General features: G+C 36.7%; 2 protein-coding genes and 1 long non-coding RNA gene across 3 annotated transcripts in view; 1 reads left to right on the top strand and 2 right to left on the bottom strand.

Annotated features, from left to right (window-relative positions):
* The window catches only part of LOC133521411 (uncharacterized), a 4,414-nt gene extending 3,709 nt beyond the window's left edge, over positions 1-705 (bottom strand). The window contains exon 1 of the long non-coding RNA XR_009799899.1: positions 1-705. This exon is cut by the window's left edge and continues 2,639 nt beyond it. This is a non-coding gene — a long non-coding RNA (uncharacterized LOC133521411).
* A 1,945-nt stretch (positions 706-2,650) lies between these two features.
* LOC133521397 (uncharacterized) lies at positions 2,651-53,525 on the bottom strand. Its single transcript, XM_061856339.1, has 25 exons — positions 52,172-53,525; positions 51,685-51,824; positions 50,842-50,999; positions 49,561-49,788; positions 44,724-44,850; positions 42,677-42,933; positions 41,628-41,759; positions 39,338-39,447; positions 38,512-38,671; positions 37,662-38,151; positions 37,468-37,578; positions 36,346-36,525; positions 36,172-36,233; positions 35,723-35,871; positions 21,604-21,761; positions 20,058-20,131; positions 19,808-19,905; positions 17,154-17,316; positions 16,679-16,796; positions 14,017-14,193; positions 9,844-9,997; positions 6,348-6,432; positions 6,136-6,281; positions 5,142-5,287; positions 2,651-4,392 (listed from the first exon to the last, which is right to left on the bottom strand). Exons 1-25 carry the CDS (start codon positions 53,223-53,225, stop codon positions 4,345-4,347), a joined length of 4,725 nt encoding a protein of 1,574 aa, XP_061712323.1. The 5' UTR covers positions 53,226-53,525; the 3' UTR covers positions 2,651-4,344.
* Positions 53,526-53,923: 398 nt separating this feature from the next.
* On the top strand, positions 53,924-59,919 carry LOC133521406 (TAR DNA-binding protein 43-like). Its single transcript, XM_061856354.1, has one exon. It carries the CDS (start codon positions 54,125-54,127, stop codon positions 55,358-55,360), a length of 1,236 nt encoding a protein of 411 aa, XP_061712338.1. The 5' UTR covers positions 53,924-54,124; the 3' UTR covers positions 55,361-59,919.
* Positions 59,920-60,948: the final 1,029 nt, after the last annotated feature.

Consider the following 60,948-nt stretch of genomic DNA (forward strand, 5'->3'; position numbering starts at 1 on the left):
TAAAAAAAATATATGATATACATTACCATGCAAACTTCCAACGAAAATTGGTTTGAACCAGATCTAGTAAGTAGTTTTTTTAATACGTCATAAATGGTACGGAACCCTTCATGGGCGAGTCCGACTCGCACTTGGCCGCTTTTTACACTACACAATTTACACTATCCAATTCAGTAAGTATTTTCCGATCCCGCCTTTTTTACTTTTTTATCACTTTTACAATACAAGAAAAATGCCTCTTAAAAGTGTTTGTATACAATACAATACAAACAGCTACAAAAGTAAAAACGGCTTATGCGTGAACTGAATGGTTTTGACGTTTCTTTTTAGGGTTCCGTAGCCAAATGGCAAAAAACGGAACCCTTATAGATTCGTCATGTCCGTCTGTCTGTCCGATTCTGTCACAGCCACTTTTTTCCGAAACTATAAGAGCTGTACTGTTCAAACTTAGTAAGTGGATGTATTCTATGAACCGCATTAAGATTTTCACACAAAAATAGAAAAAAAAACAATAAATTTTGGGGGTTCCCCATACTGAGAACTGAAACTCAAAAAATCTTTTTTCATCAAACCCATACGCGTGGGGTATCTATGGATAGGTCTTCAAAAATGATATTGAGGTTTCTAATATCATTTTTTTCTAAAATGAATAGTTTGCGCGAGAGACACTTCCAAAGTGGTAAAATGTGTGTCCCCCCCCCCCCCCCCCCCGTAACTTCTAAAATAACAGAATGAAAAATCTAAAAAAAATATATGATATACATTGCCATGTAAACTTCCACCGAAAATTGGTTTGAACGAGATGTAGTAAGTAGTTTTTTTTTTATACGTCATGAAATTAAAAAAAAAAAAATTTTTTTTCAACATACCCATACATGTGGGGTATCTATGGATAGGTCTTCAAAAATGATATTAAGGTTTCTAATATCATTTTTTTCTAAACTGAATAGTTTGCGCGAGAGAACCTCCCAAAGTGAAAAAAAGTGTGTCCTCCCCCCTGTAACTTCTAAAATAACAGAATGAAAAATCTAAAAAAAATATATGATATACATTACAATGCAAACTTCTAACGAAAATTGGTTTGAACGAGATCTAGTGAGTAGTTTTTTTTAATACGTCATAAAATTAAAAAAAAAAATTTTTTCGTCAAACCCATTCGTGTGGGGTATCTATGGATAGGTCTTCAAAAATGATATTTAGGTTCCTAATATATTTTTTTTCTAAAGTGAATAGTTTGCGCAAGAGACACTACCAAAGTGGTAAAATGTGTGTCCAAAGTGGTAAAATGTTGAACGAGATCTAGTAGTTTAAGTAGTTTTTTTTAATACGTCATAAAGGAACCCTTCTTGGGCGAGTCCGACTCGCACTTGGCCGCTTTTTTTAAACAAGTAATTGATCCTATTAATAACCATTATTTTTTTTAAAGGAAAAAGTTGCGCCAAAACGACCTTTTACCATCACCAATGACAGATGATGATAACAATGATCATGAATGACAGAAGATGATAACAATGAAACATTGTAATAGTGGTTCAGGTACTACAGCTATTGCCAACTTTCCAGCTTGGTTTTAGACCATCTATTGCCACATTTTCGAACAGTGGCGTGAAATAGTTATTTATACAACAAGAGAGCAAAGTTTGATATTTCTTCGAGTGCTTGTTTTGAGTCCCGTGCAAGCGAAAGATTCTATAATATATTCACGAGCGCAGCAAGTGAATCTAATTTAGAATCTTGAGCGTGGTAAGGGACTCAAAAGCGCACGAGATGTAAATAACTTTGATCTCGTGTAGTACACAAAATTTTTCACGTCAGTCAGCCATCAAAAAAAAACCTGAAAAAATGTTATCCAGACGGACGGATCACTATTACACTCATGTTTTCTGAAGGTATTCTAACAATTAACTATAATTACCGCAATAAAACAAAACGAAAGAAATTTCAATAAAATAATACGAAAATAATGAATTAACGAACATCAATTGACAGTTCAATCGACAACTTTTTTTTGTAAAAAAAAACTTTGTAAGAACCGGTCCGAATTGCGGATACTACTATTTGTCAACTATAGTAGAGATCGTTAAAAGTAATTAAGTAGAATTATTTACTGCGTAACAATTGCGTAAATTTGTATAAGTTCATTGTTTTGATTGTATAATAAAATACGTAAAATATGGTGTTTTTATTAAATTTTTGAACTTTTATTTCATTAATTAATTATTACGAATGAAGACTCGTAGGTTGTTTTGGAACGATGCGGTCTGACTTATTTCGAGGGTCTATTATAAACCGTCAATATACCGTTGAATTACGTATGCACTTTTTTTGTCTCTTTCTTTTTGCTAATGACGTGAAAGGGATAAAGTCAATAGAATCCAAATATTTCGAACTTGTATTAGGCCCCGCACGTTGAAATGACATTCGAATCTAAAGGTCACTTGAATGTTATTTTGTCTCACTCGGTAAGCAAAATGCGATTTTGCTCACTGTTTTTAAGCAGCAAATTACCCTTGTTCGAGCTGCTGACGTGAAAAATATTTTTACTGGTTTGTAACTGGTTGTGAGAAAAGAGTAAATTTTCTTATTTTGTACCTGGTTACAAAACTCGATTACATACGCGGCCGAAAGGAATAAATTAAAATACGGGTGGTTGAATTATGTAATCCAATTTATTCGAACATCATGATTTAGGACAAATGAAAACATGATAAAGTTTATTTTAATAAAAACAACATTGTGTCCAATGGTAAATATTCTATAAAGTGTTAGCTATTGACTCGGGTTATCACACGGATGGAAAGTGTCGAGCAAATGTGACATGCTTAATAAAACTTTTCAATATTCTTGTGTTATTTTGTAGTGGCAATGATAAAAATACCTATAAAATATGATACTAGAATGTGCTACATGTAATACAAGTCCAACAATACAAATAAGACTAATGTTAGAGGATAACGGAACATATGATTAAACGTTAACATTTGTTACTTTTGTACATTATGTTAGTAACAGCTCATATTGCATTTGTCTATTTATGTCACTTTCAGCTCTAATTCTAACTTGCATCAAAACACGACGTGCCGATAAAATATTACAACGTTTAATACATACTACTATTTAAGAATGTGTTATCGAGTTGTGTAACTACGTAAATCGTAACACGAACTGTATTATTCGGATGTGAGAACGGGAAACCTCGATGTTCCGATTATTCTGATAAACTAAAGACTGATACCTGTGCTACACTTTTGGCAGGTATAGTTTAACATGAATATATCTTAAAAATTAACATTAATAGAGAATTCAATTATCTTGAATTTAGCAATATATCGGTATTTATCATTTCGTATGTGTAGTTTTATGTTATTTTATTAAGCAGGCAATTTAAACCTATAAGCACTATATGAAATTTAAAAACCCTACGCTCGCCAAAAAACTATCGCTTTTAGCGTTTGTCCGGTTGCATTCTCAGATACCGGATCCCGTATTTCAAATTGTTAAAAGTAATTTGATAATAAATCTTATAATTTCAATACTTGCAAACACAAACTTTTATCAATCAAGAATTTTTGATTTAAAACAGCGCATGCGATGCACTGCTAATAATTCATGCATTTAAAAAAATACGTCAAAAATACATTTAATAGAGTTTTGCACGCGAAAGCAAACATGATGATTTTTTCTAGGCTATGATTCTAGTCGAAGTAAGTAAACATTAAATCAAGAGAAATTGATCAACCCTAAGATGTAGAACTGGTATCTACTCTCCATAACATGCACCCTTAATTTTATTATAATATAAACCATGACGCCGCAGCAATCGTCACTGGGCATGCGATTAAATCAATATAAAAATAAAAGAAGACAAGCCAATTTTTTGTCTCGAAATGGATAATGTATATTTAAATTCTATTATCCTAACTACAAAAAATAAAAAATATACTTAATATGTTACATTAAAAATAAGTAAAAATAATAGCGATATAACACTAAAATTACGATTTACCTAATATCTTAGAAATAAAGCTAGAATATAATGATAACAACGTAAACATGGCTTCGAACCCGAGTGTGAGTTCGCAAGCCCTTAACAAAATGTATTATTTGTATAAACGTCTATTGGTGTACGAATTTTACTTAGTCTATCAATTCCTATTACTATAGTGACACACATTAGTGAACCGCCGAGGCGGATTTATGGACATTTAAGCACTAAGGCCCTGGAGGGCAGGTCCCCTCCGCGCGCGGCCTCCGGGCGACCGACCGCTACACATACAGCATGCCAAGCATACAATCACATAATGAGGTGAACCGTCGTTACTCTTGTTGGCCATTCCTAGCACTTCACTTGCTGCTAACAGCTTTGTCATTATCTGTTTCTGACGGCGAATTCTGAAATGAGAAAATGCTTTGTTTACGACTCTAAATTACGCTATATTAGTACATTACGATACAAGTGCGAAAAATAGGAAATTCGAAACGAGTGGCGATAAATTCTCTCTCCCTCCTCTCTCTCCCTTCGGTCGTGTTTTAAATCGACACGAGTTGCGAATTACCTATTCGCACATGTATCGTACAACGTTTTACAGTACATATGGCCCTTTAAATGTTCGACACAGTAACGTAATATGCTACTTCTCGCACTAGTGCTATAAAGTAGCCCCATATGTACTGTAAAAATTATTTTCGTATAAAACGTCACCTTTCAAGGGATAAATGATACATCTACCGGATTACGATGATACTTTTCTACCGACTCAGTGAGCCGAGGATTGCATTAAATTAAATTCACTCGCTTGAAAAACAATACCAAAACTAAATAAGTAGAAAGGCCAGGAATTAGGTCAATGCCGGCAGAGTACGCTCGTCTGGTTCAGTAAGAGCTATGTCGTTTGAATCAAGCTTACTGTAATATTTGTGCACGTCAATATTTCACCGCTCATAGCCTTTCTAGATACATTTTGAGCATGTTTGATAAAACAGTTGTTATCATAGTGCCGTTTAGTTAACATGCAGCCTAAAGGCTACTTTCTGCTTATAAGCCAAATTATCCACAATTATAAAAAATAACATCGCAAGTTTTGAATCGAAATGGTGCAATGAAACAGTGGTGTAAGCCACCACAGGCACTAGGGTATTACCGTGGGCGCGAGGCCGGCCCACGCCACGAAGGACGGCAGGTCGCGCGCCGGCAGCTCGGCGGCCAGCGCCTTCACGCGCAGGTTGCGGTCGTCCGTCAGCAGCACCACTTCCCACACGAGCCGGCCTGCACTCTCTTCGGCACGCTCTGTTCACAGACAACTAATTAACAAGAAACCTTTTGAAAAAAGGTCTGATTCCAAACCTATAAGCAGATTTAAAAAAGAATGCTCGACTGATTTGTATTATGGTCAGTGACAAGGACCGACGCGCATCAAAAAGCCTATTAAAACGAAATGTGTTAAACAAATCTTCGAATACATGAAAAAACAAAGGTATAGGCATCCTGACCTTCATAAAAATGTACAAGCAGAAATACAGTGAAACATAAACATCGTAGTGCCAAAAAATAAACATGACAACAATCATAACGCGTCAGGTAAATCAATAAATCCAATCGATTGAGATCTATAGTTTTTGCAATAGCAAACGCGAGCTAGCCGTTTTTATCGACCAATAATTGATCGCGGCCGGGATAACTCGAATAACAACCGATGGTCATTGACGCCAATCACCATCAATCAATACTATAAAAATATTTGAAACGCATTTATTTTCATATTAAGTTTCCTTTTAAAAAACTCTATCACCATTTTGAGTCAGGAAATGGCTGATGCTGAATTGGTTTATTGTTAATAATTGTTTACCTTAATTAATAACATTCACAGTTTGGCGTTAAGATATAAAATATATATTGAAGGAATTTCTTCGACCAGAAACGTCACTTTTTACACTGAAAAATCATATCCATATCGAATCCCGATCAAATTCATAACCTGTTATTGCAATCAGAATACGCCTCGTTTCGTTTAAAACCTTACGAGCTCTAAAATCGACTGAAGACTGATTGGGTTTCTCTGTTAATACTACATGTTTTCAAGTTTTGATGTGGGCCTGGAATGATAGTAAGAGCTTATACATGCAGGCGGTACGTACCTGGTTCGCTAGCTATGTTAGCGTGCAGGTTGAGCGCGGTGGCGAGCACTCGGTCGTCGTTGGTGGCGCGCTGGTCGCGCTCGGCGAAGGCACGCGTGGCGAGCAGCGAGCCCTTGCTGGTGGCGAAGCGCACGCCCGCGCCCGCGCCCGCGCCCGCGCCCGCGCCCGCGCCCGCGCCCGCGCCCGCCCCCGCGCCCGCCCCCGCGCCCGCCCCCGCGCCGCCCAGCCACGCCAGCGCCGCGTCGGCGGCGGGGCCCACGCGCGAGCACTTGCGGAGACCCTCCAACTCCGTCATGACTGAACGATTAACAAAACAGTTCTCAATTTAGGTCCAGTTGCATAAACCGAAGTCCACGGACTACTCATTTAACCCTTTAAACGCCACGCCTATCGTTTGCGGCGCGTCGTCTTGAACCTAACCTGGTCGGAATGCGTTAATGTATGAATTCTACAAGAACTAATAAGTAGTATAAGCACTTTATAGAAGTCAGTGCTGATCACTTGTACTTGCATTTTACAAGTATATCAAAGCTGATTCATCATTATTATGTTATATTATTTATTAGAATTCCAGGTGTCAGGATTGACCTCTGACTTATTGGATTAAATAAATTTAACAAAAAATAAATTTAAGGTTTAAAACGATACCATGTTCCATATTATTTAAAAGTAAATATAAAATAGTACATTACGATACAAGTGCGAAAAATAGGAAATTCGAAACGAGTGGCGATAAATTAAAACACGACCGAAGGGAGTGTTTTAAATCGACACGAGTTGCGAATTACCTATTCGCATATGTATCGTACAACGTTTTACAGTACATATGGCCCTTTAAATATTCGACACAGTAACGCAATATGCTAATTTTCGCACTAGTGCGGTAAAGTAGCACAATAAATATCCCGTCAAATACTATAATTTGTCGAGTTTAATCGTTTTTTCCAGCAAGTCAGTTGCAAACAAGTGTGCAAGTCTTTAGGAGTACATGGTCCGCTCCAAGTATGACAACAATTATGGATCACTTGCATCATAGAAAAGAAACGAAGGACAAATAAAATTACATCTTGTTTGCGTATTAGTCCTTTTTTTGTTTGGTATTGGCTTAAATACACTCATGCTAATTTTAATTATTTAAAAAGTTAACACACAATCAAGTTACATCCAAATTTACAAGTAGGTACCTATTTCCATAGATAGATAAGAATAGCATTATGTCACCAGCCAAGCACGCACAAATATAAGAACTAATAACTAGCCTAGCGCTCGAAACATAAAAATGAGCCGACGTCGACAACAAAGTTGCAAGAACAGTCGAGAAGTATGGGAACGAGGAACTAATTTAATGAGCTCTTAAACACTCATTGTTATAACAATTATAAAATAACACTTAAGTAACTTTAAAACGTAATGTACTTCCATTATATGAAAAAATCGGCCAAGAGCATGTCGGGCAATGCTCAGGATAGGGTTCCGTAGTTACCATTCTGTCAGAATAAGCTTAAACGGGGTCTATTAGTATGTATCATGTACATTACAAGCATAAGGGAGTACCTTCGCAGCGATTTGTACGTCTTTTTACTAAGAGAAGATTTACTGCAATAATTCAAAAACGGCTGGACCAATCATATCCGCTATAATTTTCATTGAAAGTACTTGTAAAGCTTTTGTTTTAAGTCTTTTTCATATTTTTTGATCCATGGTTCACGCCATTGGGTTAAAGCGAAAATAAAAACATTTTGTGTGGGAGGTCTCCGAAATATTTTTTTTCTTATTTTTAGGGTTCTGTACCCAAAGGGTAAAACGGGACCCTATTACTAAGACTCCCCTGCCCGTCCGTCCGTCCGTCTGTCACCAGGCTCTCATGAACCGTGATAGTTAGACAGTTGAAATTTTCAAAGATGATGTATTTTTGTTGCCGCTATACCAACAAATACTTCTTCTTCCTCGCGTTGTCCCGGCATTTTTGCCACGGCTCATGGGAGCCTGGGGTCCGCTTGACAACTAATCCCCAGAATTGGCTTAGGCACTAGTTTTTATGAAAGCGACTTCCATCTGACCTTCCAACCCAGAGGGTAAACTAGGCCCTTATTGTGATTAGTCCAGTTTCCTTACGATGTTTTCCTTTATCGAAAAGCGACTGGTAAAATATCAAATGGTATTTCGCACATAAGTTCCAAAAACTCATTGGTATCAAAGTCGTCATCAAAGCCGCGAACGGACGGACAGACGGAAATGCCGAAACTATAGTTGACTACGGAACCCTAAAAAAGGTGACCTACGAATCCAATTATCGTTTTTCAGTGAGCATCGAAGTGAAGGACTGCTGCACTTTTCTACCAAAAAACCGGCCAAGTGCGAGTCGCCCTCGCGAACCGAACCGAAGGTTCCGTATAGATAGCATTACTGAAGTTCACAAAGATATGAGGTATGAGAGTCGTTACGATTAAATTTGCAATTGAGTATTGGATATTTGGTAATCTTTTACGCATTTTATCGAAATCGCTAAAGATAAATCGCTTTTAAAAAACACTTTTAGATACTATTCGAAATATAGAACCCTAATAGCTAAAACAACTCTACAGTACTGTCAAGTTGGATTAGCCATACCCATAAATTGGATACTTCATAACCTACATTCGACTTAAAATTGCTACTAAATAATATTATATCGTTAATGTGAGATACTTAATATTATGAGAATAATCCTCTCAATGGAGATAAACTAATTATCCCTTGCAAAGTCACATGTCCAGGATAACTTTTCTTGTCTTAGTGTGTCTTTCAAAGTATTTTAGAGTGGCTGGTACGTCGTATATATTCCGAGTAAATGCCACGCTACAGCCAGGCAATGAGCACTAATTAAAAACCAGAGCGGCGTCTGGCAACAGTATATTGGCGACGTATAGCATTTATATCGCCTTGTCTGCTCGCTTTTACCGTTAAACAGATCTTACCTTGTTAGTGCGAAAATCTTTATTACAGTCATACTCCATTTTGCACGAGAAACGGGATTACAATTAACACTGGTATTATTATATAAGTTGATGGTTATAACGCTTGTTGAGATCATATTAAAACGATAAGTGTCGAATAATGTTAGAATTCATTATGGTAATAAATTGTGTCTGTAATACTAAATGTACATAATCAAACATACCCCATAAATAAATTTGCCAGATTAGAAAAATACAAAGACTGCAGACAGCCATTAACCACTATATAAATATAGTATCAATGAATGCAGTGTTGAGTTCCTGATAAGTCAGGCTGCCAGAGCTCCTGAAAATGCACCGTATTTACTACGAAACACCGGTACCCGTCTGTCTACCTACCAACCTACCCAGGATACTACTATAACATACATAGACTACAGTGACCGCTTACCATCAAATAGGCCAAAAGCTTACATTGCAACGGACAAAAGCCTTTATTTCCATGTACGATCAAGCCTATCATTGTGCCAATGGAAATGCAACCCACCCAGCTTAGTCCTGCCACTTAGAAATGCGGCCAACAATGTACTAATAACCGAGGTATCTTACTGGCGCGAGTGCCGCAGCTGTCGCAGATGATCACAGCTCTATGGCGTGGCCCAAACTCACAGATTATTATCGCCCGCCATTAATGGCGTCGTCGAAGAATATACCCGAGCTAAGTATTTTAAGGTGTTGCATCCTTCATGTTTCCTCCTTTCGCAGTACTTACCGATAAGAGGTACGGCAAGCTGGTAGGGCGTGCCCGGCTCGGCGGCCACGGCGCGCAGCAGCGGCAGGTGGTCGATGAAGCAGTTGGTGTCGGGCACCAGCCAGCGCGGCCGCACCTCCACTTCCACGACTGCCGAGCTCACGCGCAGCATCTCCTGAGAATAACACTAGCATTTCAACTACACGGGTTTGCCCGCTCTATATTATAGTGCGGCTTCTAAGCTCAAAGTATTGTCCCAATCGGAAGAAAGCATGAAAGTTGGTATGCATGTAGCTTAGGTAGATAAAAAAAAAAATAGAATCGGAAACCACTTATCAAGTGGGTGCTTCCCCCTTTAAGGCCACTTTTGTCCCATTTTGCACTTTCTCATTATTAAAAGAAAAAACTGGTTGGAGTTGGATTTATTATTAGAAAAACGGTGTTACTTGTCTCGCCACATGAAGTTAGCTTCATGAGGCAAGACAAGTAATATATCCGTAGATAGTCCAGTAAATTTGTTTTTACTTTTTACCAAAGCTTTAAGTGCTACTTATGTTCTCTATAAGTAACGATCCGTGGGAACTAAGTCTTATAGACGCCTCGCTAATACCTATAACTGTACCGACAAACTACGTCATCATAAATAATGTCCAATAAAAATATTACCTTAAAAATAAAAACCCTTATTATTTGTAACTAGTGTATTTCGAGTTAAAGATCATCATTATCACTAGTTATAAAACCGATAGAGCATGATTACAGTCAGGAAATGAAACTAGTTTAATATATCCGTTAACGTTAAATGGAAACACGCTAACTATAAAGTTCTTTAAAATCCATATCCCTTCGTTTTCAATTCAATTCATAGGCGCATGTTTCTTGACATGACTCTTCTATCAACTCATATATAATTTAATACAATTACATTAAAGACTATTACAGACAACATAAATGTTACGAATCAATTATAAAACGTAAGCTTTGCAGTTGTATAATAATTTATAATACATATAAAAGATAAAAACATAAAACTACTATAAAAACACAAAAATAAAGATTTCATCAAAGATAAACCTCAGACAAAATAAAATAAGCAAAAGCGCTAATTATATGAGAATATTCTAAAGCAGATTTTTAAAACATGGATAAATGCGTCGCATGCCGAACCGTATGTTATTTGATGCGCGCAGCGAGAATAACAAGTCGTATGACACAATAATTACGGCCCCGGATTCCGAATGCGCTAATCTCAATGACGGAAGCCGTAATCGACGAAACCGTCATACTCGAACCTGCAGTGTTTAACTTGTTTACACTCCGTGCATCCACCATAAACGTGTGTCACGCAAAAAATAAAGAAAAAACCTGCCTGGTGCATGTCGGAACATTGATAACAAATGGAGGGTTCTTCAAGGTTTTTTTGTATATATTTAGTATTTGTTGATGTACCGGAAAAGAAAAACAAATTGTCTACCTATTGTCGCCGCATTCATGTCATATCATGAGATTTCATTACACAGACAAAAAACATTGAAAAATCACGTCTTGTGTTATCGTTCCCTTTAATTTTTTATGGCTTGGTAAAGCATCAATATCACAGTTAGTGTAAATTTTACTTATAGGTAGACCAATAACAGTTCATGAAATACAGCCCAGAGGCAGCTTTGGAGACGTTACAGTTCCGTTTCCTTCTTTTCGGGTAGGGAACCCTAAACACGGTTTTAAAATTGACAATCACGCCGTTATACAATCAACATAAATAAAAAAGGAGTACGACTAAATGCCGCTAGCGTCCTTGGTACAATGCCTCAAGGGCCTATTTTAGATTTAAACTACTGAGTAATCCTCTGTATATATCCATTATGTATATATTATTGTAAATAAAATTTAGACTAAACCTCAAAAAGAAGTCCTGAGGAAGAATAATTATGCAGTAACCGACGTTACACGCGCACGTCGACCTTGAACTTTAAGGACGGCTCGGATAAAAAAAGCAATTTCTTCCTTAGTTTAATCGACCAATTAGCCTTCACCTGTACGGAGGCGCACGATTTTATATCAATTCACGTTTTATGATTTTTTCAAAAAAGTAAATATGTACTAATAAATATACTCTATACAACATTAGTACTCATTAGGCAATAAAGGTTTTATCAAATAACAGCCTGGCAGTCAAGGATTCGTAAACCACGTAGGAATTTATTTATTTACGTTTAAAGTAGATGTGATTGATGCTCAAACAATTACTTTAATCAAGATCCTAGAGATAAGAAATTTGTGCAAATTCAACAGGCGCGCTCGTTGTACCTATGTTTTAGGTTGGCAATATCTAAACAGGAATTGTAGTACTAACATAAGTTGACCCAATCTAATGGCATTAAAATTAGGTTTATTACATCGTGAAGTCGTCTACTATAGTTATTTAAAATGTTACCTGTGAGCTAAAAACATTGCCTAACTTATATTTCTCCACTGAAAGTAAACTAACACGAAAAAGTAAAAAAGTCATTCGTAAATTATTACCAGTATTATAATACACCTTTTTTTTTAATTCCGTTAACTTCAGGGTAAGTACGTTTAAGGAAACTTAGCTAGGTCGGATAGGGATACGCGGCCAGCAACCCCGTTTCTCGCCGAGATTTGTATAGTTCTTTTCTCAAACTTGCAATGAAATAATAATAATAAGAAAATAGGATGATGATGATTGTTTCATGTCCTAATGTAATAGGTTATTCAGTGCGTCGGGTATTGAAGGGAAACAAAAATGTGATTGTTTTGGCGCTACGACGCACGCCATTACGCTTTTTGTTTTTCTTTTACCTTTTTTTTCTTTTTTGCGTTTTTTAAATATTACTTTGGGGTTATTGCACTGGGAACGAAAATTTGATTATTTTTGTGCTATGACGCACGGTTTAGGAGATACAGCCCTATAAAGTTTTTTTTTTCAGTCATGCAGAAATCGTTATAGGGCTGTATCTCCTAAACCGTGCATCGTAGCGCAAAAATAATCAAATTTTCGTTTCCCTTTAGAAAACCCTTAAATAATATTTAACAAACACGAAAAAATAAAAAAAATCATAATGGCAGTATTTTGCTTATAGGTTTTTTTATGGTTGAATGCCAAGACGTTCCATAATTTGACGTTTAAAACAGAAGAAGTTTGCCTTACAGGCCTATGTGTGTACGGCTGTATGAAATTCATTTACATATCATCTTAACTCATCGCACCTGATATGTAGTATTTCCGGACCTAATTTGAAGTCATGTCAACATTTCATTACAATTTAGAGAAACAAGTATTTTAATGTTGCGTATAGCGTTGTTGTAATATGGGCATTACATTTAACCCAACCAAACAATTGAAAACTGTGACATATCAATGTCATTTCGAACATCAATCGTCCGAGATAGTATTTGCGTTTAGTAGCAAATGTACTATACACTAACCAATATGTAAACAGACCCTTAGGCAAGTGCATACGCTCGTAAGGGCCTTATAAGATAAAAATAAATTATTAATTATCTCCGAAATGGAGTTAAAAACAACACCGGTGTCTTTGAGAAAGTTACTTAATTTAAGCTCAGGAATGCACCCTTGAAATTAACGAAAAATAAAAAAAAAACACGGGGTATAGTCTTTGATTTTATTATATCTTACACGACGGTCTTAGACGACTCTATCCTATAGCTTGAAATGATGCTGACCGGGTTGTGTAGACGCGGCCCGCGGCTATATTAATTGGCTGTTTGCGTTTTTCATAGTTGATACATGTTTAAAAAAGTAAAAAACAATACAGTAATAACTTTCCGTCCGCTAAGAGACGACAATAATGGTTTGTTTTTTTTTTATTAGAATTTGACCATAACGAAGAACTTCCCGTACTATTTTTGCTACAATAAGGTGAACATTTCTGAGCATATTGGAGAAAATATTTTTAAATTACTTAGTTCTATAATGTAATGTAGTGTAAGCTGCAGAGATAACTGACGCCCTCAGTCAGGGGGTCAGTTATCTCTGTACGTACAATAAAATTGAGTGATGAAATAATAAAATTACTGTAACTAGATCTATAATGATGAGTTTTTTGTGAGACAGGATATGAAGAGAGCAACATAAGATTTGCGAACAAGTTCTCTAAACCATGCAATAAAGCTAACTTGTTCCTGTATTGGCTCTTTTATTACTATACGGACCTGCATACGCTGCCGACGCATCTCTAAGTTGGCCTTCCTGCTCTCGAGCTGTTCCTTCCTGCGCAGCAGCCTCCTGGTAGCCTCGTCAGGCCCCTCGGCCCCTCCGGCCTCCTCGGCGAGGCTGGGCGGCCCGCTCGCCGCCGCGCTCGTGCTATCTTCATCTTCAGAGTCTTCGGACTGCAACAGCGTATTTCCATTAATCATATGTAATGAATGTAAAGCCGCCTTGACGGCTTTTCGCTGTCAAGTGGCGATGGTAACTCGCGCTGATTACAGCGCCCTTCTCGATTTTTATTTCATAAAACTCCTATATAGATCGCCACGCGATTAAGTCATTCGGTATATTTAACTCAGTTTGTTTTTATCCTACTATAATTTGAATAACAAACTATTTTATACAATTAATTAAGCTTAAACCCGTCAGAAAACTAGCTTTTTTGATGACAGGAGAAGAATATCACAAAATTTACGACATTGTGATACAATACTATACAGCTATATTTTTTTATAAAAAAGGAAACATTTTTTTTCTCGTAGTTTTTTTAAATAACTTATTATAGTACATTGTGCAACGAGGGGGGTAAGTGAAATTTTGGATACGAGGGTGATTATCCCGCAGGCTGGAGGGAATTAAAGACCCGAGCTTGCAATATTCTTACCCCCGGAGTTACAATGTTTTTCATCACACTTGCAAAGAAAAAAACTAAATTTTAAACGAAATAATTCTTAAATACGGTGACATATCAAACATTCGTCCGCCATTTTGTAATTTCTTGACAGGTTAGCATCGAGGGCAAAGACCTATTCGGCATTCAGCCATGATTAATAAATATTTTAAGCGACTGTTAAATTAATCGAATTATTTAATTTTAAACATAAACAAAAATATATTATAAACGTCAGTATTTTAAAAGTAAAACTCATTTATGCTACTTGGTTTGTATGAATAAGTGACATAACTAAAAAAAAAGCTATAACTCCCTAGGGAGTTACAGCTTTTTTTTCACAATCCATAATTCCCGCGGGAACAAAATAGGCCTTTGTCCTTCAGTACACCTGCATGAAATAAGAACTTTTTCGAGCAAGTGTGATGAAAATAATATATCTATACTATCGTAAATAAAAAGAACGGCAAAGTACGTGACGGACCACGCACAGTGACGGGTTGCGTGCTATATGCTGTCAAAAAAAGTAACCAAAAGTTTACGATCTGAATAATATTATATAATTTCCTACATTGATTATGAAATTATGTGCCAAGTGTGTTTGCTATCGCCGCCGGTCGGATTGGCTGCGGACGAAAGTAGTGTCCCGTTTTTGACATAAGGTCAACCGGGAAAAAATCTTACATGGGGGAAATGCGTTTATTGAAGATATCATCGAAACGCACCATATTATAACTATTATAGTCGTCCGACATTAAAAGTTCGGTGATCACACTTCGAACACAGAACGTTGCAATAGTTCTAAAATGTTCCTTTTTAGAAGATATCTTCAATAGACGAATTTAACACAAGTGGCCTCATAGAACCCTAAAATTGCAAACTGGTTTCACGTTGATAATTGTAGATCACTGCTGTAAAATAGATTTAACACAAATTGGGCTTTATTGCTACAATTTCAATTAAAAGTGGTCGTTAAATTAAGCATAGTTAAATTAACCAACCAGATCGGCGTATCATTAGGTCCAGGAATTGTTAGGTGTGCCTATCGCGAACTGGTATTAAAGAATACATATTAAACACGAGTGGATTTGCTTCACTATAATATTTGAGAATAGTTCTTGAGAGTTGAGACAGTTGGTTAAACATGACGCACAAACATTAGCTTATGTATGTACCATTGTCGACACATGTAGGGACCATTCTTAAACCGTACTGCATCTAGATAAGGTCGACCTATGTTACGCGTGTTGCTGTTGATATAAAGCTAAAACTCAAACAATGAGTATCCATATGTATTCAGTGGGGGTCGACAACTCGAATAAATTTGCAAAAAGATACAAAAAGAACGAATTCGTGTCTCGATGAGTAATACCATTACATAAAATGACCCAAATTATTACTTCGGTAGTTTATATCACTAACTCGCTTTAAGAACAGGATGTTCATTAAATCCTTATAACACCTAACCTAACGGTATAATCGTTAAATGGACTAACGGAATAAGCGGGAATACTAACTCTTAATAATGGATTAATAACTATTCCTATTTCGCCTTTACGGTCACAAAATTACTAAGGAATATAAAACTAAATGAAACTACCGTTTAAAATTGAATACGGAAAAAAATAATACAGCAGCTTTGGTGTGAAAACTTACGCTTATTTTTTTCTATTAATATATCTACACGTTTATTGTTTCTTTAGCCATTCCGCGGACTATTATTCTGACTTAATAGGCTAAGATGGACACCAATACTTGGTATTAAACTAACAATAATATATGCGATTGTTTTTTTTTTTTCGAAATGAGGGCGGTTAAAACCTGAAATGGCCCTCGCGCGGGTAGATGTTAGTTGTTACGCAATTTCATATAACTAAGGGCCAGTTGCACCAACCACAACTCACTGAATATTCCGTGCCACTCAGCAGTGAACTAAGAATTTATGCATGCAATAAAATTTTGTGAACTGTTTAACTCATCATGTAATGTTCATTTACCAAGTGTTGTAGCGGAGTGTGGTGCGTCTGCACGTGTTGCACGGCGCTGACGTAGCGCGGGGCGCCGCTCGTCGGGTACTCGAGCCGCAGCACCGGCGGATCTACACCCACCAGGTATCTAAAACCAAGCAGATTGACAATAGTTTCACTAATAAATAAGAATAATGTACTACTTTCTTTTTTTTTTTCTTTTTTGGACAAGAATGCATCACGAGAGTATTACATTATTAAGTTTCTATAGGCGTTTTCTATCAACGATTCTCAGCTTGACTGTCCTGTATAGAATAATAATAGGTTATTTGTGTCTCCAGCCCTTTTAACAGGGTTATCGAAATGGTTATAGCGCAACGTACCTGCAGCGACATAATATCGGCGGGCGCCCACACCGCCGTTCATACGTGTGTGAGCAGCGTGAAGCCGGCCAGCGACAAGTCCTCAACACATCCTATCCAACATCACTTCTGGATATACTCACTCTGTGCCAAAGAACAGCAGTTTCCTCGTGCGTAGCGCGTGCTCGGCAGCGTGGTGCTTGGCGGGCGGGTCGGCGCGCGCCCATGCCGCCGCCGGCTCCATGTACATGAGCGGCGTGAAGCCGGCCAGCGATGAGTCCTCGGCTAATCGCACCGACACGTAACCTGGCATAATAATATTAATAGAATTGTAGAAACACCAGCGAACAGAAACACAGATTCCTCCTTTTAGTTATGACAAAAGCCGATATTAAGCCAGCCGCACATTGGATACTATTCAGTTCGTACGCAATAGTATATTATTACAGAAGCTGAGAAATGGAAATTCGTTTGTTAATTCGATGATGACAAAGAAGACGAATCCACGAATTGCTATTCCTGCCGAGGCATATATAGTGCTTTTCTCTAAACATACGAGGAAATAAAATAAAATAATCATTATTTAAACATGAATCATCACTCAAGAACCTTCCACATCAAAAACAAAAATATTTTTTAAAAGTTAAAAGCACTAACTCATACTGTCATGCAGTACAATTCAATATTCGTTCATCCAATTTAATTGTGCGATATAAGCTGTATGTGCACGCCTGAGGTCCTAAAAAAAGTTATGTAGTCTTTGGTTTTATTAAGCAGTATTCGCACGATCATACACGACAGTATTGTAAGAACGAAACATGTAAGTTGGCTTATCTTCCTATCTCACTCTATCCTATAGCTTGAAATGACTGCTGACCCGTGTAGACGCGGCTATAATAATAATTGGCTGTTTGCATTGATTTTTCTTAGTGGGTACATACTAAAAATTAAAAGCAATAACTTCCTTTCTGCTACAACAGGGCAGTAATGATTTTTTAGGGTTCCGTAGCCAAATGGCAAAAAACGGAACCCTTATATATTCGTCATGCCCGTCTGTCTGTCCGTTTATGTCACAGCCACTTTTTTCCGAAACTATAAGAACTATACTGTTCAAACTTGGTAAGTAGATGTATTCTATGAAGCGCATTAAGATTTTCACACAAAAATAGAAAAAAAAAACAATAAATTTTGGGGGTTCCCCATACTTAGAACTGAAACTCAAAAAAATTTTTTTTTCATCAAACGTGTGGGGTATCTATAGGTCTTCAAAAATGATATTGAGGTTTCTAATATCATTTTTTCTAAACCGAATAGTTTGCGCGAGAGACACTTCCAACGTGGTAAAATGTGTGCGTGACTTCGTGAAATGGTCAGAAAATGGAAAAATTATATCTTCTTACTTTTTATCTCAATAGAAGACTGCTCACTACACCATTATTTGAATAAAATAACGAAGTTAATAAACTTGTTTACGACCATTTTCTAGTGCTACGTAGTTACGTATAAAAGCTTTTAATAAAAGTCATAGTATAATTAGTACTCGGGTGTGAAAACGCACAGTACTAAATGGCATATGGCACCTAGAAACAATAGGGATGATGACACAGTATGTAAATTTTTGTGACGCCCTTCCAACTCGCCGGAAAATAGTCCAGTCTTACCCTTAAATCTAGACTTATTTTAAATACTTATTCTTCTTCTTCATCACGTTTTCCCGGCATTTCCACGGCTCATGGAAGCCTGGGGTCCACTTAACAACTAATCCCCAGAATTGGCGTTGGCACTAGTTTTTACGAGAGCGACTGCCATCTGATCTTCCAACCCAGAGGGTAAACTAGGCCTTATTGGGATTAGTCCGGTTTCGTGTACGATGTTTTCCTTCACCGAAAGCGACTGGTAAATATCAAATGATATATCGTACAAGTTCCTAAAAACTCATTGGTACGAGCCGGGGTTTGAACCCGCGACCTCCAGATTGCAAGTCGCACGCTCTTACCACTAGGCCATCAGCGACAGCCACTTATACTTACTTTTTTAATACATACTTATTAATTTAATAAAATATTAACGTATTAAGCTGTAGATTAGTATTTTTTTTAATAAGTTAAATTTTGATATAAATCATAAAAAGTATCGTTTTCTTGTAATAACTTTCAGGAAACGCTCTTTCTTTCTCAAAACAAAATCCGCAGTAATACCCACATCTACTCTATCATGGCATACACACGCAGGCGACACGACTAATTGCCATCTTCTCACTTCAAATAACCATCATACTTTAATAAAGTAAACGTAATCTAGAATTTTAAAAGGAGCCAATTCAGTCTTATCTTTTGTTTTATCGTTCGATTTAATAGGCTTGATTGGACTATAAAAGCGTTACATAAATAAATTTAATGTTAAAAGTTTTACCGTGGCGATGTAGACTGCTTTTACGATAATATAATTGTAAATTGTATATTCAAGCCTCGCGTCTCATGAACCAACTGTTAATATGTATATGTTTGGTAAAAACTTGACATGTGACATGATAGAATAAATTGTTTCTTCTAAATAGGGTTTGCAGGGCGTTTCAATAATCCAATGAAGAATCACTGCAAATAAACCGGGAACACCAATAAGAAAAAATCGAATCTAAGTTCCAAATTCGATTAAATACATACAGGATTTTAAAGCGACAAACCCGTTGGCAGATATCGGAAAACAGAAACCATAGATTAAAGAAGTTGGAACCTATTGTATAAAAAAATGTGCCCACTAAAAGTAAGGCGACTGAAATGAGATTCCTGTCACTTACCTTCCTTCGATTCACTTTCCAACTCTATCGTCTTATCATCAAGGTCTTCGAGTATGTTCATAAGTTTCGCAAGCCAGTCCCACGGACTGCTTTCAGTTCTAAAACAAAATGCATTTTATTAAATGTAAATACAACAGAAAATTATGAAACTAACATTTTCGAAAATTATAAATGAGAAATGAATATTTAATTTATGTATTAAAAAATATACATTTAAACCATGTTATAAGGCAACCAAAAAGAATCTTACCCTATTTCGAAATTGTCGAAGGATGGCGGTGGATTCCAAACGCTACTGTGGCATAGCATCCAATCCGACCACACCTAGACAAAAGAAACAAATAAAATTAAATGCTCCCGTCGCGACATGTACCTAGGGTGAAAAAAAACGAAAAAAATATTTCACTCTAAAATTAGCATAGGCGCCGATCTGAGCGCCAATGGGGAGGATAAATATTACAAAACAAAATAAAAAACGCCGTTTGAAAATACGTTTGTTTCAAGCTGCTTAATGACTAGGTCGGAATGTAGTTTGTAAAGCAAGGCATTTATTGTTGGCTACCCATTTCATGACTTACTAGTTTCAGTAAACTAGGAAAATAAATAAATAAATAACCATTAGATTGTGCTATAACTATTAAATTTTCTTTAATTTTGTTATTATGTCGTTCATTATTATACATGTACAGCAATCGGTTCCATAGCGCATCTTTTTTGCAAATATTGTATAATAAAAGTTATTTTTAATTCAAATTAAGTAATTTCAAGAGCATACCTATACTTACTCGTATTTATAGAATACATAAGTTAACGTTTAATGGCTATTGCATCATCGCATGCAGCAAACCTCTGTACAGGGAAATAGCGACAAAACACCATTTAAAGATACTTTTGTTTTATATGTCAATGATCAGAATGAAATGAATCGCGGAAAAGGCATTTAGGTAAATATAAACTGCATATTTATTTCATAAAAATAATTAAAAATCGCATTCCGAGTTCGTTTTTTGCATAATTTTATTTAGAATATAATGAGCGTTTGTAGGATGGTGTTCGTGGAGCCGCGTAATATTTTACTTTTTATCTATAAAATAGATTATTTTTAAGGTTCATTTCTGCATGTTGTTTAGCCATTAATAATTATACACATATTTCACTTTTATTTCGCTATATTATTTTGACAAAACTGAGCACCTATTTTTTTATAATATTACAGATAAATTAAAAAGACTTAACATGTGCTATACTTCTTTAATGCAAATCGCCATGCTACGATTACAAGGGGTCAAACAGCGAAAAACTAAATCATTTGAAAATAAGTTTCCTGTTGCTAACTAAGTCAGAGAGATATCTACTTAATTAATATGTTATTTACCCATTAGTTTCAGTATATTAAATGACCTTAGCTGAATACAGCTGTTAGGTCAGCTCCGAAGAGCGCGCGTAACCCGTAACGGTAAGCACCACGGCATCGTTAAGTAAGTAGTTAGTTCATAAAGGTAACTAAGAACTAAAATCTAAGTACAGTTATGAAATTACGGTGGTTTAGTAATTAAACTAAACGATTAAATCAGAGTTGTAAACGGGTCTGAAATCATTGTGTGTGTCTCCTTAATCTTACTTTTCGAATGTGACCCAAGATACATAGCGAGTGCGTAAAATGTTGCGCATCGTAATGCAGTTAGGAGAAACACCATGAGAACCTGCATTCAGGGTCGGGCAGCAACGAGCTACAGCATCGGACTGAACATTAGAAAGGACAAGCACACTAACGTTACTAAACAAATATTCCGCACCTTGATAGCTGGCAGGAGAAGCAGCGCATCAGCGTGGTGCTGCGACTGCTCGGGCTCCGGCAGCAACGCGCAGCAGCGCTCCAGCATCGCGCCAAACATCAGCAGGGACACGCCCAGCGCACAATCTAACCATGCGGAGCGCCCAGACGTATTGCTTCCTGGTGTAACAAAAAGTACCAAAATTGACAACTATATAAAATTACAAGTTGGTACCTGCAGTTCAATAAAATGATAATTGAGCTGATTGCATAAGAGAAGATTGCGGACAATCCTCTTCATGGTAAAAACGCTCTTATTATTGTTTCAGAAAACTCGCATTTTAACATATAGCACAATCGGATTAGGACCAACCTCGAAATCTCTGGAACAGTCATGAAATTTGGTATGTATGTAAATTAAAGGCCTCTTTTTCATGCCCACACCATTTGACATTTGGGGACCTCGAGGAATCGCAGTTATCTTCGAAAATGTGTACCATCCAAGAGAAATTCGCGTTTTACTGTAAATCTACATTCTCTATGAAAATATAGTGTAAGGCAACATTAAAGCTTATTCAATTCTACACAAAATCGTCCTCGATGTCTTTGCGGAAACAATACATCTTGTTATAGAAAATACTTACTGAATCTAAGTTTAACGTTAATACACTTCCAGGGGACATTCTCTTTATAGGAAACTCGGAGGAATATGAATTTCACTTTTTATTATACACTTGTACGTGATCTACCTCAATATTAGCATTTTACTCGACTGCGACTTAACCAGAAAGTAGGGTTATGGGTTGAAGGACTGATGAAGTACATACTGTAGCTTAGGATACTGGACGAACTAACTAACAAGATGTATTTTTTTCCGCAAATAAATCGAAGACTTTTTTGTGTAGAATTGAATAAGCTTTAATAGTGCCTTACACTATATTTTCATAAAGAATGTAGATTTAGAGTAAAACGCGAATTTCTCCTGGATGGTACACATTGTCCAAATGGTGTGGGCATGAAAGAGGGGCCTTTAATGTATACACATACCAAATTCCATGACTGTTCCAGAGATTTCGAGGTAGATCCTAATCCGATTAATAGACATAATTTGCTTTCAAGTAATAACAGCATACACTTCAAAATCCACGACATCTAAGTTATCAATATCATGGTATCGTATCGTGTTTTTTTTTTTGCTGACTCAAAGTTGTGAGAAAGATAACTTGATAGATAGAAATAAAGAACTTGGTCCCTTGTGGACGTTGTATCAAGGAACCGCTAATATAATCTGTACTGTATACTGTCCAGTGAAGGATTTATTTGAAGGAAGGACCAAAAGGAATCTGTCTGATAATAAATTAAGGTTTACTGGTAGAGAATGCCTTATAGCATTAAGTCCGCCTTTTGTACGATTGTATTTACTTTTGTGCAATAAAAATTAAATAAAAAAACAAATATTCTAAGCAATAACTCTATTTTATGGTTTTGTGTATAAAACATTTTACACCAAAAACATAAAATGATATCCTGTTATTTAAAAAGATCGTATATATTCAACCCACGGTGTGTAGTCCTGTTAAAATACTCCAACATAAAATTATACCCGACGCAAGTTCCAGGAATCAGCTTATTTTTGTAGGGATTTCCACAAGCCTGGCGATAAGGGAAGTTAGCATGGCCAGTAATTGCATAATTACATTAAGGAATCTCGACTGTATCTTATTATACTCCGGTTTCTCTTTTGAAGCGAGCGAACCACAATCAATCAGAGACTTTACTACATATTATTATATTTCTTGTTTACGTGATTAAACTGTCACGGCTACTAGACCATAGTTTTCGCAAACGTAAAAGTATTTTTATTTTTTATTTCCATTTCTAGCAACAGGTTCGACAAGTTCCTCAAATACATTACCAAGGCAATCTAAACTAGAGGTGCGATTAAGCTTAGGAGTCATTCGCCGGTCGACTTGTCAGGGAAGTGCAAAGCATGGGCATTAAATGAGTGATTGGGACGCCTCGCTGGACTCGACTCGGTCGCTCGCCAACTCGAGCCGGTCGGGTATAAATAGAGAGCTAAAAATACGCAGCACGGATTGCACCTGCGACGCAATACCACGCTGTTATCTAAGATATCTTCAATAAACATGACTTCCACGCTAACCGTTCGACCATATCGATTACGCGTCCAATACCCGATACAACTTTATGCCGAGGATTATTTAAGACAGGTGTAAAGTTTCTCAAATTGATTTAAAGGCGCATAGACAAAGCCGCCATTCAGCTGTAATTTATTTATGATATAATCCAAAACATCATTACGCGTAATGGTGTAAAAGAGAGGCCGTCACTGCGGCTTCGGCGCGTCAGTTTGTTGAACCTGTCTCCGTCAAATGTGCGCGGTGCATTGGAGCGGGGCGCGGGCGCAGGCAGCGGCAGCGCGGTGCATCAACCTCCGATAACTTGTAATTTGTAATTACAAGCCTTTACTGCGCCCGGACGGAGCCACAGGAAATAACCACATTTACAAGCACACTTTATACATTAATTTCGCCAATTGACTACCTTGCTAATCAGTGCCAGCTAGATATTGTATCTCGTAGAATAACAATAACCTTGGTTATTGCATACATAATAACTTATACGAGTATTTCTCGTAACTTTTCACAGGAAACGAACCAACTTCGCTAAACTCTCGTATATTTCCCAAAAAAGGTACTTTTGAAAAGGAAATCCACGTGTTACTTTAAATAATATTGAAATCAGTAAACAAAACAACACAGCCGCTGTGGACAACAACCGCGGTGTTAAACAGTGAAATCGTGCTAAGTGAACTATGTTTAAGACGGACCCGCATCAGCTGCCTGTCTAAACCGAAATAATAATATAACGTGTACAGACATTGTTATAGCAGGTATCCGAACCTCTCAGCAATAGCCCAATCTTTTAAACAGCCTAATAACTTCAACACCATAACCGGCACTCTTTTCCACTGTATTTACAAGAGCCTCTACTCCAGCTAGGACCGATTTACGGGTATCTATTTATAGCCGTGGATGGGTTCTAGCTGGTGTATTACATATCATCCAACTTGTCTTAAAGGGCCTCTGCCCTGTTAGCTTCGGCTCCACGCACGCCTTCCTAAAGTCTGTCTGTCTGTACGTACCTATGTATGTTCGCAATAAACTCAAAAACTACAGAACGGATTTTCATGCGGTTTTCATCTACCAATGAGTTATTCCTGAGGAAGGTTTAGGCAAAGAATAAGTAATATTATTATCACACAGAACGGCCACGCACCGCCCCGCGACAGCAGATTGACGAGCTTTTGGCGAAAGCTCAGTTTGGTTAGCATCGCGATGACGGAACGTTCAAAATGCCGGTGTATTTGCTATGACATGTAGTATTAGTTTCTAGAAATAAACAATGAAATTTTCGAATATCCAGAAGACGAAAGAAGATGAGTAAATAAGGTTACAGTTTTGCATATAATAATATTATAATAGGCTGATTTATAACTATTCCGTAATAAATACTATACTTGTGCATCACATTCAGGAATAAAATACATAAGGTATAGTATTTTTAATAGGGTATCGAGAGAAGCTGCAAGTTTACGTATGTGAATTGCGAAATAATTATGTTTTACATTAATTTCTAAAAATTTTGGTGAAGGTAATAGATTAACTAATAACCTTAGGGATTCTGATTATTTTTATTAAAACGAGTATTTCTCGGAAAGACAAATGCCTTACTACGTAATAACACAGTGTAAAATGTGTGATTATAATTATACATCTACCTATTTATGTATATTAAGCTATTCGTTGAATTTGTGACTGTTAGCATAGCATATGTGACTGATAGAAATTGCCTCTTGATATCTATCTGTCACAAAAAGGACTTGTTGCTATGGAGGTTCGCGTTAGTTTTTCACTTTAAGAATGAACAATGTGTACTATGAAATAAATAAAAACAATAACTTACATTTAATAATGGCGCCTTGAGAGTCCAAGTACCTATGTTCAGGAATATACATAAACCGACGAATTGACACTTGGAGCGGAAGAAAACCTTAACATTTCGTTTGTTTACATAATTAAATCGGGTTATCTGATCGTCGTCAAGCAAGCTCGGCAAGCTTCGGCTTCGCCTTCCCTGCGCGCCGCACGAGAGTCAGCCCTAAGCAACTTACTCACATAATGACGCGTGTACAGACGTGCCGTTCACACATAGAAACGCAAATTATTTTTCATGTACGGCGTGTCCGCCCTGTGGTTTTAGGGTTTATTTTTTTACCCGTGCGAAGCAGGGGCGAGTCGCTAGTTCATGATTAGGGATTGCAATCCGGTCCGACGGATCCGGTAATCCGGCCGGATCCGGTACTTTTCAGGAGCTGCCGGATCCGGAAAAAAAATCACCGGATCCGGTAAAATAAAAAAAACGCCTAAATACAGCACGCGCTGTGCATTTTAGATGAAGAAAAAGCGACGGATGAGAGGTATGAAGTTGAATAGAACAAAAAATGAATGAAGAAGTTTAAATTTAGTGAGATAAAAATATATTTATTATGACGATAACTGGGAACAGGAAAGAATTTCTTCTTCTTTCATGTTGGTGGCATGATATATTATGACGATTACATAAATACTGTAATAGAAGGAAAAAATAAAGGATGGAGATGCCATGGAAGGCATTTGTAATTTATGCTAGAGAGAAGGTTAATGTTATGTCATAATGTTGTTATTAAAACTAAACAAATGAACAGGATTAAATCGCTGGTACTCAACCGACTTGAGTTGAGCTCATCAATATGTGTGAATAAATACATATATGATAATATTGATAATCTTTAGTTTATATATATATTTATATTTATATATATATATATATATATATATATATATATATATACATAGATTCTTTTCTTTTCAAATTTAAGAGAGAATCTTTTGTCTTCACAATTTCATCCAATTTTATGCAATTTCCTTCATCTTCCTACGTACGTGCTACTCTACGTCTAGCCAATTATTTATTTGATCCATGTAACTTTTCCTAGGGAGTCCCTTTCCGCATTAGTTTTAATCCTACACTCTATTATTTTTGCACGAGATCGCCGTGTCGTGTTTCGTTCCCTATAATTTGCCCTTCTATCCCTAAAAATCATTTTTTTTTAAATCATACATTCTACTACTTTCTCGCACAAAAAAATGAGAGCAAGATAATATTGGAGCGCATTTAATATCATTTTGGTTAAAAGTAAAATATATTCTTTTGTTACTAGAATGGATGTCAACGTTACAAAGAATTCAATCAAAGAACAGTTACAAAAACTTGTCCTTTCAAGGAGTTCCATTCCCCACCCCAAATCCCATCATCAGGCTTTGGAAACTAATCAAATTCATAATTTATAATCGAAAATTTGAGTACTTGTGAATGGTTAAATTTAATAAAAAATAGATTTCATATTTTGTTTTTAAAGTGATATTTACATTGTAACACTTTTTACTACTAAGTTCTATTTTATTGTTAAGAAGTTATTTATTAACTTCAAATTATAGATTTAGGAATACGTATTACGCAAAAAACTAGAAAAATATGTCATTTAACTAACTTTAATATCCCTATACCAATCCGGATCCGGTCCGGCCGGATCCGGCCGGATCATGGCCAAAATCCGGCCGGATCCAGCCGGATTGAAAATCAATCCGGTTTGCAATCCCTATTCATGATAAACAGGGGCTACCTTTGAAATAAACAAAAGAGAACAGTTCCAGAAAATATGATTTGCCCAAAAAACGACTTTGGGGCTAAACTTTTTTAATGTAGCTACCTATTTTCTGCCACCACAAGCGGGCCGTATGCTTGTTTGCCACCGACGTAGTATATAAAATAAAATAAAGGTAAAATCCGTCGTACGCGTCAGCGTTGCTTACACTATTTTTCGTTAACCCGCTCACTTGCTTGGTGCAACCGCACAAGCTAGCTGACGCCTTTAACATTTTTTTCTGTAATCCATACGATAATGTAGGCAAATAGTTCAGTACTCTCAGTTTAGCAGTTGGTAAAAAAATCCGAATATCAGAGATGTGCAAAATTTATTCGAAAGACGAATAAGCAAAAATAAAAAAAACTACTCACGAATGACGAATAAAATTTTAAAACGAGAGCATGGGTTCATCTTACTTATAGTCTCATGTCAATATTCCGCTAGAGATCTACTCGTACTCACCATTCACCTGTAAAGTCTAATCATCTTCGCTACTACTATCACCATTATTTTGTCAGGGCTACATTCATAGTTTTTAAAATATTCAAGTTACGAAAGCTAAAGTTACGTAAGCATAACCATGGTTTGTAAAGAGCATCAATTTTAAGAAACCCATTAATTTTCGCTGAAGATACAAGATACATTTGTTTGATCTGTACTGAAAGCGACACCGTAGAAAGAGTTTTCAAAAATTACAAAAAAACCTAAGTCGATATATATCGGTAAAGGATATTAATCAATATTACTCTAGGAAAGAATTCCAGTAAGGAACTATAAATAATCACATTTATCCCTTAATTAGACACGCAAGTCCGCGTGCGTTTGTACATGTGACTATTTTTCCTCAAGGTCGCACCCCGAGTCCCGTCTTCGCGTACGTTTGTGTGCTTAGTTCCTAAAATAGAAGGTAATAAGCTTAAAAACGAGTTACCAACTTGTGAGAAGGTAATGCAAAAACACAGACTACCTCCTATAGACTCTACATTATGCAAGGTCGAATCGAAATTAAAAACACACACAGAGAAGCTTTTATGGTTGTAGATCTTTATCTACACTACAAACTTCACCAGTCATACACACACTGTATAAACAGCCGATGTTAATCTTTGAAAATCATGTTTTGCTGATAATTTTAATTTACATAGGCACTATATATTATGTCCACGCTACTGAATTGAGCGATCGCACTCTTCTATTAAATAGCGCGATTTTCTCGGGAGCTTGCGTAAACTGCACAGGAGCCCCTTGTTTGTCAAGTATTATAAATCTCGAGTTTCCGATTTAGGCCATAGGCCATATATGTAACAGATTCTCCAATGCCCACTGAAGCATAGAAGCATTTTAGAGGGCAGCGCCTACTTACTAGCGTGAAGTATCATGTCAAGTATAAGTTTTTGATTTTGGCCACAAGGTTGGCAGATCCTCCAGTGCTTGCTATTTGTTGGGTATGATATGAACGCACGGAAGTATACTTGAAATTTAGAGTCCTATTTGCTCCGTCTAGCGAGTAAAGTAAGCGATCCGTGTACAAAAACGCGCTGGGGGATAGTTAACTCTGGACGCCCTTCTATATTTATAATCCCAGCGTAACAGAACTGGGTGAGTTTAAGGCCGCTTTATTACGATAATAATAATGTATTCCTTACATAAAACAAAAGCATGAATATATTTTATGACACGCGATGACAGAGGAAAATATATTTAACGTCCAAGACGTCTGCAAATAAAATACGCGATTTGAATATACAATACGTGTTTTCCCTAGTTAAAGCTACTTTTCCGTAACGCCTTTATGAAAGTGCGTTTTCACTAATTAAAATTAGTTTTCCGAAACGCCTTGGTGAAAACTAGTCTTGATGTTTGAAAATGCAGAGAAACCGACTTTTTCCGAAAAAGTGAGTGAAAATCATTTCAGAACAGTCAAACTATTTTATAACTAAAAATATGTGATCTGCCTATCCCTCCAGGAAACAGGAGTCAGGAGCCAGGAAATAGGATCACTATCGGTTTATGTTTGTACAGAGCTTGGATATAATCCCCTCGTAAGCCCTTACGATTATCAAGGAAATCATTAGGATTGGATGGTATGTCGTGCCAGTTTGTCGTTTTATTCAAAGTTTTGACTCAATTGATGGCAAAGGCCCTTTATAAAAAAAAGCTGCCAAGTGCGAGTCGGACTCGCCCATGAAGGGTTCCGTACCATTTATGACGTATTAAAAAAAACTACTTACTAGATCTCGTTCAAACCAGTTTTCGGTGGAAGTTTGCATGGTAATGTATATCATATATTTTTTTTTAGATTTTTCATTCTGTTATTTTAGAAGTTACAGGGGGGGGGGGGGGGGGAGTTGACACACATTTTACCACTTTGGAAGTGTCTCTCGCGCAAACTATTCAGTTTAGAAAAAAATTATATTAGAAACCTAAATATCATTTTTGAAGACCTATCCCCCCACACATATGGGTTTGACGAAAAAAAAAATTGTTTTATATTTTATGACGTATTAAAAAAAACTACTTACTCCTCATCGATTTCGATGACGGCGACCTCAGCCATTACGGATTACGCCGATTATGGGCCCTAATGTGGCTGGCCAGGCCGAACTTGGTCTTAAAGACTCTTTTGCAGGTGTTACAACATAGTTGACCAGACGCGTTGTATGTATACGTGTAAGAGGGCATACGTGTCAGTTCTAAGTATGGGGAACCCCCAAAATTTTTTTTTTTTCTATTTTTGTGTAAAAATCTTAATGCGGATCATAGAATCCATCTACTTACCAAATTTGAACAGTATAGTTCTTATAGTTTCGGAAAAAAGTGGCTGTGACATAAACGGACAGACAGACGGACATGACGAATCTATAAGGGTTTCGTTTTTTGCCATTTGGCTACGGAACCCTAAAAATGCAAATACATACAAAGTAAACTCTTACAATTTAACAACTAAGTACTTAGTCATCTCAACTACCATACTAATGATTTGATTTTATGCGTCCGTACATAATACGTACACGTGCATTACAGTCATTAAAAACTTTACTATTTGTTAGTGGCGAATAAAGAGAGAACATTGAAAAAATACCTACATGTTACAAATTTAAAAATCCTTCCTGCAGACTGTGTTGTCTGACAGATATTTTACCGGAGTGGCCGTTACACTTTAAAATACAATAACCAAGGAACCAGAGTATTTTGAACGGATTTCCATGAAACCTTTTGCATTGTATTATTAAAAGATACCTACAATAAAAAGTTCTCCAACTTGTTTTTTTTCGATGTCACAATAGTTATTTGTTTTACAAGGGGGCAAAGCTGTTGTTTAATCGCTCGTACTAATATTGATACCCGAGCAAGCGGAAGATTCCAAAATTGAAGTTTCGAGAAGTGGAATCTTGAGCGTTGCGGGGGTTTCAAGACACGAGGATTAAACCAACTCTGCCTCCGAGTGAAACACAAAATTTTTCACCGCACTCGCGCGAGGAAAATACCAAATAAATCTAATCAAATAAAATACATATGAACGTAATAAAAAGAAATACTATCCAAAACTAGCCCTACCAGCTAACAGTGTTGGGCAAAAAGTAGTTGGATTACAGATTAACGATTATTATTACAAAATGTAGTTTTAACTACAAATTAGAATTACTAGGAAAAAGTAGCTGTATCTTTTATTAACGATTACTAACTACATTTTGTAGATAGTAATCAAATTAATAACTACATTTTGTAATTGTAATCTGTAATAAATTGCTTTATGCGATTACAAATTACTTTTACTCAAAAAAATTTTTTCGAGCATCTTAGTATCTCAAATCAGGTTAAAAAATGAACGAATTTTAAGTTAATCTTAACATACCAAGTTCGACTTTTCATTTAAAAAAAGGAATGTTAGTTTTACAAGATTTTTTACAAAGGGACGACTTATTAAAAAATATGAACATTTTAGGGCAAAAACGAGTTCTTGTCAGGTGGTCAGTTCCATGAAGCGACACCCAAGAATTTTTGTTAGATTTATTTGGCATGAGGTTAAGTAAATGTATGAAAAAATCATAGAAAACAAATATTATCCTCCTAAGAACCACGGGCCTACCCATAGGACTAATTAATTCAATGCAATTTAAACTTTTTATAATTCCGTGCAGTGTTGCATTTCTTTTGTTTCATTTTATTTTAAAACCCATTTTCTGTTTGACCCAATGGTTGACTGGTAGAGAATGCCTGAAGGCATTAAGTCCGCCATTTGTACAATTTTATATCGTGCAATAAAGCTTAAATAAATAAATAAAACAAAAGAAACTCAACCTTATTGCCTACAGTATTGATTTCAAATTCAAATAGCAATTTTTTGTATGTTGGGCCGCAGGTGATTATTAATTTTGTTTACTTAAGAGAGAGTACTAAAGTACTAAATTTGCTCATCTTTGCCTATCAAGAAGTAATTGAGTAAATTTGATTATAAATTAATGTAATTTCGATTACAAACTACAAAGTAATCTTAATACATGTAACCAACTACAAATAATTCAACTATAATTTGCAGTTAAATTTACACAATTAATTGATCACGCCCAACACTGCCAGCTAACATAAAGAACCAACTCAAAATTTGCTTACTTTGCCCCACATGTGGATAAAATGCAACTTTCTCATGAGTTTTTGAACAATCAAGAGGGCCTTTACCAGTTGGGGTGGTGAAAAAACATAATTTACTTATTTAAATGAAAAAAAAAAGCGAAATGGGACTAGAGCGTTGAATTTTGGCATATCGGTGTGTGACAGATAGGGGTCTCAAAAATAATTATCAATATTTTTTTAGAAAAAATCAAAGTTATGGACAACGTGTAATTTGGGATGCGTAAGTACGGGAAATTTCCAAAACGCAAGCCACAAGGCTCGCTTTCGGAGACCAATGATCGATAGAACCCGGGTGCATGGTTGCGAGAGATTTTGCATAACATATGCCTTTATGAGTTTCACTACTCGTTTCGCCTATTCATTTCTTTTTATATCAACAATGAAACTGAGCGTTAATTAAAAATATGTGACAATCCATATCAAAAGGGACCTTGGCGATCGGTGCTTAAGTCGCGTAGTACCGCAATATAGCATTGGAGCGCCGCTAATAATGGCGTAAGCGCCGACTGCCATAAGGTCCCTTTTTTATTTGGATTGTCACATATACTCTTTACTGCACACCTTAAAAGGTAACCAAAAGGCGCTCTTAAGCCGACTTCAGATAGGAATTAACAGTTTCTATTATTTACTCGTCTGTAGCTGCAAGAATTAATGTATATTACAATGTAAATAATTAAGTACTACTTATGTTATGAGTCAATTATTTGAGCGATAGAATGGTTGGAAGTGTTCGAAGAAGTATAAATATACCCGACATTGTTTTATATGTGCCTATCTATATGCAACCGGATGAGTTCACTTTATAGTTGGAAACGTAACATTTTCATTGTTGCGACATTGAATATATATTATGTATTAACATGCTAAAGGCAAATAATGAAACCCGTGAAATGTTTTGACTAGAAAGAAAAATAATGGTAACTTCAATAAATAAACAACTTTTAGAACTGAAAGCGAATGGAGAACAGCAGAATGCATAACAGAACATAACAAAACCACTTGGGCGGTAGTTTTGATAACTTTAAATCGCCGGGAACAGACGGAATCTACCCAGCCCTACTAAAATGGGGTGGACATACATTAATAAAACATCTATCCAATATATTGTGCAGCTGTATAGCCTTTAGATATATACCACATAAATGGAGGGAAGTAAAAGACCCCAAGTCTTTCACACCAATCAGCCTTACATTCTTCATGCTAAAAACACTAGAAAGACTATCTGACAGAGAACTGAAGAACACGGCCCTAAAAAACATAGAAATCCATCCTAACCAACATGCCTACACACACCGGGTTCCCGGTAAACCGGGGTTCTCTTCACACAAAACGAAAACTGGGCACATACGAAATGCCAACCCTTTTTGGCACAAGACTGACACTTTCAATGGATGTAAAATACCTAGGCATAATCCTGGATGATAAACTGAACTGGAACCACCTGGACAGTAAACTAAACAAAGCAAAAGTAGCCTTTTGGCAATGCCGGAGGATGTTTAGATGGGGACTTGCTCCTCACATTATACTGTGGCTATACAAAATGGTAATAATGCCAATGATCAGCTACGGCACCGTCGTATGGTGGCCCCGCACCCAGCTAACCACGGTAATAGACTAACTAAACAAAACACAAAGACTGGCATGTGTGGCTGCGACGGGCTGTATGAGACTACTCCGACAGCGGCGCTAAAAATAATGCTAGGACTCCTACCATTACACATAGAACATTACAGAAAGAAACGGCTGCCACGGCTCTTCGATTGAAATATCTAAACCTATGGACATCCTTCAGCTAATCGCACAAGAAGATCTATAAAATAAGATCTCAAAACTACCCATGCTGGAAGCGCCCATCGACAAAACACTAAAAACAATGATCTTCTGGAAAGATTACGCCATATCATTAACAGAAGATCCGAAAGAGAAAGGACTAGACCAAACAAACTTAAGAATATTTACAGATGGCTCAAAAACAAATGAAGGGACAGGATGTGGTGTCTTCTCGGAGGACCTGAACATACACATCTCAAAACCCCTGGGAGAACACAACACGGTATTCCAAGCTGAATGTGCAGGAATAATAAAAGCTTGCAATGCTTAATAAGACAAGTAAAACATGAAAATTAACTAATACTGTCAGACAGTAAATCAGTACTACAAGCGCTATCAATTCAATTCAATTCAATATTTTTAATTCGAATAATACAATCCATATTAGTGTTAGTACATAGCACAGCAAAACTTATAAATCTATGTTAGTGACACCTATAACAACAAACAAAAATAAAAATAAATATTAATAAAAATATATGCAGCGACAAACTTAATTCAGAGCTCATACTCGAATGTCATCGAAGCCTCACGGAAGTGAGCAAAGAAGGCAACAAAGTAACAATTCAATGGATAAAGGAGCATAGTGGATCAAGAGGAAACGATGCAGCGGACGAACTGGCCAGGAAAGGTTGAGAAACATATGGACCCGAGCCCAACATCCCCTACCAATATCCTATATACACAACCAGCTAGACTTACATCACAGACAACTGCACAATAAATACTGGAATGACATGGACACATGTAGGCAGACCAAGGATATTTTACTAGAATTTAACCACAAGCTCATCTTATATATTATTGAAAACACCTAGACACCAACTACGTAAAATAGTAGGATTAATTACACGACATAACACACTAAGCAAACACCTACACAATATGGGTAAAACAGACAGCCCCATGTGCAGAGCGTGTATGGAAGAAAAGGAAGCAACAAAACACATTGTCCTAGACTGCAAATATGTTGAAGTATACAGGAACAAATACCTAGGGACTCCGTGTACACTAAGAGAGGCAGTTAGCAAGCTGAAAACTTTGCTAGGCTTCGTGGAGGAGCTGGGGTGGTTAGAGTAGCGCTACCTCGTTTCACGCAAAATAGGCACAATGGTTGTTGATTTGCGGAAAATGCCCAGAAGCACTAACTAACTAACTTTGAGTACGGCCAAGCCACATATTTTGACTAAGGTGTAGAGTTTGTGAACTTAGGGCTTGTAGAGTTAGAAGCTTGAGTTAGAGGCCAGAAATTTTGGATACGTGGGTGGTAATTCCCGACAGCCGCAGGCTGGAGGGAATTAAATATCCGAGTTTGCAATATTCTTACCCCCGGAGTTACACACAATGTTTTTCATCGCACTTGCGAAGAAAAAAACTAAATTTTAAACGAAATAATTCAGAAATACGGTGACAATTATTCGTCCGCCATTTTGTAATTTCTTGACAGGTTAACATCGAGGGCACAGACCTTTTCGGCATTCAGCCACGATTGAAAATTATGTAAAAATATTTTAAACGGCTGTTTATCAAATTAATCAAATTATTTAATTTTAAACATAAACAAAAATATTAAATTATAAACGTCAGTATTTTAAAAGTAACTCATTTTATGCTACTTGGTTTGTGTGAATAAGTGACATAATAAAATTAAAAAAAAGCTATAACTGTCTAAGGAGTTATATCTTTTTTTTTTCACAATCCATAACTCCCCCGGGAACAAAATAGGCCTTTGTCCTTAAGTACACCTGCATGAAATAAGAACTTTTTCGAGTAAGTGTGATGAAAGTACTTTTAGCGTTGACGGTGGCTTCGAGGACGAACGTGAGGGCTGTAAGCTGGAGGAGGCGCGCGGAACTGGTGCAGCGTCTCCATCCTACGACAGTGTATGACGAGTGTGTATAAATACCTTGGGTGTTAACGGTGGCTTCGACGGCGAACATGTTGAGCGCCGTGAGCTGGAGGAGGCGCGCGGCCGGCGTGGGCAGCGGCTGCCGGTGTAGCAGCGCGCGGAACTGGCGCAGCATCTGACCCGCGCTCTCGTGGAACGTCTCCATTCTATTAGAACAGTATGTGTTATGAGTGGAAATGCCGAGCGTGAGGCTTGGTTTTCTATTGATATTCAACGAGTAATGTTCAATTTTAGGGCCTATGCACCGCGTTTTTTTTAACTTCCCGTCGACTCGCGGTTGTATCGATACACACGCGATCCGCACGCAGGTCAGACGCAGCTTGTAAACCTTTGCACATCGACGCAGACGCGCCTACAACGCACGTTTGCAGCGATACAGACGCGATGCTAACGCGCGTTTGTATGCGGCATAAGCCAGTAAACTATGTGGATTCGATAAAGCTTACCCAATTTTAGTGATGAGCTTGCCGTGTACGTGTAAATAGCTCGTAATGAAGTTTTTGTTTAACTGCAACAAATTTCACACATATGTACTTAATATTGTTCACTTACATATTTTATACATGATTTCAAAATACAGTATGTATACTAAGTAAAAGCATTTACTCAATCCCATGTACCTCGACAGGAGTCATGGCCGCGAGGCGCTGCAGCAGCGCGTCGTGGCGCGGGGCGGCGGCGCGCGCGCCGGGCGGCCGCACCCACGCCTCCCGCCGCGGCCCGCGCGCGGCGCCGGCGCCGGCCTCCGGCGGCTGCGCGCCCTCCGCTGCGGCCCGCCGCTTCCTCTCTGCCGCTTCGTACTGAAACATAATCTTACATTATATTGTGTCTCGGCTGTCACACAGGAGAATCATTTCCGGACTTACAGTCTGTCAAGCAAAGTATGTCAGTAGCAATGTACGGCAAAGCGAAGTAGGGCAACACTCAAAAAGCACTATTGCGTAGGTGTTGCGCTAAGAAAAGCAGCAATGGACATCGAACCAAAAACATGTAACTATCGTAACCTCAAATTTTACAAATAATTTATAATATAAATTAATATATTGATATTTAATGGTGACAGCAGAAATTTCTCTTGAAATAGCAACGATTCAGAATGTAAACAAACATGATGGCTGTCATTCACTTTCCACATACCACAGATAAAACACAGATGACACGCGATTTTGGAATTATTCGAAAACAGTGTTGCTAACCCGCGATTTTTCATGCTACTGACAAGATTTGCTTGACCGAGTATATCTACGAAATAGGGGTAAATCACATTTATCAGCGAGCATGCGTAGTACGCGACTCCATAGTAACGAGCGTATTCTTTCTCATATTACATAAAATGCGGCTTAAGGGCTTAGACCTAATAGAGGGATTCGCACGATGTCCTAGAAGAAATTATTGATTAATGAGTATAGTTTTTTAGGATTGTTAGTAAAGCCAGAGATTGTAACCTATACCTAACCTAGAACCTACCTATCCGTATAGGAACTACGTACTAACACGTAAGCGAAAAATATAGGGAAGCTTTATTCGGGTAATTTCGTGTCGGATAATTCCGAAAATCAGATGAAAATCACCCAAAATTCTATCACAATACAAGTGACGAGTCTCTTTTTAAAATTATCCTACGGTTTTCGACATTCGCAATTACCCGAATACGCCTTATTTGATCTTTTCTCGCCTTTTACTTATTACATGGAGAAAAATTTTATCAATGTAAAATATATATAGTTAAACTATATACTTACTTTTTTCCTATTTTCATCAAATAAAGACAACAAGCTTTCTCTTGCAGATGCAAACGGGTTCGATGACATTAAACTTCTCATATAATAGTAAACTGCATCTAATTTTCTCCTCTGAAATACAATGTTTCCGATATAAATTAATTAACCCACATACGTCATAGTCATGGTTTTTTAAATAAATAAGCAGTACTTACAGCATAAACCGCTAATATAGCTAACTGATTATATGGTCGCCCATTCTTTGGATTGATCTGTTGAGCTTTCGTATACCAAAATTTACTCTTAGCAAAATTATTAGTCTCATTGATTTGCTCCTTGTATCTGGTCAAATCGCCCAAAAATATATACAGTTTTTGTACAGAGATTAAAGCTAGCCCGATGAAGCCGAGGCCTTTCGGTGGCAAGACGTGGTTGTCATTGATGAAGTCGTCCGTATTAAACTTGTAAGTCGTTTCCAACAATTGAACGAGATTCTCGAAATAATCATTTCCTTCTTCGATAATTATATTTAATAGCTTGACCGCTTTTACTTTGTCTTCTGGCGAAACCTGTGTTAAGTTTCTTCTTAACTTTTCTATGAAATTGTAATACAAAATTTTCCAAAAGTTGTGCTCCACGTTTTCAGCTTGGCAGTATTTGAGATCAGACATTAGAAGTTTCTTGAGGGCGTCTTGTAAAAATATCCTGGAATAATAAAAAAGTTTAGGTCATCTTCATACAATCACGGCAACCAAATGCAGACGGAAAAAAGGCCCATAAGAAGTTCCCATGACAAACTAAAATCAAGCACTGAACGCTCGCAACTGTTCCGAGTCGCGTATTCTTCGGCCACCGACGCTGATATTTAAGCTGAAAGGTCAAATTACTTCGACTAAAGTAATACATAATAAGATGGATGTGTATTAAGTAATATATTACAACTATTGTGGGGCCAAATTCAACGTGCTTGCAAAGTCGTAAATCATAAAAGCCGGCAGTCGCAGTCACAGTCGTGGCATCTTTCTCAGTTAGTTTTGATAGGAGTAGAAGAACAGCGGGCAGTACCTAGTCCCGGCGACGTCGTGCCAGTGGTCGAGCGCCACGGGCCCGAGCAGCGCGTGCGCGTGCAGCACGGCGTCGGCGCGGTCCACCTGCTGCAGCAGCTCGCGGTGCCGCGCGCCGCGCGCGTCGCCCGGGCTCGGCCTGCCTCCGCACTCTGACACCCCTTCGGAGAACAATTTGCATCAAAATACAATCCGGTACATTGAAATTAATTGATAATAAGCTTCAGGCATGAATATTTTGGACATTTTCAATCGATTCTACTTCTCGTGAGATTCAAATGTTTCTAATAAACCTGCCGACTATTATAACCGAGGAACTACCAAATTGTGAAATTAAAAGTGACGCGCGCACCGCGGGTATAAACGGCCCATTCAAAAAGCGCGCGGCCTGTGGCTTCACATCACCCACGGTTGGGCCAAAATGTATGTAAAAAAATCATGAAACATAAATTTTACGTTATTTAAAAGCCTTAATAAATGGGTTTATGTGCAGGTCGATTCACAAGAGATGGCACGAATGGAATGAATAAGTGAATGAAAATACCTGTAAAAATCGAGTAAAAATGCGTAAAAAAGCTAAAATGTTTAGGATACTTTTTTTGCTTTTTAAATCGATATGCCTCATGATTCTGAGTAGAAATAACCCAAAAGTTAACGGTTTTTCGAAAAAACAATCAACACACTTTTAAATAACAATGCCTTATAACTTATAACATCTGGAATCTGTTAAAACTGTTTTTATGTGAATATAAAGGGGTTGTAAAAATAAACATTATAAAATATTTTTGATTTCCACACTCATGCATTATTTTAATTCACACACTTACCTCTTTCCATTCTTGAATTCATTTGTGTTGGACTAGTTTGTACTATAATTGGTTTGGATGGATTATGATAATCATACAGGGTTTTCTGATTTTCAACCGAGCCACCACGACTGAAACAAATTATATGTTTATTATTATTTTACAAGCCTTATTGGCCTTAAGTCGAAACATTCCACATCTACTAATTATAGCCATCGATTTATTGACTCTTAACACATACACTGCCAACGACCCGCTAGGCGCGTTCTCAGTTCATATGCGATTTTCGCTACAAAGCGGAAAAAATATGTAAATTACATGCGAACGTAGCACGATACTCACGCTGGCAGTGAATGAGTTAAATGTGGTTAGCTCACTGATGCAGATTCGCACGCCGCTCCGGGGTATGAGCGAGACAGCGCTATGCATGTATGTAGCGATCACTCGCCCGAATACCGGACCAGCGTGCAGATTCGTTCCAATATGAGGACCGCCAAAATAATTCAAGTAAAAACAGAAATAGGACCGGCCTATGGAATGTTCCATTCTCGTTATTTATTTTTCTCAAACATGCAATGAAATATTGATGTCATGTTCCTTATAATAGGCTGCAAAGTATGACGTTTCAGGGGCGCCTAGGACAAGAGGTCGTTAATGGAATTTCATATAAATCTTGCAGGCCTAGGCCGGCAAAGTCCTCTTTTTTATTTCCATTCCACATAAATTTGTGGCACAGGCATCATGCCATTCTGCTACTAAGCGTATTAAAAAAAACAATAAACGATTTGGTATGTACTTAGTGCAGTTTTATTTACATAATAAATCCACATGAACATAACAAATAACACATTATTATCATTTTTTCTTTTAACTATACATATACACATTGAAATATTAATATTTCATCTAAATATTTGGTAGCGGTAAAAATGTCTACTCAAACGTGCCTCTAACCGTATGGAAAAAGAAAGGTTTGGCGGGAAACTTGATAATTTTTATTAGCCGAAGCAGAATTGGCTATACAGAACTTGCTGCCGGTAAAATCAAAGGCGAAATATATGATTACTTATGACAATTTTATAAATTGGAAAACCAAAAAAAAATCACGCAGTTTCTCAGAACACGTGTTTTGGCATATTTTAAAGAACTGGCAGAAACTAAAAAGTATTCAACATTGTTGGCATTGTACTCCATGCTTAAGGCCACAATGCAGGTGAAGCATAATTATAGCATAATATAAACAAGTGTCAATTCTAAAGGTTCGTTCAGAAACGTGCTTTCGTACTTTTTTGAAGTAACATGATAATAGACGTATGAAGTATCTGTTTTCTATTAAAACCGAGTTAAAATATAGCGAAATAGTAATATACACACGTTAGTTTTAGTTTTGTTTACTTTATTTCTTTAAAAATAAAACTTTGATTTTTTTGTTATTTATTTCAATGCATGTTTGAGAAAAGCACTATACATATCTTGGCGGGAAATATGGGGTTGCCCGCCTCAGACGTATCCGTCTGTATGTCTTCGACCGGCGACCCCTTTCGTCCCGGCCTCTGTAGTAATGTACTACTTTCAATATTTTTTTTTTGTGTTTATTGATTCATCGTTCACCACCTACTGTGTACCACTATCATTAATATCGCTATGAATATCGATACAATCGTTTTGTTTACTATCACTAGGCGTAACAATTACTTTAAAAGTAAACACCTTATTTACATATATCGTTTACAATATAAGTAATATAACCCAGACATTAAGGGGTGTCACTAACTTAGGCTATACCGTTTTAGCCAAGCAGGAGCGGACAGATTTTTGTTAAATCGATGTGCTGAGTCAAAGTATACATCTATTAGGTATATGACTACAGCTATTTATATATTTATTTGTGCGACTAACTATTGATTATGTATTAAGAAAATAAAAATAAAACTACCTTAAACTAAACTACATAAAGCTAAAAAAGGAAAAAGATTAAAAACTAAAACTACAACTAAAGTTATAAATAAAAAAATTGGCTCCAGCTCGGTGCCTTGTGGCAAGGTGCCTAGAAGGCTGGCGGCATTGCCGCGCTGGACGGCAATACCAATGCGTTGCGCGAGGTATGAGCCAGCCCTCCTGTCACCCGTCGTCTAAACGAGGCGCTTCGAAAGCTCTCAAAGTTTAGGGCTTACGGACAGTATCGCCTAGCAAGTGTGATAAAAAAATACGTTACAGAAGTTGGTCGAAATTTAAGTATTACGGAACACATCTCATACGTATAATAACACCTTTGACGAGCAAGTGTTATGAAAAAATTTATAAAACATACCATTGGTCTTTAGGCAATTGAGAGGTTTGCGGCAATATTAACAGCCCCGGCTGCGAGGAGGACGTTTCCGATATCGATTTGTCAGACATGACGCTGTTTAGCCTGTTCCGTTGATGCGTGTTTTCCGGTGCTCTGTAACAAAATAAAACATATAATTTACTAGTCAAACCAAGTAAGGCAGGGATTTTGATAGCCCAGACGGTTATTTTAAGCGACAAACTTCTATGAAATTATGACGTTTACTTGATACTTGCACCATCTGGGCTATCAAAATCACTGTGACTTTGTCTTTGTCTGCGTAGATAAGTATTTCTCTATATAACACTTCCACGATAAATTCCTTATAACTCAACGAAGTACTTTTTTATTTTTAAATTTTTAGGACCCTATAACTAAGACTCCGCTGTCCATCCGTCTGTCTGTCTGCCCGTCTGTCACCAGCTGTATCTCATAAACCGTGATCGCTAGACAGTTGAAATTTTCACAGATGATATATTTCTTTTGCCGCTATAACAACAAATACTAAAAAGTACGGAACCCTCGGTGGGCAAGTCGAACTCGCTCTTGTGAGGTTTTTATTCAAGCTTATGAATCTTAACGCGAGCTTACAGATTCATTAGCAATATTATATTTACCTGTAACTGATTTACACAAAGTCACAGTCAGCAAAAGGTCAATAACAATTAGCGATAACGTATAGTAATACTAATACATTGTACTCAAGCACTTGACATACGTACTTTGATCCCCCAATGTTGAAAGGGCGTGCATGCGTCATTAGACCGCGACATTTATTTATAGTGTTTACGTTATGAACAAAGAAATGTGTGTCTACTTAAGTACTAAACTAAATAGTTATGAGTTGCGTTAACCAACCGGCCCTTAGAATTTACACTCTTCACGGAATGTACAACCAGCTGCAAAATTGCATGGCCACTTAATGAATCAACTCCATTCGTAATGTGTCCACGCAGTTGTGAAGCAGCTCGCTGTGCGTTAAAAACAACATAAAAAGTTAAAAGTAAGCATAAAAGAGACGGCAGCCTCACGTGTGCTTCTTGGACTCGAGTATCTCCTCCCGCCAGTTGGTGGTGGTGGGCGCGGGCGTGGCGCCGGGCGGCGTGGGCACGGGCGGCGCGATGTTCTCGGCGTTGCGGCGCCGCCGGGCCGCGCGCTTGCCGGTGCGCCGCCGCCCGCCGCCGCCGCCGCCGCCGCCGCCGGCGCAGCCCTCCCCCCCCTCCGGCGACGCGCGCCGCTCTGCGCTGCCCGTGCGCCCGTGGCTCCACCCGCCGTTTGCCACTTTTTTCTGGAACAGGTCAACCACGGTGTAAAGTGACGATTACCGTGACGTTCTAGGAGAATACATTAGTACATTGTGCTAAGTTGGCCATTACACACGAGGCGATATTGTGCGCGTGAGCCGTAAGCGAGCGCGCATTAAGAAAGCCGATGTGAGTAATGACCATAGCACACGCGTTTCATACGACGTTTTTCAACACACTTGCGAGGAAAAAAGAAACTTTCATTTTAATCAAATTTTAATTGTTAAATCGGTTAGAAAAAGTCTTGCATCAGTCATACTAGCTGTGGCCCCTCGCCCCGCCGCCGGCGGCCGGCGGGCCCCGGCGGCGGGCGGGGCGCCGGCTCCCGCAAGAGTCCACGTTGTATAATCTACTCTATCAATTTAAGAAGGCTCCGTTTCCATACATATTATAAGCAATCAGTTACCTTCTTAACTTAGTCGGATAATATAATGAAAAAGCACGAGTGTTATAATATACTGAAAAAGCACGCATGTTTAATATCTAGGATTATGAGCCAAAAATCGGTAGAATAAAAAGGCCGTTTTGAGCAAGTGTGTTGAAAAATATTTTTATCGAATCAAGTATCACTTTATTTTCAGGCGACCGAGGCCCATACACCTTACAAATTAACATATATACAATAATAATAATCTTAAAAGCTAAAAATAAGTTTGTCGACACAATTTTCTGTTGGGTCACCTGCCCCGGTGTAGGATTCGGCAGATTCATATGGAACCGCCAAAATACTGTCATACCCTTCGACCGGAAGTCTGCTCTTCGCGATTTTTTACAATGTGAATGTTAATATGCAAATCAAGCGCACATGAAATATTTACCGATACCATTAATCGGTCTATTAAATTACATTTGTAAAATTTTTAGATTTCCCTTAAATTCATCAGGAAACACATTAACCCTGGATATAGGGAATAAGGGTGGCAGGAATTATGCAAAATTGAACCCTATCATTTTGAAATAATGTTCAAAATCAGGTGGGAAATATATTCCCTCTGCCTTATAGAGCTTTAGCTCCACCAAAACCAGATTTTTACAAAAATACGAAAAATCTGTAAATATTTATAGGTATATCTAAAATGACGTAAGTAAACAAATTGAACTGAAAAATGTATAATATTCTACCCAAACTGACAACCACATTTTCATTTAGGAAACTACATAGAAATCGACGAATAATAAATTGTATTTGCGCCGATTATTAGTTTGTTGTAGCTTTTTATTTTCGTCAGTTCTCTATAAATTTTATGAATAGATAGTTTCCTGTTTTATACAATATAATGTATGTTCTAAAAGAAACATCCCCTGAGTTTCGAAAACATGGAATTTTCGTAACCTAACGGAAAAATACATACTTCATTTATTTTACCATATTGGGATTTTGTGTTTCATCCGGCCACAATGAGAAGCTCTTCAAACTTACCAAATTTATGAAAAACTAGAAAGGAATCAACAAGTAAAAGTCATAAATTTTATGCAAGAAATTCATTTTTGATTCAAGCTTTTATCGCTGACTGTACTTTTCTTTCCAAAGGCAACTAATACTCATCGAAACAATTTTAAAAACCCCAAACACAATTAGGTTACGTTGTTTTATCACAGAGTTCCCAAGGTCATCTCCTGTCTCCGTCATCAGATCAGCTTGATGGTACCATAATATTGCATTGTCACCCGACTTACATATGTATGCAAAATTTCAGCTCAATCGGAAACCGGGAAGTGGGTCGAATTCAGCTTCCAAGATTGGACACGCACAAACATACATACTAACATTTACCTGATTATTCGACGACCATAAAGAGTTCTTCGCTACGGCGGCAGGTACTCGGAAACCGTCGTGGTCCCTCGGGCTGAGAGCGCGGTGCGCCGACACGTCCCGGCTGTTGCATTGGGATACTATCCTCCTGCGAATTTACGAAACACAATTACTTGACGAATGCTGATCCATTTATTTTTTATGTAGCCTATTTTTCTTCCACCACTCATTTCGGTTTGGTGCATGTCCCGCCAGTCGCTGCAAAAAGCGTCGAGGTCATCCCGCCATCTTTTTTTTTAAAATAATAGTACTATTTAAAACTGCTTTATATTCCCTGTTAAAATATCTGATACTGGACAACTATAGTCTGATAAACAAGTATGTCCGTAACAGTAGTCAGTCTTATCGGATAGAGAAGAGTCGTGGAATGTAAGAAAATCCATACATACATTCTACGTAGGGATTGCAATCCGGTCCGGCGGATCCGGTAATCCGGCCGGATCCGGCACTTTTCAGGAGCTACCGGATCCGGTAAAAATCACCGGATCCGGACCGGATCCGGTATAATAAAAAAACGACTAAATACAGCACGCGCTGTGCGTTTCATATGAGGAAAAGGCAACGGATACGAAGTATGAAGTTGAAATGAACAAAAAGCGAATGAAAAAGTTTAAATTTAGTAAGATAAAAATATATTTATTATGACGATGACTGGGAACAGAAGAGGATTTCTTCTTCTTTCATGTTGGTGGCACGATATGACGATTACATAAATACTGTAATAGAAGGAAAAATGAAAGGATGGAGATGCCATGGAAGGCATTTGTAATTTATGCTAAAGAGAAGGTTAATGTCGTGTCATAATGTTGTGATACGAGATTAACCGACTACTGTTGGGCTCATCAATATGTGTGAATGAAGAATATATGATAATATTGATAATCTTTAGTTTTCTCCGATATATGTATATATATGATAAAATATAGATTCTTTTCTATTAAAATTTAAGAGAGAATCTTTTTTCTTTACAATTTCATCCAATCTTATGCAATTTCCTTCATCTCCTGGTACATGCTTTCTTTATTTGATCTATGTAACTTTTCTTAGGGAGTCCCTTTCCGCGATGGTTTTCAATCATACATTCTATTGTTTTTCGCATGAGATCGTCGTGTCGTGTGTTGTTCCTTATAATTTGACCAATATACTTTTCTACAAATTAAAAAAAAGTACAATTTTTTTAAGTCATACAGTTTACTACTTTTTCGGACAAATAAATTAGAGCAAGATAATACTAGAGCGCATTTAATATCATTATTGGTTAAAAGTAAAATATCTTCGTTAAAAGTAATAAATAATAGTAAGCGTAGGAGTTTAAAATAGAGTTCCGGTTACTCTGGTTATAATATTAGCGGAAAATCGTTGAGCATTAGACTTTTTGTTTGCCGCGATATCTATTGTCGAGTAGTAGTACTGAGAGTTACTCTACTCGATGCTAGATGTCGACTATGAAAATAATAAGCGTTTTGGTACCAAAACTGATGTATGGAGTGAGCACTCTATGTACTTCTTATTTCTCTATGCTAGAATGGATGTCAACGTTAGAGTTTGTGAGGAAAGAGAAGAGTCGTGGAATGTATGGGGCCCAATACATTCCACGACTCTTCTCTTTCCGAACAGACTCTACAAAGAATTCAATCAAAGAACAGTTACGAAAACTTGTCCTTTCAAGGAGCTCCAATTCCCACCCCACACCCCATCATCAGGCTTTGGAAACTAATCAAATTTATAGTTGTAAACGAAAATTTGAGCACTTTAGAATGGTTAAATATAATAAATTACCGATTTCAAATTTTGTTTTTAAAATGATATTGACATTGTGACACTTTTTAATACCAAGTTCTATTTTATTGTTAAGAAGTTATTTATTAACTTTAAATTATAGATTTAGGAATACGTATTACGCAAAAAACTAGAAAAATATGTCATTTAATAAATTTTTATATCCCTATACCAAACCGGATCCGGTCCGGCCGGATCCGGCCGGACTACGGCCAAAATCCGCCCGGATCCGGCCGGATTGAAAATCAATCCGGTTTGCAATCCCTAATTCTACGTCTCTTCTCTTTCCGCACAGACTTTAGAATAAATATATAAACATACTCATCTACTACTCTTTTTGGTATTATAATAGTAGGACGAAATAGACAGTCAGGCTGACGCAACTAGGAACAAAATAAGATTTGTATGGAACTTGTTTCGCAAATCTTTGCCAACGAAGTAAAATAAAACGTCAGTGCTATTTATTATGTCAAGTTTACATCAAGTCAACTGTCAGCCTAATTGTTTTGTTTGTTATGAAGGCTTCAATGTTTTGTTCGGGTATTTCGTGCAATTTCTTTATTATTTAGTGAAAATATCGAAAATAGTGAACCGTGATCAGAGTAAAGAACGAGTTTGTTACAATGCCACCTAGAAAACGGTTTACTAAGTGTGAAGTATGTGGCAAGCGAGCCACTCGAGAAAATCACGAAAAAAGGGATTTTATGGCGGAATTTCCCTTGGATAAAGACCGGTACGTATTGCTTTAGATACTTTTGACCTTATTTTGGTGCAGCAGGCTTTAAACACATCGAAAATTTGATATTTTATATTATTTTTAGTTGTGAACTAGGGATGTACTAAAACTATCGATAACTGTATGTTTATTTGTATATCAGTGTAAGTACTTAAATAAAATATGTGAAATTTCCTGAGAACTTGCATGCAATATGACAAAATTATTTCGTCGAAGATTTTCAGTGGAAAATTATCTATCATCTATGCATTAATGGTCATTATTTAACATATTTTTTTTAATCTAGTAATTATTTAATATATTAATCTGAAATGTAAGTAAATTAATCTCTCTTTTTGTGATCAATAAAAAATATTATACGACATTATTACACAAATTGACTTAATCCCATAGGAAGCTAAATAAGACATGTGTTGTGGGTACTTAGACAACGATATATACATATAAATACATAGAAAACACACATGACTCAGGAACAAATATGCATGGTCATCACATAAATAAATGCCCGTACCAGGATTTGAACCTGGGACCATCGGCTTCATAGGCAGGGTTACTGCCTAGTAGGACCATGACCGGTTCTCATGAACAGATAGCAAACACTTGAAATATAAACTGTACATAACCAAGGCTGTATGTTTTCAGATGCAGGCAGTGGGTCAAATTTGTTGTGAAGGATTTTATAATTACATTCTGAGTGTAACGAGGTATTCTAAAATAGAATCCTAGCGTAGTGAGGGATTCAAGTGTTAACGCCTATGGGTGGTATTCCACCTATGCAATTTCTTTGTCCAATGTGTATTGCGTCTCACATTTTGATTAATGACAGAGTGAGACGCAATGACATTGGACCAAGAAATTGGATAGGTGGAAATATTTTTGCTAACACGTGATAATTTTACATACTGCTTTTCACATCACCTATGAGGAAATTATTATGGTACAAATAAATAAATAAATGTAATTAATGGTAATTAAATTAAATAATTTAACCTAAGAAGTATGCAAAAAGAGGAAAAAAAGTGATCCCTCCTAGTAGGGAAAAAAAGTGCTACATTGATCCTTCCTAGTGGTGTTCTAAAAAAAATCGAGTCCACATTAAGCTCGACCACGTATTAGTCCACTCATAGAACTATCCACTATATAACATACAACTTAAATGTGGACTTGATTTCGAGTACAAAATTTGTAGACAAGAGTCTATATTTCAAGCCTCCCCATTTTTATCGATATCGATAAGAAACGCAAGCGTGTAGCGTACTACACTATTTAAATTATTTATGTTGGTACTATGGTTCTTTGACAGTACTTTGACAGTTCTTTGTCGTAGATTTTGGTAATGATTTGCGAAACAAAGGGATTCCACTCGCTAGTATGGAAGTCCCGTCTCTTAAAACGTAGTGATTATATGCTCTTTGCTCCATTTACTTGATTTAGACACACGGCACACTGTAATGCTAGAAACAGCCTGCGTATTCGAGCGAGAGGCAAATAGACGAAATTTCGATTTTCGATGTTGGCGGCAAGGGTCTCAAGGGTCTGATTGTTCAAGTTAAACTCCACAACTGTACTGTATGGTGTACTACTGGCGTGTAGGTGAATTTGTGAAAGCCTATTATCACCTGTTCATAACAGCACTCCACTATTTTTCCACTTCAATTAAAATGCTTGATATAAAAAAAGTCCAGCTTTCCTTTAGTGCGATTTGTCGGCACCGTCTAAATAGCGGATCATTGACATCTGACCTTTATCAGGCCCGTTATACCTACTACCAACCCCACGACGCGGACATTCCTTGCGTCCCATCAAATGTGCATCTAATTGTTTGATACAACAGAAATAATAATTCGAAAGTAATTAACTGTTATTTGTTTTACAAAGGGGGCAAAGTTTTTGTTTAACGGCTCATGCTAATATTGATATCCGAGCAAGCGAATGATTTCAAATTGAACCAGGAGCGTGTGGTTCGAAAAGTGGAATTTCGAGCGTTGCGAATCTTTGCTCCCGAATTAAAAAAAAATTTTCACCAAACTAACGCAAGGAAGATACTGTAAAAAAATATAAAACTTAGATTAATCTCATTAAATATTTATCATTCAAAATCAACACTTGAAAGTGAAATCAGTTTTTGAAGTACTAAGAGAGCCTTTCGGAGCTGTTGTGGTGAAAAAATAAATTTCATGAATATACCATACATTAATAATAGTATAATTATGATATGAATGATTTTGTCAACGGCAACAAACAATTAAAAAATGTAAACACTAATAATGAGATAATTACCCTTCTGTACTCTGTTCCCTGCTGTACGACCTTAGAGATCTCCAATGATCCAAATCATCCCTGCTATTACCAATAGTTGAAGAGCGATTACTTTTATAACTATCCCTCCTTTCTCTGTCGCGATTCTTTATACTGGGCGTTATGGCATCGTGCTGAATGCTCACGTTACTGTCCTTTCTATTTCGTTCAGCCTTTTTCTCTGAATTTCTTTGCCCTCTACTTGAACTTCTATAAGGAATAAATAATTGTTAAAACATCTTGAATCATGCGTCAGATATTAACTCGTAAAATGTAATTATACTTTCACTAAATCATCATACAACAGTTTGGTTTCTCAAAAATAGAAAATGTTAATAGTTGGCATTTTTATACAGGGTGTTTATTTAGTCATCTGCAATAAGGGTGAATATAAAGGTCATACTGAGCAACTCTTACTATGGGACCAACCCGAAATCGCGAAAAACAAAATTAGTCTTCCATAGAAAATGTCAAGGTCAGATAGCCAAAATGTATAAAACAGCAGTAGAAGTTGAAGTTGCTCAGTATGACCTATATAATAAATAATAAAATAAATAAATAATAAATATTATAGAACATTATTACACAAATTGACTAAGTCCCACAGTAAGCTCAATAAGGCTTGTGTTGAGGGTACTTAGACAATGATATATATAATATATAAATATTTATAAATACTTAAATACATAGAAAACACCCATGACTCGGGAACAAATATCCATGCTCATCACACGAATAAATGCCCGTACCAGGATTTGAACCCGGGACCATCAGCTTCGTAGGCAGGATCACTACCCACTAGGCCAACCGGTCGTCAAATATCTTCACCTATATATTTACCCGGAAATTATTACAGGTGACTAAATAAACACCCTGTATTAAATGCTCAGCCTTATATATTTTATTTTACATGGTGTCTGAACTTCTCAAAATTTGAAATATGACAGCAGTATATTTTTTTTAAATATAAAACCATGATAGAAAACCACACAAACAAAAATCACCTTTAATCCATACAAACTTCAAGGTTACCATACAAACCACAATAAAGTAATTTTATGAAATATGTGCTTGCAAAGCTTTTCTTATTTAGGTACTCTGGATATGAGATCACAAACACTAATTTAGTTTTAGAGAATAGTAACTGTATTTAGAGAAGCAGCCATTATTAATTCATGGTATCTAATGAACTCAATGGAATAATAATAAAAAAACTACAACTTTCGCTTTGCAACATTTGTAGACTGCCCAAAGAATACAAACCTCTTGTCTCTTCTTCGGGACCTTCTCTTGGACTCTCTTGGCTCACTAGGTTTGACTTCTTGTGGCACTGTGGTTGGTTGTACGTTCTGAGAGAAACTAGTGGAGGTGTCACACATGTCGTCCAGTTTAATATTCTTCTCCACTTCCTCTGTCCAATCCTAGTTATTCATTAATAATTTGATAAGTAATAGGTTAATTAATAACCTATTGGTTATCGATACCAACACATTTGTAATGAATTTATTGACATACAAGTACATTGTATTAAAAATTAAGTAGGTTGCAAGTAGAATACGAGCCCCAATGCAGAAGAGTTCGTCAAGTCATAGATTATTAAGTATATGAATCTTATATCAACTCGTTTTATTTCTAGAAAGGCATTAGCAGCAAACGATTTCTACAATATTATACTCCATAAATACAACGTTGCTTTTACACTATTGCACAATAAATACAATTTAAGAAAAAAAAATCATAGGTATTTCTTATTCCATTGTATTGGAATAAGAATAAAATTTCTGTTTTTATTCCTATTCTTTTTCGAATTGATTTTTGCCCAACACTGCATATATCTAAGGATGGACATTACATGCAATAATAATGGGGCCAGTACAGTGGTGTCACACACACAAATTACAGCCAATCCTGCAGTCTAATGCCACAATGCGATTGGTTAATGAGTTTCCATCATGCATGCAAGTGACACCACTGAACTAGCACCAGTCTTAGTGCCCGTATGGCCCGTCATTAGATATATGTCAATGGTATACAAGTTTCTTGAGTATACAATCTTTAAAGGCTCGTTTCCTAATCAGGAATAGACATGGTGAGAGTAATAATTACCAAGTTTGTCATGTCAAGCAGATTTGATGAGCTGTGAGAAATAGCTTCAGTATCATCCTGTGTGTCAGAATCATGCTTTTGGTTGTCTTCATGGTAGGCAGAATTTCCATGGTTTGCTTTTATAATTCCATTTTTTGGTGCTACAATGTAAATTATAGACAACATTTTTTATTGTAGCTGAAATGAAATTCTTCTCGCAGGAAGTAATGAACTTAAATTGTGGAGTGTAAACTCTATATAGCGACACTCCAAGGGACCGGACATTTTTTGACGCTATAGAGTTTTTGTTATATAGTGAGAAGTTAATACTAAAGTAAACCAACTATAGCCAACAAATATTGGCATTATAGGTAGTGAATCATCATATTGAGTGACGTCATATGGAGTTTACACTGTATATGTAAAAATGTTAATCTAGAGTGTACTAAAATTATACAGAAAATCTGAAATAGCAGAAATTATGTTACTATAAATCAACATTTCTTACCATAATCATAAGAGCTTTTCTGGTTCCGTATTTCCCTCTCATTAAGGTTAAGATCATCACTTGCACTCTGCTCACTTAAGTTCAAATATGAGTTGCTTGGGGTTGATCTTCTTGAATTGTGTACTTCATAGTTCTTCAAATAAGAATTGATGAATTTTTCTCTGTCAAAGTTATCATTGTCTCTGAGGCGCCCCCTGCCTCTTGAAGGCAGGGTTTGGGACCAGCTGGAGTTGGTGTTAGCATATGGACCCTGATTATAATTAGATTGTCCAGAATAATTAGAAAATTGCTTATTTTTTTGATCCATACTATCAAAACTATGATGACCAGACTGTTCTAAAAACTTTTTCCTAAACCTTGGTGGTATGTTGTCTAAGTTTACCATGTACTTGGGGCGGGATGAGTCAGTAGCATATCCTGCCGAATTGCGCCTGCCTGTAGGTGGTTTAGCCCCGGAACCCGATAGTTGCCGCCCTGCAGAAGCCTCCATACTTCTACTATCCCTGTTTCTGTCAACATTTTTCACCTCATGGGCTGAATGTGTTGGTGACTGGGCCCTAGGTTCAGAGACCTGTCTATAATGCCTATTATAATTAATATCATTATTTGTACTGTCTTTGTTTTGATACTCTGCATATGATCTATCTCTTCTGGAGCCTCCCCTAGACCCTGATGAACCATTGAAGCCATGCTTATTGTCATGTTTATTTGACATTCTTCTATTCATATACTGACTAGAATTATTGTCACCCCGTATTGGCGCCTTGGTCTGTCGGTCCATATCATATTCCGACTCGCTGGACTTAGGCACGTACAGTTGTTGTTCAGGCTTCTTATGGCGGTTTATGTGCTCCCTGCCACTGGAGTTTATGTCTAAATCGTTAACAGAATTGTAAGATCCGTAGTGACTACGAGCTCTGGCCCCGTTTTCTATTTCGTATGAATCCATTTTTCCATCAAAACCATTACCAGATCGCCGCAACGGTCCACTGCCAGGTTTATACAGCTTTTGTTGTGGTTTACTTCTTCTGTACTCCTTACACTCATCATCCATAGCAATATTACTTAACCGTATATAAGTGTTACAACAATAACATATTGAGATTAAATCAACAATTCTTGATAAAACATAATCGTTCTGGAATGAGAACAATAATTGCGAAGTTTTAAATGCTAACCCTCTAAGGTTAGGTGTCTCGAAATGTCTACCTGAATATACACAGACTGTTATTAAAAATAACCAATTGTTTATTCAAGCGTATGCTTCACTGAAACGTATGTATTTATATAAACTGTAATTATTTAAACAATACATGGACTAATTCACATTTATTGGGTTTATAGACGATGAAGGTGTTTTTCGATTGGACAAACGTCTCAAAATTTACATGTATTATATTCATAGACAAGCAATTCTATTTAATTTCAAATGTCTGTAGCACCTTGTAACACCGCAGAATGATACAACTATTATATTTCACTTCACGTTGCATTGCATTGCATGGCGGCGTCACTTTCGTTCGCGTCATAAAGAAAGAGATACACAATTGCTTGCTCAACAATTTAACATGATCGAACCACGACGCGAATTTGGCATGATTTGTTTTTTTCTGCTTGCTACATTTGCATATGAAATGTCATCTTTCGAAAGTTATGGACTTACGGTCATCGTCGCTTGTCTATGGCAAATTATACTTCGCTTAACTATTCTTGATCTGTATTTCTTGTCAATTTTTCCTTACTTGCACCTCAAAAATAGATCAAATTTGTTACGTCAAACTATGTTTTCAACCTGCAATGGGTTCTGAACCCGTAGGTGACGTTTAATTAAATATAAATGTGATTATTTATATATTTAGGAATTTAAAACTTGTACATTTGTATAGTGATAAGTATAATATCCATATTTAAAAGTTTATTTTTACCAATAATTTTGTTCATGAATAAGATATAATGTCCTTCGAGTACTTACCCGTGGCCGAAGATGAAAATGAAGAACCCATAGAACTACCAATCGAAGAAGATGGAACGTTGATGTTAACAACTGTATCCGCGCAATTTCCCGGTTGCTGCGGCCTCAAGTATCGCCATCCGGAAACGAAAAACAACCGAGGTATAAGATTAAGAGATGGCAGGCTTTACCCTCCTCCTGAAGGATGGGGTAATCACTTGTATATTTGCAGCTTTCCTAAAGAAAACAAAAGGAAATCGGGAGAAAGCTCCGAAACCTCATCAGTCAAGAACAAGAGAAATGATAACTTATGCTCTGATTTAATAGTATTAGGGCTGCCATGGAAAGCAACTGAGCAAACTGTGAGAGAGTATTTTGAGAAATTTGGAGAAGTCCTGATGGCGCAATTGAAAAGAGATGCAAAGACAGGAATGTCTAAGGGTTTCGCCTTTATTAGATTTGCTTCTTACACTTCGCAAATGAGAGTCTTGGCTCAGAGGCACATGATTGATGGTCGCTGGTGTGATGTTCGAATACCAAACTCCAAGGAGGGCTCAGTCAACTCTATGCCCTGTAAAGTGTTTGTCGGCCGCTGCACTGAAGAATTAACAGCTAATGACTTAAGAGAGTATTTTTCTCAGTTTGGAGAAGTTACAGATGTTTTTATTCCAAAGCCATTTAGAGCGTTTAGTTTCATTACATTTTTGGATCCAGAAGTAGCACAAAGTTTGTGTGGTCAAGATCATATAATAAAAGGTGTGTCAGTGAATGTGTCTAATGCGTCTCCTAAGCAAAACAAGAGTGGCTCCAACCAGCGGAACTTGCCAAGTAGAAACTATGATGAAGGCCATATGCACTCAGCATCAAACAACAACTCTTGGAGCAACCGAAGCATGGATATGGTGAACATGCAAGCACTTGGAATGTCTGGTCAACATGGGCAGACTGGAGTAGCTGGAGGAGGTGGGCAGGGGCAAGGAGGAAGCATGCCGCTTGGTATGAGTGGACTCCCCGTAAACCAAGCATTGGTAGCAGCAGCACTCAACCAGGCAGCAGGTTGGGGCCTTATCAACAACATACCCTCAGGAGGGTCTGATCAAGGTGCTTTTGCTGGTCCGGGGTCCTCAGCACCACCAGCTCCACCCAACTTCCTCTCATGGATGCAGCAAGGTAACTCAGCTCAGGGACCTTCTAGTCAGTGGGGACAGCGGCACCAGTCCCAGGGCCACTCAGTTTGATCCAATGTATGATTTGACAAGCTCATGATAATCTCTGTGATTGTAGCAACATTTAGATAATTGTCATTGGTATAACGGGTTTTAGTCTGTTGCTGAGAGATGGTTTGTTTGTATTGTCATTGTTTGCTACTAATGTTATTTATTTCTAATGAAATGGCTTGTGTTTTGTTGAGTTTCTTCAAATCCGTAATATAATTCAATACCTCTTTGTCATAGGTCCAACACATGGTAAATGTCATCAACAGATATACTATCAATATTGCTAATTACATATATCCTTTAAAACATATTTTCATACTGAAGTTGGACAAAGGTTAGTGCTGGCCATTAGTCTATTTAATATAATGAATCCACATGTAATGTAAGATTCATGGTGTGTATTTGGATTGACTAATGAAGCTATAAGACTTCATTAGAATGTTTAGAATGGATGATTAGCACTTACTGATTGTTTTCTTCACTTGATGCTAAATTTGCAATTGCACAGTAACTGAAAAAGTGCTAGTCTTAATGGCATATTATAACTTTTTCAATATGCTGTGACATATGTGAGCTTGATTGGTTAATACACCTTATACACCTGTATTGTCTAGTGAATGACGTTACCTAGAGTAGTAATGTGAATTAGATCTTGGCCATGTCTTAAAGGTACAACTTGACAAAATAAGTCTTCTTTGTGGAAAAACCTTATTTGAAGCTTTATGGATCCTTAAAGGCATAGCCAAGCCCTAACTCAATACTAATCTGGACAACGAATAAGTGTTCACTCCATTCACTTTTACTTTTGTTCAACTAACCCATCATCTAACTAGTCTTCGATAATTCTAACATAGGCATTACCAATTTCATTTTACTATCTAATAAGTTTTTATGTTAATGCCCTTGCTGGCGGCATATGTTTAACTCTACAGAACTTAATAAACATCATACCTTCTATCATGTTTATTATACTTATATTTGCTTTCGTATTTCATCCTATTGTGTATTATATTGGCTACTCTTTAAGCAGATGCAATTTTAAAATTAATTAGTTTGGTATAATAAATCCAAGTAAAACTCAATTTAGATTTGTATCTTCATTTATTTTGTAACTGCAATACAGTTAGATGTTACCTGTGCTTTTGTACATTAATAGGTAGGAGTAATCATTAACAACAGACTGTTGAGAGTTCATACATATAAAAAATAGAAATCTATTAAATTGTTATCATTGTTTATCAAATAATGTTGTTTATTAAATTATTATGAACGCTTCCTGAAGTGGATGTGGTAATTAGATCAGATTGTCTATTTTTTACAAAATAATAATGGTTTGAGTATTTTTGTGATAAAGCAATGTGGGATTGTTGTATTGAATGGGTAAATGTTAACTGAGAAACTAGAATAATCCAAGTTTTATTGCAACTGTATATTATAATGTTAGGACAAAATGGAAGGATGCTTGTACAAATTTCAAGACTGTAAAACTATAAACAAATGAATGTCGTAAATTCTAAAACCAAGTGTTACTTTAAATAGAATCTTTGTGATAAGGATACTCGTACAAGCAGCTTCTATAGATCACTACTATATTATCTGCTACGTCAATGAGCCCCATCACGCACCATAGCAGTACCTAGCTGTTACCAAAAATAATGGAAATGTTGACAGGACTTATGTGTGCTACCACATTTGGGTAGGTATTATCAAATCCTCATGCCCATCACTTGTATTACGTAAGCATGTTCACTCGCATGAAGGCGGTACAGACAGTACAGTCGTCAAACTAACATACCTCCATTGCAAAACCTACAACATTGTCTCTTTTGAATATTTAAATCACTAGGATTGTAATAATGTATACAATCTAAAACCAGACACTAAATTGATTAATTTAGTAATAGAGAAATGTGTACATAATTATACCAAGAGACCATCCTAGCGTATCAAACCATCATAAGAAATACTCAAATGTGTTTTTAAATCATTAACTATGTTCTGAGTTCAATTAAATGCCTCTTTACTAGTACTTTATCTAGTAGGCATTCAGATCCCGTCACAGATATTCTAATTTAACAATTGAGTAAATATCTCGATAATAACAAAGTTATATAAACTAGAGCAAAAGTTTCTAGATTAGCACAAATTATTTGTGTCCTGTTTTTTTTTTTTCAATTCAATAGGTAGGTTTTTTCATTATCCTTGCCTGAAAATTACAGTTTTTAAATACATAATCACGTTACCTTTGTAGATATACACCCGGATTAAGCTAGATTGTTTGAAGGCTAGGTGAAATTCTGCTAGGTATATAATTTTATTTTATATTTTAGTACAAGAGAAAGTCATAAAATTATCTGTTTTGCGTCATCGTTAGTATTAAATATCAACGTGACCACATGATATTTGCCTCTATCTTGGTATTGATGATAATACAATAGCAATATCTAGGTTTTTGTTTCCCCTTCAGAGTTGATTTCGTGGATAGGTAGGTATGTTTTTGCTTGGTTTTGTTTGTTTTATTAACTTATTTGACCGTTTGTTGTTTTGGTTCTAATTTATGCATGTCGGTGTAAGTGTAAGAATATTATGTCGTGTTACTGGTAGTACATAACAATGTATGTAATATAATATTATTGTGACCAATGAAACAAACCTAAACCCATTCTACAACAAGTCAATTGAACTTATTAAAATCAATATTGTTTTTTTTTTTTCAAGAATGCTTCTTACGAAAATGGAGCAATCTATAGGTAGGTTTAATATTATATGAATTTGGTACTACATATTTGTAAATTGTAACAGTGAGGGATTAATAGGTATTTTACCAGCTCCAGTTTGCCTTTTAGTGTTAGCTTCAAGTTCGGAAACGAATTCTTGTAAATTTTTATTCGGTGCCTACTCATAACAAATAAAGTAATTCTTGATAAAAAAATATCTTTGTACTTACGATAAAAAATCTTTTACTCCGCCACTGTCCTTGGTTAAGGTTACAGGCACTTATCAAGTGCATTCCTAAAATCAAAAACTTATGGTAGTGTCACTATGTTCTAACAGCAACACACGCGACTGACCATTTTAGACCATAGGGCCTACCGGGAAATACGAAAATCGAAATTTCGTTATCTGCCTCTCTATCGTTCGAATATTGCAATAGTGATAGAGAGGCAGATAACGAAATTTCGTGTTTCGCGGTAGGCGCTCATATCTGGTCAGTTAGCTGTATAACGATGGTTCGTTCTTTAAAGAGTGATAAAAGATCTATTCGGGTAATTGCTATAATCCTGAAAGTTGACGGGTAATTACAAAAATAGACTCTTAAGCCGATGAAATTAAGGGTGATTTTTATATTTACCCGGCGTTCTGAAGTATTCTGAATTTTCCGAATCTAACTAAACGGAACTTGAAGGTGTAATTTTTTGCCATTCCTACAACTCCACTTTAGTTCCATAAAGTAGGACTCGAAAACACACCCATATATAAAATAGTACCTATGCATAAGCAAGACTTGTAAATAAATATTCGCAATACCTACATCAGAATGAAGTTTTACGTAGGTAACTATTCAGCAAACTGTTTTTCTATTTGTTCATCGTCTTACAATATTTAGGTAATAAAGGTGCTATAAAGCCTATTAAACAATAGAAGGAATCAATTTTGTTCCAGAAATTCCGACTACTGTAACAGTCAACTGTCTGTTGAGATTTTTGAGCATACTTGAAACTTTGTCGTTTTAAAAACAATCATTAAGGCTCGTTCAGATGGGATGATCAAATTGACAAGTTGTTCACAAAAAAAATGCGACGCTGGACACTACCACAATTTCACTGGCAGTGGAATCGGGAGCCAATTCATCATCAATTTCATTTTTGCGTCCACACAACTTGATTAAATTGTCAGAATTGCCGAAAAATTTGTCCAGTCTGGATTGACCTTAACAAAACCTGTTAGAACTAAAGTTTATTATGATAATGATGAAAGTACCAAAATGCTTAATATTTTCTTATAGTCAGTGTTTTTTAGACATTCAATACAGTTCCATAAAGTGGCTAATTATAGACCGATTCTCTCCCAGATGTAAATCAATATATAAATATATACCTAGGACTGGTTACATTCAAACATGCCCTCCATCGGGTCCCTCCTTTATGGTGGCAATGATCATACGTAAAAGTTCAGGCAGTCAATTTTAACCAGCAACAGGAAGTCGTCTGGTCATGTAGGTACCGCCGATGTATTATGAATTCGACTTAGAAAAATGTACCCATTTATTACCACAATATATACCTATCATGAGTTATGAAAATATCTTGTAAAGTGGTAGGTACCAAACCCTACCTTCTCCCATTTTAGTTACGTATTGTCACACCCTAGATTATGTCGCTACCTATTCATAAATGAAATTTATGCACCTTTGAATGTCGTACTTTGCTGCCGCGTGATACTTAGATTACATACTATTTAACATAATTATGTGATTGCTACAAGATTCGACTTTATTTATATATTTTACATTGTAATTTAAATGTGTGAATAATGACTCCATGGACACTAATAAATGAAATAAAATTTATTTAGCGTTACACTATTGTTTTCCTTTCGATTGCATACCCAATAATATCCAGACGCATTATGTCCTCTTTCCGGCTTCAAGATTTCAAAAGGAGGAGATTATAAATGCGGTGTGTACCTTTTTTGTTACTTCATAACTCCGTCATTTCTAAACCGATTTTGAAAATTATATTTTTGCTTGAAACTATATATATACAGATTGGTCCCGTTTTTGCCAAAACTCAGTTTTGATGATGGGATCAGGGATCGGAAACCGGTATTTTTTGTATGGGAACGAAATCGGTATTTTTAGGGTTCCGTAGCCAAATGGCAAAAAACGGAACCCTTATAGATTCGTCATGTCCGTCTGTCTGTCCGATTATGTCACAGCCACTTTTTTCCGAAACTATAAGAGCTATACTGTTCAAACTTAGTAAGTGGATGTATTCTATGAACCGCATTAAGATGTTCACACAAAAATAGAAAAAAAAACAATAAATTTTGGGGGTTCCCCATACTTAGAACTGAAACTCAAAAAATCTTTTTTCATCAAACCCATACGTGTGGGGTATCTATGGATAGGTCTTCAAAAATGATATTGAGGTTTCTAATATCATTTTTTTCTAAAATGAATAGTTTGCGCGAGAGACACTTCCAAAGTGGTAAAATGTGTGTCCCCCCCCCCCCCCCCCCGTAACTTCTAAAATAACAGAATGAAAAAACTAAAAAATATATATGATATACATTACCATGCAAACTTCCACCGAAAATTGGTTTGAACGAGATCTAGTGAGTAGTTTTTTTAATACGTCATAAAATTAAAAAAAAAATTTTTTTTTTCATCAAACCCATACGTGTGGGGTATCTATGGATAGGTCTTCAAAAATGATATTTAGGTTCCTAATATAATTTTTTTCTAAACTGAATAGTTTGCGCGAGAGACACTTCCAAAGTGAAATAATGTGCCCCCCCCCCCCCCCCCCTGTAACTTCTAAAATAACAGAATGAAAAAACTAAAAAATATATATGATATACATTACCATGCAAACTTCCACCGAAAA

This window comes from Cydia pomonella, chromosome 9 (genome assembly GCF_033807575.1).
Source record: "Cydia pomonella isolate Wapato2018A chromosome 9, ilCydPomo1, whole genome shotgun sequence".
Lineage (NCBI taxonomy): Eukaryota > Metazoa > Arthropoda > Insecta > Lepidoptera > Tortricidae > Cydia > Cydia pomonella.

Coding starts and splice junctions, on each gene's coding strand:
- LOC133521397 (XM_061856339.1), bottom strand. CDS start 53,225: ATGGATGATGAGTGTAAGGAGTACAGAAGAAGTAAACCACAACAAAAG. Junction 49,789..50,841: donor TCCCGAAGAAGAGACAAGAG/GTTTGTATTCTT, acceptor TATTCCTTATAG/AAGTTCAAGTAGAGGGCAAA. Junction 37,579..37,661: donor CTATATTAGCGGTTTATGCT/GTAAGTACTGCT, acceptor ATTGTATTTCAG/AGGAGAAAATTAGATGCAGT.
- LOC133521406 (XM_061856354.1), top strand. CDS start 54,125: ATGTCCTTCGAGTACTTACCCGTGGCCGAAGATGAAAATGAAGAACCC.